This window comes from Antechinus flavipes, chromosome 4 (assembly GCF_016432865.1).
Source record: "Antechinus flavipes isolate AdamAnt ecotype Samford, QLD, Australia chromosome 4, AdamAnt_v2, whole genome shotgun sequence".
In the NCBI taxonomy this organism is placed as follows: Eukaryota; Metazoa; Chordata; class Mammalia; order Dasyuromorphia; family Dasyuridae; genus Antechinus; species Antechinus flavipes.
The window spans coordinates 257,516,291-257,588,379 of NC_067401.1; the positions used below are offsets into that span (position 1 = coordinate 257,516,291).

The window sequence follows — 72,089 nt, forward strand, 5'->3', positions numbered from 1 at the left end:
TTTTTAAAGTTTCTAATGAAGCACTGATTTTCCCATCAAATTAAAGATACATTTTTTAAATATTTAGAATTATAATTCACTTATTTTTGGATATAAAGACCATATTCTTAAATTTGTGGAATGTCATATTTTAACTTTCTCCTCCTTTATAGTGATGACTGCTAAATTATGTGTGACCCATGGTTGGCATTTGAATTCTTTCCTTCTATCTGGTTGCAGTACTTTTTCTTTAGCCAAAATCACTCAGTTATGGACCTGATTTTCCTTGAAGTTTTTATTTAGATTTTTTTTCTTTCAGACTGGTGGGCCATTTCTATTTCTATTTTGTGCTCTTGTTCTAAGAGACGTGGTGGTTTTCTTTTAAGATTTCTTGAAATATGACATCTAGTTTCTTTTTGTTTCAGTGTTAATGGACCAAAGATGCTTAAATTAGTTTCTACTTCATCTGTTTTCCAGGAATTTTTACTATGAAATACTTTATAGTTTCTTGTATTCCAACTCCCACCCTCAAGTCTTGACATTATTTTTAACATTTTTTCTTGCCTCATGGAATTTTTGGTGTCTGTTTAAACAATTCTAATTTTCAGAAAGTTTGTTGCTGTCACAAAGTTAGTGAAACTCTTGAGTCAACCTATTAATTCCCTCCCTAATTCTTTTTTAGTAGCTTTCATTTCTTTTCCATATTTTTCTCCTAGAAATCTCATTTCATTAATTAAAAAAGAACATGTTTAACTTAAAAAAAAGACTCTCTTGCTTCCCTCTTTCTCAGAATTCTAGTTAAATTTGTGTCCAGACTATGTTTTTTTTTTTTTTTTTTTTTTTTTTTTTTTTTTTTTTTTTTTAGGTTTTGTTTGTAGATATTTGGAATCCTTTTTTCTTCAGGTTTGTATCTTGAATAATTCTGTCACTACAATAGTTTCTTTCTTTTTTTTATTATAGCTTTTTATTTATAAGATATATGCATGGGTAATTTTTCAGCATTGACCCTTGCAAAACTTATTCTTTTCCAACTTTTTCCCTCCTTCCCCCACACCTCCCCCAGATGGCAGGTAAATCAATACATGTTAAATATGTTAAAGTATATGTTAAATATAATATAACTACAATAGTTTTTTTATGGTAGGATTCTTTTTTGTTTGTTTGCTTCTTCTTCAAGGCTACTTTTAAACTTCGGACTCGATGTTAAAAGCAGATTCTGTGTACTTCTTAGTACATAAGCTCAAGTAGGCTTCTCCTACTCCCTACCTCAGAATACTTTCCCTACCTGTTTCTGACTTTTTAATATATCCTACATCTATGATATAGAATTTGACAGTAAGCTAGAAAGGTGCCATTTGATACTTTTTTCCATTTTGATGTTTTACTATGAGTATTGGGATATCAGCATATAGATCTGGGTCCTCTGTGCACAACTTCTCCCTATGCACTGGAGTCTTGCATTTGTCAGAAACACCCCCTGTGTTTTGCAGACCTCTACTTTTCCCTATTCTGATTTGGGTTGAATAAAAAAAATGATGAATTTTTTATTGTATTTTCCAAGTTGCATTAGATTCCATGAATTATTTAGGCCTATTTAGAGGAATTTAGGATGTGGTGTCCATCTTGGTTCCACCTTCCTTTTCTTTTATAGTAGAAGATCTTTCCTTTCATTACTCACAGTTTTAAAAAATTTTGTTATTGGAATTGTTAAATTTAGCCACTATGTTTGGAATTTGAAACATAACATTTGTTTGCTTTTTTTTCCTCCTGGAATCAATTTATGGATTCTTTTGTCTCCTCCTGGAATCAATTTATGGATTCTTTTGGTTGGTATTTTGTATTCTACACTCAGAAGTCCTGGACAGTTTTCTTGTATCATTTCTTGCATTGTGATGTTCAAGTTTTTTAATCTGCTATATTTGTCTGGGAGTCATATTATCCTTAAATTTTTTCATATACACCCTGTTTTTGTGATAAATGGCTTTTGATTGTGTAGTGATGAATAGTGTGTTCTTTTAATATTATTGTCTTTTGAGAAACTGATCCATGATAGAATAAGACAAAAAGGTGAGTCCCCCCTCCCAAACTGTTCTAACTACTTTCTAAAAACACCAACTAAGCAGTTACTAATGAATTAAAAGAGCAGTCATCTTTCTTGTCTCAAACCACAAATTCAAGCTCTAGGTTTGCTACAATGGCAAAAAATTTGGAATAGTAATGTGCTGAAAAAACAGACACATTTAGGTTAGTAAAGCTGGTAGTCCCAGAGCTAATTTCAGACAAAGCCAATAGAGGGTATCTCTCAGAGGGGATGGGAGCAAAGACTAAGTGCCCGAAACTCCAAAAGAGATTAGCCAGAACTGAACACAAACTCAACCTTCTTTCTTCCCAGCTTGTCAGCATGAGAATTTTTTAGGGGGCTGGAGTAGTAACTCAGAGTTTTGAAGTCAGCAATGCATGGATACTAAGAGTGTCCAGAAATAATTGCAGACTCAGCTTAGATCCTGGGTCAACAACATTACGTCCTCCAGAAAGAATGCCCTGATTCCTAAACCCTAGATTGCTCAGGGCTGTTCTTATACTCAGTTCCATAACTAGGACAACAGTATAGGAGTAGGAGTCTTTTGTAAGGGCCAGAATTATAGACTCAGATTCTGAAGCTCTTAGCTAAACTAATAATATTATATTTTTTGGAGCAAATTACTAGGAGAAAAACTAAACAAACATATATAAAGAGCTATTATCATCTCAGAGATACTTGAGAAATAAACCTAGAAGAGGAAAATAACCACATATAACTGCAACAAGCAAAGCCTTAAAAACATAGCTTGTTCACAATATAATTAGAATTCCTAGGAACACCTATATCAGCTAAAAGGTGGAATTTTAAATGAGATAATGAGATGATGACAATGATAGCAGAAAGAATTGAAAGAATTAAAAAAGAAATGAAAACTATGGAAGAGAGGCTTGGAAAGAGAATTAAAAACTTAGCATAAGAAATACAATAACTTCTCCAATTAACAGACTAGAATTGATTAAACAGAAGCTAGTGACTCCATGAGAAATATTAAATATTAAAAATATTAAAAACATAAATGTTAATATGTTGAATATTAAAATTATTAAGAAAATTTAAATATGAAAATATTAAAGAAATATTAAAAAGCAAAAATATTGAAAATGGAAGAAAATTGGAAGTATTTAACATTTAAAAATTTAAAATTTAAAAAAAGTTGGCTTAGAAAAGAAATGTAGGAAAGGGAATTTAAGACACATTATCTATTTGAAAGTCATGACAAAAAAAACTTCGGTATCATATTTTATGAAATTTTTCATATTTATAAAAATGCTCAGATTTCTCAGAGTCAGAGAACAAACTATAAAACTAGAAAAAGACCATCAGTAATATTTTGAAAAAAAATACTCTCAAGAATAGCACAGTCAAAATTGAGGTAAAAGAAAAAAATATTGCAAACAGAGTTTTAATCCTGAAGAACTACAGTTATAATTACACATATTTTTAAAAATTAGTTATCACCATAAGAAGAGAGCACAGACTACAATATTCTAAAAGGCAAAAGATAATGTTTTAGAAAAAGAATAGCTCACTTAGAAATATTAAGCAATCTTGCAGAATAAACAAATTGACAGTAGTTATTTGGAGGGACTTAAGACTTTGGATGTTTTGGAAATTATCTTTTCTCCTAATTTTAATGTGTTCTTTGTAGATTTTTCTGCTTGCATTCTAAGTTTTTAATCTGAATTTTCTTTCTTCTGAGAACTTTGTTATTTATCTTTCCCTTTTTATTTTCCTCTGTTTTTAATTTTCTTCCTACTTTTGCTTTGGTGATATATTTATCTCTATGACTGGACTATATTGCTATCTCACTTTTTACCACATTGGGGAATTTACTTTTATTTGGAGCTCAGTTCAAACTCCAAATGTCTTCAAGGGAAACAGGATTGACAAAAACCAAATGCCTATTCTTTTTCCTTCAAGTTTGGTGTAGCCCCACATGTTGATTCCCTACAATTATTTTTCTTTCTTCCTATCACTTCTCTTATTCTTTAGTTCTCTAGAGTGCTGTATGATAAATGTTTCAGAACATTCTTGTGATTTTCTCCTATAAATATGTGTCCCTGAAACTGCTGAGGACTGATTCCCCTAGATTTGTTCTGGTGGGACTCAATCGCTGACCAGCAATAAATGCTCTTAAATTTACATTATTTTGGTTGTTCTGTATTTTCTCTCACCCGGGTATTTCAATATCATATCCTGTTGATTCTTTTACTGGACTGCTTCTTGAATTTATTTTTTTCTTTTCCATTTTCATTGCTGTCACCCTATTTCAAAATCTTCATATATCTTGCCTGAATTATAGTGAAAAATCTCCAAGTCTTTGGGTCTTGCTGTCTTCTGGTTCTTCTAGCACTAATTCATCCTTCATAATACTGATGATTTCTGTTGTGATCCTATATATTTCAAAAATTTAAAAACATAATTCCAACTAAGAAGGGCTCCAGCAATCCCACCAACTGCCAAAGTGTGCAAGACATAAAAGAATTTAGGGCCCTCTGATCTCATTTAATTCCCTTATTTTGCAAGTGAATAAACTGAGGCCCAAGGAAAGTAAGTGTTGGTTCCAAGATCATGCTGGTTCCAAGATACCATATCCATTATGTCTGTTATGAATGGTAAATTCTGCAAGAGGTTTTCACCTTGTTATTGCTTGAAAGCCCCCTACCATTCTCTGAAAAAAATGAAAATGAAATCAGCATCTTAGGTACAACTTGTAAGAATCACAATAGACCAGAGAACCCATTAGAGATGTCCTTGAAAAAGAACTTGACCTTGTCACTGAAAGAAGTGGGCTACTTGTTTAGATTGCATCCATTTTTCATTTTTGGAGGCTCACAGACTTTTCCTCCACCTGAATGTTTTCAGAGTATATTGTGCCAGTATTTACTGGGACAAGAGAAGACAATCTACCTTCCAATATAATGCTTGATGCGGCTATTTTATCTTCTGAATTTGGAAGTGTCAAGCTTGATGGTGCATATCAATGTTCAAATTAAACCCGTTTATAAAACTGAATGTTATCTCCATGCTGCAGAAAGGGCAACTGATTCTATACATCATCTTAGTAATATATTATAAATATAAATCATTTTTAAAAGTACATATTCACAAAAGCTTCTCCCTTCTTTTCTGTACAAAATAGCATTCATTGCTTAAACTAAAATCTAATTTTCCCTTAGTTTTTCAGGTTCAAATTAAAAGCTTACTTTATTAACATTCCCTCTAGGAGACTTACATTGCTTTTTCTCTGTAGGGGGAGGTTGAGTGGGTGAGGACAGCTTGCCTTTGGAAGTTGTGGAAGAGAAAGGCTATTTCCTCATTGCTCACTGAAATTCTTTGTTCAAACAGAGCTGTTTCAGGTCAGAGGAAGGAATATGTTCCTGACTATCTCTTGAATTTTCAAAAACCATTGAATAGCAGTAAAGCAAGGAGGCCAGCTTGAGGTACCCCTTCCTTGAGCTCATCCCCATACAGATGCAGGGACTCTGTGGTTCTGAGAAGTTTTTATGTTTATTCTCAGAACCAGAGTTGAGAGAAATACCTAAAATGTTGTAAAATACTAAAATGCTAATTTATTAAAAACAAACATGAAAATATCACCACCACCAAGACTCACAGTCTTCTTGAATAGCAAGGTTGCAACTCTTTTTTAGAGAGTGCAGCAAAATGTTGCAGAGATAAGAACATTTCTCAACTCTCCCCATTTTCTACTGAATCTATAAAAATGAATTGGTCATTTTAAGTGGTACATAAGAGGTTCAACCTCAGTGTCATATCTTAACATGAGAGTTTGCTTCTGAAGAGATGCAAGATGAAGAAGTCCTGGAAGACAGGACTAAGAAGGGGATATGTTATCCTGGTTGATTTTAGGCTAAGGTCTATCACCCTGTTGCCAACTTGAGGAGAAACACAAAAAATAAATTATTTCTCTGTCACTTTGATTCAGTCTGAAATATCATTGCTTTTACTTGGAAACCTTTCCCTCTTTTTTCTACCTAGCAAAATTTTACCTGTTTAAATTCAGTTCAAATCTTTTATCTCTTCTAAAGCCTGCCTTGACCACAAAGGATTTTAGTGAGTTCTTCTTCCTTTGATTTCCTATGATACTTAGCTATTGTCCAATGCACTGCTATAGTATCTTTTATATGTCATTAGCTATCTTTATATGGAGAGTATCTTGGAATCGGATTAAATCAGCTTAGCTGATAGTTAAAATTTCATTGTGAGCATTTATATGAGAGATAAGGAAATGCTACAAATCACAACTTGCTTTATTATTTTGTTTCTTGTCTGGATCAGAAAGTGATAGAGAAAATGTTGTTGAGGCAGATGAAACATAAAGTATATCCTGTATGCATTTTTTTTCCTCCTGGAGGGCATGGGCATAACAGTCACCATCACAACAAGAAACTGAATGTTTTATAATGGAAAGAGTTCTGATCTTGGTGTTTTGAGGATGTGGGTTTGGATTAAGCCTCTGACACTAAATAGTTATGTGAACTTGTGATAGATCATTTAAGTTTTTTGAATCTCAATTTCCACAACTATGAATTAGGAATAAAATTAGCACCCATTTCACTGGAATATTTGATCAAATGAGAATCTATGTAAAGTACTTTGAAATTTTAATTATTATTATTAGCTTCAAGTGGAGGGATCATATCCAATTCATTTTGTTCCCTAAACTACCTTTTATATTACCATGTATATAGAAAAAATTCCAAGAAAAAATAAAAACACTCTTTGCTTTCAACATTGGACTTATTGTTATTATTCAGTCATATCCAATTCTTCATGAATTGGGGTTTTCTTGGCAAAGATACTGGGGTGGTTTGCATTTCCTTTTTCCTTCTCATTTTACAGTTGAGGAAATGGAGGCAAATAGGGTTAAATGACTTGCTCAGGGTCACATAGCTAGTTTCTAAGATTGGATTTGAACCCAAGTGTTCCTGACTCTAGGCCCAGCATGTTATCCACTCCTAGCTGTTCCATCATTTATCTAGTTGTGCTTATCACTCTCTTGTATCAATATTATTCCATTGCTAACCTTGCCATACATTCTGATTCTTTTGTTTTTATACAGCTGAAAGAGCTCTATAAGCAGAAACATTACCCCATAACTAATAGCTTTCTTTCTTCTATAGCACAGCAGAGTCTAAGTTATACTGTCCTAGTTATGGCTCTACTTAAGATCACAAAGCTATTAAATGAAAGAACCTAGCCTTGAACATTGGTTTTTCATTAGATCTCTTCATTTTCCTATTTCCCCATGTTACAATGAATTAATCTCCTAGGAATACGGAATAGATGGATAAAGTGGAATTGATTGGACATGTGGAACTCAGTCTATAACTAATGTATGGTTACTTGCAACTAGGATCCTCCCCCCCTGCAAATTTTTTTCTTTAACTTTCTTCCCCAAATGCTTTCATGGACATTCTAAAGAGCATTGTAGAAAGGATAATATGTTTTGAATTTTATATTTTCTATATAATTTTATTTATATTTTATAAATTTTTAAAATGAATTTTATGCAAATTTGATTTTTGTTTTGAGGCTTTGGTTTTTGTTTTAAGTTTTGATTGTTGATTTGAATTTTATGTTTGTGGCATTCCATAGACTTTCAGTGCAAATTTGTAAAATTCCTTAATTTTCTTGTCCTGAATAATCTCTGTAACAAATAAAAATGTTGACTTTATGTAAACTTCTAACCTAACACAGATACCATTTTTATTACATCTCGTTTTCGCTTTATATATCAAACATTAAGCACCCACTATGTTCAAAACACTAATGCTAAAAGTTGAGGTTACAATATAGGACATAGAATCTGCTCTCAAGGAACTATTGATGTAATGAGGATGAACCATGTATACAACTAACTTAGACGAAAGGGGGGGAACACAATAAATACAAAAGAAAAGAAAATACAAAAAAAATTAGTTATTTGAACTCTTTGTAGGACATCCCTAGTGGTGATGATCTGAATATAATTCTCACTAGTAACTTTAGATTCATGTCACTCACATCATTAACAGATTATCTACAGTACCCTATATTCTCCACAATATGTTTATGCATGAGAAATTTCTTTGGAATATTGGTTAGTTACTTTTATCCCTTTGCACTAAATTCCTGCTTTAATGCCTCATTGTGGACGAGTTTGGTTTTTCAGAGGCTATGTTAACAGAACTCAAAATCTGGAAGCAGTACAAATATTTATATAGCATCATACTAGAAAAGCTATGAATATGTATTCATTGATGAATTGTGTGTCAGTCATCCAAGGATCAACCTAATTATATTTGAAAGGATTAAAAATTCTCTTGTCTGGAGGGATGAAGAAGAGCAGAGATGGGGACAACGAAGAGAACACAGAAATAGAGAGAAGAGGAAATAGAGTTTCTCTCTTCCTTTTGACTGGATGAGTGAAGATTTGTTATGATGGTGTTCTGCCCAGAATCTTCATGTTTGTGGTTGTAACACTAGAAAGTTACAATTTTGACCCATGAGTGTTTAAATATCAAATGTTGGGACTAATAATCATTTATGTTTCATTTTCAATGCAATTCCTCTATTTAAGAGGATTCTGTATTCTGATGGAAATGGATCTTTTCGATAAAGAGTTCTAATTCAGTTTCAATTGATCAAGGATGGACAGAAGCAGCTACACCCAAAGAAAGAACACTGGGAAATAAATATAACCTGCTTGCATTTTTGTTTTTCTTCCTGGGTTATTTATACCTTCTGAATCCAATTCTCCCTGTGCAACAAGAGAACTGTTCGATTCTGCACACATATATTGTATCCAGGATATACTGTAACCTCTTTAACATTTAAAGGACTGCTTGCCATCTGGGGGAGGGGGTGGAGGAAAGGAGGGGAAAAATCAGAACAGAAGTGAATGCAAGGGATAATGTTGTAAAAAATTACACTGGCATGGGTTCTATCAATAAAAAGTTATTAAAAAAAGGAAGTACCTTGCATATATTTCCCCAAGTTCTTTAGGTAAGGATTGTAAGCCAAGAGAATGGGGATAAAACAAACAAAAAAGAACATTTGAATCATTTATGTCAAGAAAGTTAGACACCAGTCACTAGAAATTCATCATGGACTAGATTGGATGTTCTATAAGGTAATTGGGACAGTTAACAAACCATTATAAAATCTCTTCAAGCCCTTTAGGAAATGAGCAATTTAATCCTAGGGATACAAGGAAAGGCATGTAGAAATACATTATCTGTATAGGCAGCTAGGTGGCACAGTGTCTAGAAGACCGGGTTTGGTGACAGTTCCAAATCTTACTGGGAAGGCCAGAAAGATTCATTTTCATGCAATTAAATTTATTTTGTAACTATGTGATCTTAGCCAAGTCATTTAACTCTGTCTCAATTCCTCATGTGTAAAATAAACTAGAAGAGAAAATGGCAAATCACTACATTATCTTTGCCAAGAAAACCCCAGTGGGGTCCTGAAGAGTCAAACATGACTGAACAACAAGATTATATTACTTGTTCCTTTCCATATTTCTCAAATCACTGTATACTCAAGAGGAAGGAAGAAAAGAAGAATATAAAAGAAATAACTTGGAGATCCATATATTCTCAGTAGTACAGGAGGTAGGGCAAGTCATAATTTTTGACTTAGGTACTATGGAGGAGAGGGATGGCAGGAAGTGGGCAGAGAGAGCACAAGACTCTAATTGTTGTCATAAAATCCTACCACCAGCTATCCATATGCTCCCTTAAGAAAACAATTTGCAAAAAAAAATTTAATCCATTTGGCAACAACATTAATAATTTCTTAGCATCCTAAGAAGAATTATGACAATTTAGAAGAGAATGGACACTATTTTTCTCTGGAGACACCTGTGATTCAGCCCTGCTTTCTGATATTCTTGGTGAGTAATTATGTCCCCCTCTAATGTGTGATGGCTGGAATTATTCTCTCATGTGACATGCTTTTCCCTACAGATCAAGCACCCGTGCAGAACTAAGCAGCCTAAACCATTAATTGGGCATGAGGTGTGGGCTGCAGCATATGTTTTTCCTCCTACAGAGCAAGGGAAGTACATCTCCAAGATGATATTGTACTAAAAATGCTGTAACTATTCTGTTATTGTTCTTTCTAATGAAGCTAGGAGGATTTGCCCTTTGAGATCAGACTTAATAATTTTTAAGTTTAGCTATTTTGTGGAGAGAGAATGAGAAACAGACTTGGGAAGTAATCCCCAATGCATTTTCACTGAAACTGTTTTTGTTTCATTGTTGTTGTTTCTTGAGAGGTAGGCTTCCCAAGCCAGACATTCAATTTTGCTTAGTAGGTTTAGAGATTCAGTCTTCACTGAATCAGGGAGGTGACAGACTTTAAACCGTAAGATTCTCAGCAGCATGGTAGTAAAATCATTTACACCACAGTCTTTCTGGTCTACATACCATGAGAATCTGTTTTTTGTTTTTTTGTTTTTTGGGTTTTTTTTGGGGGGGATCATATAGCTCCTATCTGGAGGTATCTGGGCTCATATGAAAAATGATAAATAGTCTTCATTACAATTACAAAGTAATGCAGCAATGACTGCTATCAGGAACAGCTTTCAAATCAAGTCTCCTAACTCCAAGTCATAGGATTATAAATCTAGAGCTGAAAGAGACCTCTGATGTCATTTCATTCAATCTTTGAATTGACTATAAAATAGAAACTTAGACAAGTTAAATGGCTTGACCAAGGTCACATGGGTAGTAAGGGGAAGAAGGGACATGTCCTCTGTCTTGAACCAGTGCTCCTTTTAGGAAATGACATTGATTTTAGTAACAAGTAGGAAAGAAAAGAATTTAACGAAATCCAAATGAAACTAGATTGTTTAGGTTTCACTTTGGAATTAAAATAACCATTTTAAATCCAAATCAAACATTTCATAGGCTGATTTTATCTATCTTTATGTCAGTCTACATACACATGCATATATGTATGTATATATATGTTCATACACATGTATTTTGCTTTTGTGTGCACATATGTATATTGTTTCCTCCCCCCACTTCCCTCCCCCAGAAATCCATAAATTTAGTATTTCTCAATCCAAAATATAAAGGCAGCTGGGTGGCACAGTGGGTAGAGTTCTGGGTCTGGAGTCTTGAAGACTCATTTTACAAGTTCAAATCTGGCCTCAGACACTTACTAGCTGTGTGGAAAGTTACTTCATCCTTCTTATCTTAGTTTCTTCATCTACAAAATGAGTTGGAGAAGGAAATGGCAAACCACTCCAGTAACTTTGTCAAGAAAACCCCAAATGAGGTCATAAAGAATTGGGCATGATAGAAAATAACATGACAACCACAAATATAAAATATAGCAGACAAGTGAAATTTCTACCTTCTTTCCCCTGAATAATTACATCTTTCTGGAAACTTAGAGTACTATGACTTTTTGTGGCTCAGGAGGGAAGCACTGAGAACAGGAGAGAATGAGAGGAGGGAAAAGTCAGTTTCTGAAATGTATCAATTTTAAGGAGAAAGAAACTTTTAAAGTGCAAAAAAAAAAAAAAAACCATTGCATTTGTTGACCTCAATGGAACCAAATTAAGTCTTGAAGGTTATCATCCAACAAGCAGTATTATTCAACAAGCATATTTTAAATCATGCATGATCTTCGAAAGACATTAACAGGTATGTTTAATGAAAATTCTTTGAGTATAAATATTGCTTGTCCGAGATGTTGTAATAGTTATGGAGGATGTCCAGTCCAGGAACAAATGGAAGAAATAATTCCTTTAGATGATGACCTTTACTTTAGAAATTATATTGTAGATTGGAAAATTCTATTACAAACATCTTTGACAAGTGATATTCATAATCAAAGATTTTTTATAGTTGTTAGACTCTCCACTTGGTGATTCCCTTTTCCTTTGGTTCTTTCTTCTTGTATCTGTTTTTTTTCTATTAATATATTAAAGATTTTAGAAAAAAACATTCATTTCCTAGCCTGCCTAATTTTTCTGAGTGATTCTACAGGAGGAAGATGTAAGATGTTACTTTCCAGTCATTTCTAATTTAGTTTGGGAGAAGAAAGAAAAAAAAAGGAAAGAGAGAACAGAAAAAAGAAATGAGGGAAGAAAAAAATGGAAATGAAGAATGGAAGGAGAAAAGAAGGTATGTATACAGCAAGGAAAGAAGGAAAGAGAGAATAAAGGAAGGGAGGAAGGAAGTAAAACAGCTTTTCAAAAATCTCTGAATCTCTTGCTCAAAGAATAAAGAAACCACCACTTAAAAAGGACTTCTTGTGTTACTTAAGTATTCCACCATTACTCCCTTGTACTTCCATTTCCTGATTGCAATAATGTCTATGATGCTGAACTCATTTCAAGTATATTGCCATAACACATCTTTATATGTGATCCCTTTCTTATTTTAAAGTGGTTTTCTATTTTGCTTCCCAGCTATTTTTATCCCCAGGCCCTGGAATATTTGCTGGGTGATAAGTAGTCTAGCTTATTAGAAATAGCTCTGCTTCTGGCTCTGTGATGTTTCTCCAGGTCTGCTTTCATCTCCAAAGTGAAATGCTAAAATTTGTTCCCATTGAATTGGAGTGTAGAGAGTCAAATTTCAAATTGAAGCTCCTATGGTTAATGCATCTGTTCTAGATTTGCATGGCATGTGTTACACACTCCTAGAATTATTCCTAATTAGGACACATCTACTATGATGCAATGATAGAACATTACCATATTCTCCACAAGTTTTCTCTCTTTGTTTTCATTGGTTATTTCCTATTTCAACTCCTGCTGACTGTTTGTGGCAATTAAATCTTGAACCTGTTTAAAATGAATTTCTCTCTGCTTTATAATCAGATAGAGGCAATGTTACAGAGTGGATAGAAAGCAGGTTAGGAAAACCTGGGTTCAAGACCTTTCTCTGACCACCGCTCTTGTGTAGTTTAAATTCCTGTATCTGTGATCCTGGTAAGTCAGTGTGTTGTAGTCAACTTTTTAAGATTCTGATTTGCAGAGAAGTTGCCAACTTGCATAGGAAATAGGGGTTTCTTCATTTGTGAGTTCCCAATACCAATGAAATCACAAATTCATCTCTCATCTTTTTCATAATCAAGTAAAAGGAGGATTCTGTTCCTCTCTTGCTATTCAGTGTCTTCATTGTAATAATAGGGTGTCAGGCAGTATGAAAATATAGGAAGAACACTGGTCTTAGAATTAGAAGATTTGAATTTGTGTCCAAACTGTTCTCCTTACTAACAATGTCTCCTTTAACAAGTTACTAAATTGAAGCTCAGCATCTGTAAAATGCAAACTATTAGTATTCTTATTCCAGCTCCCATTCCTACTGACAACATAGGTAACAAAGTTTTTTTTGACATCATATCCTTATTGAGGCAGGTAAATGGAACAGTGGATAGAGTACTAGACCTGAAGCCAGGAAATCTGAGTTCAAATTTGACTCAGACACTTAGTAGCTATGTGACCCTAGGAAAGTCACTTTGCCTCTGTTTTCTCAACTATAAAATGTTGGTAATCATATCTTTCTTTTAGAATTGTTGCTAGATGATCAAATGATATAATTTTTATAAAGTACTTAGTATGGTTTCTGGTACTTAAATGTTTGTTTCTATGAGGAGGGAGAAGTGATACACTCACATGTCATCAGCATAAGCCCCCACCAGTGTTCTGCCCCCAAATATTATAAGCTGAGAACCATTTTAGTCAGCCTCAAATAACTTTTTAAAAATGTTATTTATTAAGGTGGCAGAATAAAGGAATTCAAGATCCTCCTCACTCTTGAATTTCACATCTTCACCCACATGCACATTCAAAATATAAGGAAAAATAGATTGAGATTTGGTGAATACATGTAGTAATGGAGTGAATCATAGTTCCTAAATGTAAGAAATAATTTACTTCCATCTGTGGGGTATTTATAAAATTAACTATAAGCATGGTAAGTCTTTTTTTTTCCTTTCTTTCTTTCTTTTTTTTTTAATAACTTTTTATTGACAGAACCCATGCCAGGGTAATTTTTTTACAACATTATCCCTTACATTCACTTCTGTTCTGATTTTTGCCCTCCCTCCCTCCATCCCCTCCCCCAGATGGCAAGCAGTCCTATACATGTTAAATATGTCACAGCATATTCTAGATACAATATATGTGTGCAGAACCAAACAGTTCTCTTGTTGCACAGGGAAAATTGGATTCAGAAGATAGAAATAATCCAGGAAGAAAAACAAAAATGCAAACAGTTTACATTCATTTCATGGTAAGTCTGTTTATAGTTTTTCCTGCTTTCAATTCAAGCACTTTTATAAGCTGATATAATCATACTACAAAGATGCTGATAAAAAGATGAAAGGTCTAATGTCCCTAAATCCTTTGAAGTTTCAAAGGTCCTCCGTGGGCTAAGGTTCATAAGGGAAAAAAGAGAGCTGGCCAAGGCTGCATTCTTCTCATTCCCCTTAGGCAGTTCCTGCTCTGGGATGTGCTTAGAAATTATACTTGCTCTAATTTTTAGAAATCAATGACTTTTCAACTTGACTGAAAATTTATAGAAAATCCCTGGAGCATGATCAAAATGGTGTATCTGAATACAATTCATCATTACAGGATGATTTAGTTTAGGTCCTAGAAGTGACAAGATATGATCTTTCCTAGTTTAAATTACAGAGGCTAAAATGGAGGGGAGTGATTTGGACTTTCCTTTTTCATATTGGCACAGTTTACCTTTTAAGATTGCTCTGTAGTTCAAGTGAACTTTCTATATGTATATATGACTTTCTATATAGAAACTCAGTTTTGGTCATGAGGATTTGTTGTGATCTCTACTCATAGCTTCAACTAGCAACTGACAATTAAAGCACCAACAACAGCACCAACAACAGCCACAATCACCTTCACTATCTTTTGCTGACTCTTGTAATGGTTCCCCTAGGTGATAAGGTGAATTTTAGGGAGTAATACTATCTACATGCAAACAATTTGACAGCAGCTATAGCTGAATTGATTAGATAGCAAAGAGCAAGTGTCCTGTTAATTAGCTAATTATTTATTCCACCAACATAAAAACATGAGTCTTTGACTTCTCTATTTCATTGACTTTTGGGAACATTCCCAGTGTTCTCTTTAGTTTCAAAAAGAACACTAAACTTGGAGACAAAGAATTGAGTTAAAATTCCAGTTCTTATGTCCAAAGGGCTCTCAAACTGTTCATGCCCTTTGATGTATTAGAGTCTCTACCGGGTCTATATCTCAAAGAGATCATAGTAAAAGGAAAATGATCCACATGTGCAAAAATGTTTGTAATAGCCTTTTTATAGTAGAAAGGAACTGGAAATTTGAGTGGATGCCCATCAGTTGGGGGATTACTAAATAAGTTGTGATATATTAATGTAATGGAATATTATTGTTCTATAAGAAATGATAAGCAGACTGATTTCAGAAAAGCCTAGCAAGACTTACATGAACTGATGCTGAGTTAAGTGAGAAAAACCAAGAGAATATTATATCCAGTAACAAAAGATGATATAATGATCAATTGTGCTGGGTTTGGCTTTTTTCAACAATGAGGTGATTCAAGGCAATTCCAGTAGAAATGATGGAAAGTACCATCTGCATCGAGAGAGACAACTATGGAGACTGAAGGCAGATCAAAGCATAGTATTTTCACCTTTTTGTTGTTGCTGCTTGTGTTATTGCTTGTTTTTTTTTCTTTCGCATGCTTTTTTCCCCTTTTGATCTGATTTTTTTATGCAGCATACTAATATGAAAGTATGTTTTTAAAAATTGCACATGCTTAACCCATATTAGATTGCCTGCTGTCTTGGGGAAGACAGGGAGGAAAGGGAGAAAAATTTGGAACATGAGATTTTGTGAAGATGAATGTTAAAAACTGTCTTTTCATGTATTTGGAAAAATAAAGAACTATTAAACTTCAAAAAAGAGAAATCATCAGAATAAATGTTTCCAAGGAAGCATTTTCATAAATGTCCTTTAACATTCTATTTTATTGAATTTTCCCCAACTCAAACTCAAAATGTGACAAATAATAGAATCTTACATCTCATATACATTCAAGATGTTAAATATAAGCCAACTTTATTTTATTTTAAATTTTTTATTTAAAAACTTTTTTATTTACAAAACATATACATGGGTAATTTTTCAACATGACCCTTGCAAAACCTTGTGTTCCAGCTTTTTCCTTCCTTCCCCCCACCACCTTCCCCTAGATGGCAGGTAGTCCAATACATGTTAAATATGTTAAATCCAATATATGTATAAATATTTATACAGTTATCTTCCTGCACAAAAACTCTAGGAAAAAAACTTGAGAAGGAAAACAAAAATGCAAGCAAACAATAACAGAAAGAGTAGAAATACTATGTTGTGGTCCACATTCATTTGCCATATTTCTCTCTCTGGGTGTAGCTGATTCTCTTCATTACTGAACAATTGGAACTGGTTTGAATCTTCTTATTGTTGAAGAGAGCCACATCCATCAGAGTTGATCATTATATAATCTTCTTGTTGCAATATATAATGCTCTCCTGGTTCTGCTCATTTCACTTAGCATCAATTCATATAACTTTCTCCAAGCCTCTCTGAAATCATCCTGCTGGTCATTTCTTTTTTCTTTTTTTTTCTTTTTCTTTTCTCTCTTTTTTTTTATTATAGCATTTTATTTACAAGACATTTGCATGGGTATTTTTTTTAGCATTGACCCTTGCAAAACCTTCTGTTCCAAATTTTCCCTTTCTTTCCCCCCCCCCATCCCAAGATGGCAGGAAGACCAATACATATTAAATACGTTAAAGTATATGTTAAACACAATATATGTATACATATATAGAGAGTTATTTTGCTGCACAAGAAAAATAGAATTTAGAAATAAGGTAAAAATAACCTGAGAAGAAAATAAAAAATGCTAGCAGACAAAAACAGAAGGAGTGGAAATGCTATGTTGTGGTTCACACTCATTTCCCATAGTTTTTTCACTGAGTGTAGCTGGTTCTCTTCATTATTGAACAAATGGAACTGATTTGGTTCATGTCATTGTTGAAGAAAGCCATGTCCATCATAATTGATCATCATATAGTATTATTGCTGAAGTGTATAATGATCTCCTGGTTCTGCTCATCAGTTCTGAAATCATCCTGCTGGTCATTTCTTACCAAACTATAATATTTCATGATATTCATATACCACAACTTACTTAGCCATTCTCCAACTGATGGGTATCTATTCATTTTCCAGTTTCTAGCCACTACAAAAAGGGTTGCCACAAACATTTTGGCACATACAGGTCCTTTATCTTTCTTTAATATCTCTTTGGGATATAAACCCAGTAGTAACACTGCTGGATCAAAGAGTATGCACAGTTTGATAGCTTTTTGAACATAGTCCCAAATTGCTCTCCAAAATGGTTGGATTCATTCACAATTCCACCCACAATGTATCAGTGTCCCAGTTTTCCCACATCTCCCCCAATAATCAGCATTATCTTTTCTTGTCATCCTAGGCAATCTGAGAGGTCTTGGTATCCCAGAGTTGTCTTAATTTGAATTTTTCTGATAAATAGTGATTTGGTGGACCTTTTCATATAACTACAAATAGTTTCAATTTTTTCACCTGAAAATTGTTTGTTCATATCCTTTGACAATTTATCAATTGGAGAATGGCTTGATTTCTTATAAATTAGAGTCAATTCTCTATATATTTTGGAAATGAGGCCTTTATCAGAAATTTTGACTATAAAAATGTTTTCCAAGTTTATTGTTTCCCTTCTAATCTTGTCTGTATTAGTTTTTGTTTGTACAAAAATTTTTAAAGTTGATATAATCAAAATTTTCTACTTTGTGATAAATAATGAACTCTAGTTCTTCTTTGGTCACAAATTCCTTCCTCTTCCACAGGTCTAAGAAGTAAACTATCCTATGTTCTTCTAATTTATTTATAATCTCATTCTTTATATCTAGATCATGAACCCATTTTGACCTTATCTTGGTATACAGTGCTAAATGTGAGTCAAAGCCTAGTTTCTGCCATAATAATTTCCAATTTTCCCAGCAGTTTTTGTACAACAGTGAATTCTTATCCCAAAAGCTGTTTTTTGGGTTTGTCAAACACTAGGTTATTATAATTATTGACTATTTTGTCCTGTGAACCTTATCTCTTCTACTGATCAACTAGTCTATTTCTTAGCCAATATCAAATGGGTTTTGATGACTGTTGCTTTATAATATAGTTTTAGATCTGGTACAACTAGGCCACCTTCATTTAATTTTTTTTTCATTAATTCCCTTGAAAATCTTGACCTTTTGTTCTTCCAGATGAATTTAGGTCATTAAAATAGTTCGGGGGAGTCTGATTGGTATCTGCTGATCATTTCTTACAGAACAATAAAATTCCATATCATTAATATACCACAATTTATTCAACTATTCTCCAATTGATAGGCATACATTCAATTTCCAGTTTCTAGTCATTATAAATAGGACTGCCACAAACATTTTTGCACATGTGGGTCCCTTTCCCTTCTTTAAAATCTCATTGGGATATAAGCCTAGTAGAAACACTGCTGGGACAAAGGATATGCACTGTTTGATACCTTTTTGAGCATAGTTCCAAATTGCTTTCCAGAATGATTGGATTCATTCACAATTCCACCAACAATATATCACTGTTCCAGTTTTCCCACATTCCCTTCTTTTCCTGTCATCTTAGCCAATCTAAGAGGTATGTCTTGGTATCTCAGAGTTGTCTTAATTTGCATTTCTCTGTTCAATAATGATTTGGAGCACCTTTTCAAATGACTAGAAATAGTTTCAATTTCTTCATCTGAAAATTGTTTGTTCATATTCTTTAATCATTTATCACTTAGAGAATGGCTTGATTTCTTATAAATTTGATTCTCTATATATTTCTCTCTATATTTTGGAAATGAGGCCTTTATCAGAACCTTTGAATATAAAAATGTTTTCCCAATTTATTGTATAAGCTAAATTTAAAAGAAATTTTAATTAAAAGTAGCATTTCAGTAAAAGGATGGGATAAAGAATGGGATGAGAAGAGTTATGTTATAATATAGCAATATGAAATATGTATTATCAATGACCATTTCATTTTTAAAGATAATAAAGCATAAAATGGAATATAAGAAAATAATTATATAAATATATTTCATTAAATTTATACAAAAGTATATAGTATATATTTAATAAAATACAATAAATTTCATCTGTCATCATAACTCTTTTCCTTTTAAGAGAAAATCTTTTTGTAGTGGGTAATAAGTAACATAGTAATTCATTCCAGTGTTGAGGGAAATATTCTTTTTTTTTCAGTTGGAAATTGATCAACAAGCATTTATTAAGTAATTGAGCACAGTAGTTGTTCAATATAAAGCCAGAACCCAAAACTGAAGGAAGAAGCAAGGGTTGCAGTCTCTCACTAATCTTCCAAAACCTCTAGTCATAAAGCCCATCAAAGTTCACAGTTGGAGGTCAACTAGTCCAGACTCTACCTAACTAAAAATTCCTTTACAACAACCCTAACAAGCAATCACTCAGTTTCCTCCTGAATACTGGCAATGATGGGAAATTCATTATCTAGCTTCAGTTTTCGGACAGCTTTTTTTAAATTAAAGTTTTTTATTTTCAAAACATATGCATGAATAATTTTCAACATTCACCCTTGCAAAACCTTGTGTTCTAAATCCCCCCTTCCCTCAACTCCCTCCTCTAGCTAAACATGTTCATTTCTTCTATATATATTTCCACAATTATTGTGCTGCACAAGAAATACCAGATCAAAAAGAAAGAAAATGATAAAGAAAACAAAGGGCAAGCAAACAACAGCAAAAAAAAAAAAAATGAAAATATTATGTTTAGGTTCACACTCAGTTCCCTCAGGCCTCTCTCTGGGTGCAAACAGCTTTCTTCATCATAGGATCATTGGAACTGGCCTGAATTATCTCATTGTTGAAGAGAGCCATATCCATCAGAATTGATCATTGTACAATAATCTCCTGGTTCTGCTCACTTCATTTAGTATCAGTTCATGTAAGTCTCTCCAGGCCTGTCTGAAATCATCCTGCTGATCATTTAGAACAATAATATTCTATAACATTCATATGCTATAACTTATTCAGCAATTCTCCAACTGATGGGCATCCACTCAGTTTCTTGTAACTTCAAAAAGGGCTACCACGAACAATTTTGCACATGTGTGATCCTTTCCCTTCTTTAAGATCTCTTTGGGATATAGGCCCATTGGAAATACTGCTGGATCACAGGGTATGCACAATTTGATAGCCCTTTGGGGATAGTTCCAAATTTGAGCTTCAATTTTCTATTCTCTAAAATGAGGAGGTTGTATAACATAATGTCTGAGATCTCTTCTAGCTCTTGTCTCACTAAAAATACCAAAACCCAAAACCTCACATTGAGTTCTACAAACATTTGTATGTCAGCATCATTAATCTTTGTGCTTGTGTGTACTTACTTTTCTCTTCTTTATTCTTTTTCAAAATCCCTACTAAACATTCCTGGGGATGAATATCTTTTTAAGCTTGAATGTAATCTACTTATACAGAGATTTTCTTATATTCCACTTTATGTTGTAGATATTGTTTATCAGTTTTTGCTCTGGATATTGATTATTTAAAATATTTAAAAATAAAATTCTCATTGATAATACCTATTTTATCTTGCTTTATTAAGATAAACCTCTTTTCCTTAGCCTATTGTTAGGATGCTTACAAGGTGCTGATTTAAATCAGTTATCTAATTTAGCATGATACTTAACAGTTCTCTAGTTCACTAATGTACTTAGCACTTATAAGGGTTCTACAAGATTCATAACTTTAAGAGAGCATATATAAGCTAGGAGCCTCAACCAGAATTCAGTCTGGGACATTCAGAAGTCAGAAAGGACAAGCCCACTCTCAGAGGAGGAGACAGAGTCATTCCATCCTCCACCTTTGTGCTGGCTGAAGACATTCGGAGGAAGCTAGAGGCAGAAGCTGGTAGAGTCAAAGGACTAGCAGCAGGAGCTCTTGGAACCAAGGAGAGAGATAGGCCTCTAAGAAAGCTAACCGGGCCCAAGGAAGGACATGATAAAGGACACAATAAAGGAATTGGACTTTAATTCCTGGCTGCATTTGGGGTGATTACTTTGAACTGAAACTAAGGCTGCCTCCAAAATCCCCCCCCCCCAAGAAACCTGCTCCCAGAGAACTTTACATTTTAGAGGAGAATATTACATTTTGGCGCCCAACATGGGGCAGACACGATCCTGATTTCAGTGGAAAAGTCTCCTCAACGCAGAAATTAGGGTGAGTACAACAAGGAAACTTTGTTAAAGGGCTAAAATAGTATTTCATCTAAAATGGGACAGATGTTTTGAAAACAGCCTTATTTTCCTCTTCAAGGAAAATGTGTCGAAAGCTTGGTCAGACTGATAAAAAATCAAGGTTTAATTGTAACCTGGGAGCAGATCATTGATCTTTTAAAAACTGTACAATACACACCTCCTTGGTTCTCTAAGGAAAAAGAATTGGATCCAAATGGGTGGAAATTAGTAGGAGAGCACCTATGTCAATTCTATAATGAAAATGGACCTGACTCAATTTCCAAAGACACACTTAGTATATATAATTTAATACAACTGGCTTTAAGGAATTATATAAGTGTTAGAATAAGGAAAAAGAAGAAAGAGTAGGAGGGGGAAGTGTTAACTAAACTAGGTAAAAAGGATGAAAAATCAGATAAAAATGGAGTTAAGTACAATTTTGAATCTGATACTTCACAGTAGGAGAACTTAGGTTATTCCACATCCCCTGACTTTCCTCCCTCAATTAACCCTGGGTAGAGGGAGAAGGAGGAGGAGGAGAGGTGGTGACACAAACAGAACCACCTATGAAGCAGCCTATGACAAGATTAGAAAAAGCACTGGTTAAAGCAAAAAATGAAGGACAGGATGTATCTAATTTTAAAATAAATGCATACCCTGTGATTGAAGAGCTTGCCTTTTTAGGTCAAAAAAGGAGAAGATACACTCCCTTTGATTTGGAAAAAAAATAAGGATTTGAAAAAAGGTTGCACTCTTTATGGGAGCTACATCATCTTATGTTAAGATGTTCTAGATAATATGACTTAGGAAATCCTAACGCCTAATGATTGGAAATCCATAGCAAGGACACGTTTAGAACCTGGACAAAACTTGTTGTGGCTTTTGGAATATCATGAATTATGTAGAATTCAAGCCCAATGCAATAAACAAACAAGAATTAATATGCAAGTCACTTTTGATCAACTATCAGGTGAAGGTCAATATACAGAGAATTCAGCACAGACTAATTATCCCATAATATGTATGAGCAGATTACAAATGCTGCTATAAAAGCTTGGGATTCCCTCCCAGAGAAAGATGGAGGGGAAGTCTTCACAAAAATAGAGCAAGGTCCCAATGATCCCTTTGCAGATTTTGTGGGACATTTGTAAACAGGTGTCACAAGAACCATTGGAGAAAATGCAGCTGCAAAAATTATGATAAGACAAGTAGTTAAGGAAAATGCCAAAGAGATTTGCAGAAGAATTATATGGGAACTACACAAAGATGCTCCTTTAGAAGCAATTATAAGACACTGTGCCACAATGGGCACAAGTGCTTATTATACCCAGACTATGATGAACATGGGAAGACAGGGTCCCTCTTGGCAAGGAACTTCTAGAGAGAGTCGTTGATGTTTTCAGTGTGGAAAAATTGGACATCTGAGAGCCCAGTGCAGATACAGAGGTAGAGTGAGAAGACAGGGTGAGAGAATAAAACCCAAAACCCTAAGTCCAAAATTCCACATGGGCTTCCATTGGGCCTCAGAATGTAGATTGACCCAGGGAAATGAGAGTTGGGGCCCATCTCCAAGATATCATACAAAAGACAGGTGGGGTATGATGGCAGCTGAGGTTACACCCAGAGAAGTTTAGGACTCTGATGTGATCTACCAGCAAAAAAGAAAAGCAATCAGATGGCAGAAAGGGATTACAATTGGGGAGAATACAGGCTTTTTAAACCAACAGGGCAGTGTCCAGTGCAAACAGCTTCAATATAATTGCCAGGTGATGAGGAGAAATCCCAAAAGTGGTAAATAGAAGGGACTAGATAGGTTAACTGCTTGGGGAAGAGGGTTTGCTTGTATTTTTACAGATGGAGAAGGAATCAGATGGGTGCCAATGAGCCGTATTTGCCTTGTCCATCAGAGACAGACAGAAAAAGAGAAAAGTCTGGAAACAAAGGAGAAGACCTAAGAACAAAATCTGTAGGAATCATTGGATTCCCTAACATAAGATGAGAATGTTGCAGACTTGAAAATCAGCAGGAATCATTGGATTCCTTGAGATGAAAAATTGTTGATGACACTATTGCAGGACTTCAAAACTTGCAGGAATTATTGGATCCTGGAACATGAGTAATGGACATAGATTCCTTTTGGACTATTTCTAGGACTTATGGACATGGATAATTCTTTATATTGATTCATATTATTTGTTACATTACTACTAGCCTGTGTTATGTTACTATAACATGTATTTATGTGTAATACCTCCCATATTGATGGATTTATGTATACCTGTTTTAAAAGTGAGCCTCTTCAGAAACCCGCCAATCTGATTTGATTTCCCATTTCCTTTGGTGTTTTCATCTCCCTTCATGAGATGTCAGGGAGGGCATGATCACCTCTTATTATGGTGTTTTCATTCTTTTTTTGAGCAATCAGGGAAGACATGATCAACTTCTTTTTTGTGGTTCTCACTTCCTTGAGAAGTCAGGGAGGTCATGATCACCTATGTTCTAAAATCAAAACAAAGTGGGAGATGTTAGGATTGTCAAAAGGTGCTAAGTTAGTTATCTAATTTAGCATGCTACTTAACAGTTCTCTAGTTCACTAATGTAATTAGTACTTATTAGAGTTCTACAAGATTCACACCTTTAAGAGAGCATATATAAACTAGCAACTTCAACTAGGATCCAGTCCTGGATATTCAGAAGTCAGAAAGGACAAGCCCACTCTCAGAGGAGACAGTCATTCCATTTTCCACCTTTGTGCTGGCTGGAGGCAGAAGTACAAACCTTTGGATTTGGAGACCTTTGGAGGAAGCTAGAGACAGAAGTTGGCAGAGGCAAAGGACTAGGGGCAAGATCCGGAAGGCCTCCAGAAAACTAGCTGAGCCCCAAATGAAGAAGATAAGATTTTGACAGAGACAATAAAGGATTTGGACTTTAACACCTGGTTGCACTTGAGGTGATTATTACACTGAATTGAAACTAAGGCTGCTCCCAGAAGCCCCCCCCCAAGAAACCTGCTCTCAGAGAATATTATATTTTAGAGAAGAACATTACAGCCTATCTTTTTACTAAATTTCTACCTATAATTTAAATAAAAAACACTCATTGACTTCTAGCTCTAAATATAGCCAACTTCCACATCTAGGGAAAGAATTATGGAGACAGAATGCACCCTAAAATATACTATTTTCTCTTTTTTTCTTCCTAATGGTTTTTCCCTATTCTGATTTTTCTTTTATAACATGACTAATATGGAAATATGTTTAAAATGATTGTATGTGTGTTACCTATATTATATATTTTTTTCTTTCTTGGGGATGGAAGGAAGGAAGAAAGAAACATTTTGAATTCAAAATCTTACAAAAATGAATGTTGAAAATTACCTTTTAATGCAATTGGAAAAATAAAATACTATTAAGTAAAAAAAATAAATAGAAGATTATGTAAACTAAAAACTACTCTTTGGTTTTTTTTGGTACCCCAATCCTGGAGTTCTAAGGAAAATCAATTATTTGAAGCTTAGGTTTTTTTATTCATGTCTAAAGTCTCCTCAAAAAGCATGGAATAGAAAATAACTTAACATACAATGCAGAACAGATATAGGGCAGCTACTTTTTACCTTTATCCCCCAAATAGGCTCAAAACATATGAGATCTATAAGAGCTCAATGACAGGAAAAAACAAACAAACCCATAAACAAGAAGCAATAACTCACAACCATTATTCTTATCCACCAATAGGTTAATACTTTTAAAACATCAAGACATGATATAGATTATGGGACTCTTAAATAAGTATTTTACATTTCATTTTGCCCCTATACTCTCCAGAATATTACCTCCAGTTCTATCTTTTGAGAAATTATGTCAGAGATTAGGCTCATTCTCCTCTCAATGAGTGATAATTTCTTCTCCAAGAATAAGTATAACAAAGGAAAATAAGACCTTTCCCATACCATTTTAGGAAAGCAGGAACTTTCAAAGCACAGGGCCTAATTTCAAAAGTCTCATCACAGAATGACTGTTTATTCACCTATCAGCATGCAAAAAACAAATCAGAAGATGAGTCAAAGGGCCAGAGTATGGCTACCTTGCTGCCTTCTTCAGCTGCCACGAAGGAGTAGTTAACCATGCTGTTAGTGTTGGGGGGAGGAAGAGTATTACCTCTTCTCTTTTCTTCTTTGAAAGTAGAAAGGGAGGACTTCTTGTTAAATGAGAGAATCAAAGCAAGAGAACAAGATAAATGTTTCTATTTCTTTTTAATTTACACTGCATCCTTCTCCCTCCTTCTGCCTATCACTTTCAAAAAGCAAGGGAAATGAAAGATCACTCAAATATGCCCAAGAAATTGCCTGGGGAGCTCAAATGCATGGACTATGAGATATCCCCTGAGAGCCTATCTATCCTCTCACATGTGATATGGGTTTCATCCCTTTCTACCTATTTGTTTTGCAAACCTCAAAGCATATAAAATCAGTTCTTATTATCACTAATCTGTCATTATAACAATATTCTACTACTCATATACTTCAGTGTCTCTGTGGCTTAATGGATAAAATTTAATGTTCCAAACTCGAAGACCTTCACAAAATTATTACCATTTGTTCTGTGTCAGTAAACCTAGTGTGTTTTAATCTTACTTTCATTATGCCTCTCACATATACCCTCTTCTCTCCTCTGACACTGACATCACCCTGGTGTAAGCTTTCAACATCTCACATCTGAACTATTACAAGTCTGTAGCATCTCTCCTAAAACAAATGTCTGATTATATCACCATTCTTCTTTTCTTAGCCTACTCAATAAAATCCAGTAGCTCCCAGTCACCTTGGGATCAATTAGAAAATTTTGTTTGCCATTCAGAGTCCTTCAAAACCTCCACATGTATAATTATTTCCTTCTTTATTCCTGCTTTTTGGCTTCCCAATTCCTTCAAATTCCAGCCCCAGTCCTATCTTCTCCAAGAAGCATTTCCAGATCATCTTTAATGCTAGTGCCTTCACTCTGTGGATTATCTCATTTATCCTGTGTATATCTTGTTGGTACATATTTTTGTTGTAGTAGTTTTTTTTTTTTTTGCACTTTGTCTCTCTAAAGCCAAAGACCATTTTTGCCTTTTCATACCCTATTCTTCTACTGAATGTCTATAATGGGAATTAGTCCTATTTACTGGGACAAAGAGTTTAGCATCAGATTACAGAAAGATCAGAGAATTGCTTCAAGAATGAAACTTCATTAATCTTCCCTAGCATGATAAAATCTTTGGCTGCAGCTTTTTATGGTAGTCTTTATGACTGGCTCTATTTTTACCTTAAAAATTTCCTATAATTTTCTACCTTTTCCTTAAGGTAGAAGAATTTACAAATAACAATAAACACAACACAAATTTTTTTTCTGAGCATTTTACAAAGATATGAAAACACAGACAAAATAATAAGACAGAAAAATTTAGTGTAACAATTTTCCAAAACTTTTAAAAATGAAAAGTTCTTTTTTTCAGGCCATTTTTGGGATCCATTTATATATATTAGCATAATTTAAGAGTTCTATCTTTTAGTTACCTCTCTTGACTCCTATATGAGAAGTTCCAGGTCAATAAGAATTTCCATTAGAGGGTATAAATTTAATAACATGGTCTTCCCATGATCTCGACAAAAAATTATCTAGGAGGAATACTTTGATGTTTTACTATTACTTAAATCCATAATTCCCTGAAAAGGGGTTATCTCTTTATTATTTTGCTATTATCTGAATCCAAGGGATCTAAAGGTAGTTTTCTTCCCTGGCAGAGTAGGAGCAAACCATGTTCAGAAGTGCAGAGATAAACTTTCTTTAGTAGTGTGGTGGTGAGGATGGATCTACTTTTGGGGCAAACGCTTCCTGGAGCTAATATGCTTTCCCAAAGGACAGTTTTTTTTTTTTTTTAATCTGGCTTGCTTACCAAAAACTTTGTGTGTGTGTGTGTGTGTGTGTGTGTGTGTGTGTGTGCATGTGCATTTGTGTGAATGTGTGTGTGTGTGAGTGTGTGTGTGTGTGTGTGTGTGTGTGTGTGTGTGTGTATGTTGGGGAGCAGAGGAGAGAATCTGAAATAATAGAGGAATGAAAAGTTTAAGCTTCTGAGTATACTGATTTGTTAAGTGGAACATGTCAATCGCATAACAAATTGGGATTAGAATTCCTCCTCACCTAGGCATTGAACCTTAAATACAGATTTTTATGTATAAAAGATAAACAATTAATAGGATATAAACCAGGATATTAGATTAGATAATCTGATTTCTAAGTGGAGGAAATATTAGCAATTTATTATATTGATAGCCTATTCATGAGCAATAAGTTAAATTATTACTTATTACTTATAAGTAATTAAAATATTACTTATAATATGGTAAATATAATCTACATAAACAAAAACTTTTTGGACAGATCCTCAGTCATTTTTAATAATATAAAGATACTGATAACAAAAGTTTGAGAACCACTGAACTTGGATCCTTGGTTAATTATCTCTAAGCAATAGGTAGAAGTGGGTCAACTTCCCAATCTTGCAGAGTAAAGTTTAAACAATGAAATATAGTTTTCTTCCAATTCTCATAATAGGAAATTTTCTCACCATTCAGAAATTGGACTAGACCCATAATTAAATAAGAGAACTGAGTCAGTTCCAGAACTGAGTCACAGGATGGAGTCAGTGTACTTTGCTCAATTTCCATAATTCCCTCAAGGTGCAGCAAAATACATACCTTTCCAGATACCACAAATGCAAATATCTGTTAGGGCCGCTATGTATGTTTGTTACAAGGATTTTAAAAATTTTGTATTTTATTTTATTTTTCCAAGTAATTTCAAGATAATTTTTTAGCATTCATTTTTACAACATATTGAGTTCTAAATTTTCCTCTTGCCCTCTCTCCCCTTCCCTCTTCTGAAAATGTTGGGCAATTTGATATTGGTTATACATATACTATCATGTAAAACATACTTCCATATTTGTCACAATAATAAAAGAAGAAACAAATCAAAGGGATAAATAAACATGAAAAAGAATAAGAAAAAAGCTTTGAACTACCCTGAATCCACTAGTTCTACCCCACCCTTTTTTCCTTTTTTCCCCATTCAATAAAGATTGTTTCCCAAATTTCTGCTTTTTTTCTCCTCTTGATTGCATTGGTTTTGTTTATACAGACCTTTTAAAATTTAATGTAATTGAAATTAGCTATTTTTCTTGTTTGGTCATGAATTTTTCACCTCCTCTATGTCAGACAAGTAAACTATTCCTACTACTAATTTGCTTATGGTATTCCCCTTTATATCTAAATTATCCACGCATTTAAAGCTTATCTTGTTATACAATGTGAAATATTGGTCTATTCTTAGTTTGTATCCTATTGTTTTCCACTATTCCCAGAAGTTTTTGTCAAATAGTGACTTCTTATCCCCAAAGCTAGGGTCTTTGGTTCACCAAACACTAGGTTACTATCATTATTGACCAGTTTGTTTTGTGTACCTAATCTATTCCAATGATTTCCCACTTTATTTCTTAGCCAATACTAAATAGATTTTTTTGATGATTATTGCTTTATAATATAACTCAAGATATGGTATTTCCAAGTCACTTTTCCTTGTTTTATTTTTCATTACTTCCCTTGATATGCTTGAGCTTTTGCTTTTCCAGGTAAATTTTGTTATAATTATTTTTAACAAATACATTTTTGGTAGTTTGATTGGTTTAGCCTTGAATAAGGAAATTAATTCAGGCAGAATTGTCATTTTTATTATATTGATAGCCTATTCATGAGCAATTGTTACTTTTCCAATTGTTTAGATCTGACTTTCTGTGGAAAGTGTTTTATAACTGTGTTCATATAATCTCTGAGGTAGACTTCTGAGTGTTTTATATTGTTTACATCTATTTTTAAATAGAATTCTCTTTCTATCTCTTGCTGCTGGGCTTGTTGATCATATAAAGAAATGATGATCTATGTGAATTTACCATATATTCTGCAACTTTGTAAAATTATTAGTTAGCTGATTTTCTCTATCATTATATCATCTGTAAAGATTGATAGTTTTGTTCTTCATTGCTTATGCTAATTACTTTAATTTTTTTCTTCTCTTGTTGCTATAGTTAACATTTCTAGTACTATATTGAATAATAGTTGTGATAATGGGCATCTTGTTTTACCCCTGATCTTACTGAGAAACTTTCTAGCTTATCTCCATTAAATATCATGCTTGCTGATGGTTTTAGATAGATGGTGCTTATCATTTTAAGAAACACTCCCTTTATTTCTATGTTTTCTATGTTTTTAATAAGAATGAATGTTGTATTTCATCAAAAGCTATTTCAGCATCTATGAGATAATCATATGATTTCTGTTATTTTGTTATTGATATGGTCAATTATGTTGATTTTTAAGATTTCCAATTTGGTGCTTACCTGGGAATTTTTAATTTGTTCCTTTTTGTAGTTTTTTTTTAAACTATGTGCCCAATTCTTTGACCTGTTCTTTTTCCTTTTCATTTATGTAAGAAGTTAGAGAAATATATTATTCCCTAAATAGTGCTTTGGCAGCATCCCATACATATTGCTATATTGTTTCAGTGTTGTCATTCTCTTTAACGAAATTATTGTTCAAAGGTCTCACCTTTTTTTAAAATTAGTTAACTTAGAAGTAGTTTATTTAATTTCCAATTACCTTTTATTCTATTCTTTCGCTGCCTTTTGTTGAATGGAATTTTATTGTAGTATGATATTAAAATACATTTAATATTTCTGCCTTTTAACATTTGAATTTGAAGTTTTTAAGTTCCATTACACAGTCAATTTTTGTACTGGTGCCATATATTGCTGGGAAAAAAAAATATGTATCCTTATCTGTTTTCTCCAAAGGCTGGTCATATCTATTTTTTCTAATATTCTACTTCCCACCTTTCTTTTTTGTTTATTTTTTGGTTGGATTTATTGAGTTCTGAGAGGAGTCTGTTGAAGTCCCCTACTATTATAGTTTTGCTTTCTATTTCTTCCTGTAACTCACTTCTCCTTTAAAAACTCAAATATTATACCACTCAGTACACATGTGATTATATTGATAATATTTCATTGTCTATAGTACCTTTTAGCAAGATATTTCCTTCCTTGATTAAGTCTATTTTTGCTTTTACTTTGTGTGAGATCAGGATTGCTATCCCTGCTTTATTTATTTGTTTATTCATCTCAACCAAAGCATAATAGTTTCTGCTCTGGCCCTTAACTTTACTTTGTGTATGGCTCTTTACTTCAAATGTATTTCTTGTAAATAACATTGTCAGATTCTGGTTTTTGGTGCACTCTGCTATCCATTTCCATTTTATGGGAGAGTTAATTCAATTGACATTCACTATTATGATTACTACTTGTGTATTCCTGTTCTTCCTATTATTTTTCTTCTTTCACTTTTCACCCTTTCCCTCCCAATCTTTTGCTTTTATCTACTACCTCTTCTGATGTACCCTCCCTTCTATCAGTAACCCCTTTCCCTTTTACTTAATCTCTTACCCTCCTGTTTCCTTGTTGAGTAAGATAGATATCTATATGTTACCATTTGTATATATTATGCTCTCTTTGAGCCAATTTCGATGAGAGTAAGGTTCAAGTGATTCCAATAACTCACCTCTATCTTCCCCTCCACTTTTCTTTGCACCTCTTCTTGTGAAATAATTTAACCTCTCCCTTCCTTCTGCACTTAGTGTACTCTATTATGCCTTAACTTTTTATATTCTTACATTAAGTTCACCTTATACTTGTGCCTTCTATGTGTGCTCTTTCTAGATGTACTAGTTGTGATATACTTTTTAAGAATTCCAAGTATAATTTTCCATGTAAGGATATAAAGTTTAGCTCTATTGAATACTTTTACATTTTCTTCCCTTTTTTATTAAAAAAAAACCTGTTTATGCTTCTCTAAGGTTTTGATACTGGAGATAAAAATTTTGGTTTAATTCTGGTCTTTTTCTTATGAAACTTTGAAATCCTTCTGTGTTGCTGATCATTTTTCGCTTGATGTATTATACTTAATTTTGCTATACAAGTGATTCTTGGTTGTAGTGCTAGATCCTTTTCTTTCTAGAATATTATGTTCCATAATCTTTGATCTTTTAATATTGCAACTATCAAATACTCTTGTCAAGTACTTGACTATAGTTTTCCAATATTTGAAATGTTTGCTTTCTATTTCTTCCTGTAACTCACTTCTCCTTTAAAAACTCAAATATTATACCACTCAGTACACATGTGATTATATTGATAATATTTCATTGTCTATAGTACCTTTTAGCAAGATAAAATGAGGAACTGCATCCACTTAAACAGATCCTGTATCATAGCTGTATATCTTTTTTTATAATATTGTTAAGTAAATTTGTTTGGGTTAATTTTTTAAAAGAGAAAAAAATAGTTCTTAATTTAAGTAAAGAAATTGAAAAAAAATGTACCTTGATTTAGTACTGTGGGTCAGCAAGGGTTAGTTTGTATATTTACATACATATGTATTCATATATATGTATGTGTATAAATGTTTCTATGTATGTACACATATAGAATTGATGTGTATAGGTACCCACATATAAAATTTCCTTAGTCATCTATCCTAACATATAGTGCCTATGATATAGTTACATATTAAGAAACTGAAGTTCAAGAGGAACATAAATCCTGAATCCAGGTATTTCTTCCTAATATGGATCAGATTATTTCCCTATAATAATAATAAACATTTATAGAACACAATAAGAATCACAAATGACTTTACATGTTATTAATTCTCATCAAAATTTTATGATCTAAGACTTGTGCTACCTTTTATACTTCCTTACCAATTTTAATTTTAATTTTACTCATGTTCTGATTCCTCAGTGAATAATACTCTACATCTCCAAGGTTTCTTTGAATGACAATTGAGGGTTTCCTTGTTGCTAAGTTCCTAAGACTGAAACCATTGTGTTAGAGACTAGAATTACTATTGCTCATTATTCTCAGCTTTGACTGTGCTGTTTTTAGAGACTCAATTAAAATTAAAAAAAAGAAGATATACCAATGCTTTGTTAGGAGAAATGTAGATTGGTCCAACTATTTTGGAAAGCAATTTGGAATTATGCTGTGAACATTCTCTTTTATCAAGAGGTTCTGCTGCAGCTGCTTACTCCCATTGCACTTTTTCAAGCTTTGCTAAAATTCCTATTTGCTCAGAGGTATATGTACATATTTGTGTGTGTATGCATGTATGCATGTGTGTGTGTGTGTGTGTGTTTGTGTGTGTGTGTAATTGGACATTACTCTAATCCCAAAATGCATCATGGATTTGGTACATATTCTAGGAAACCAATAATACTTTTCCCTTAGTGATAGCCTCTTTCTTATCTTCCTAGTCTAGCCATTTCTACTTAATATGATGAACATAGCATTATTTTCTCTGCTCTCCTCTCCCATTTGCTGAAAATGAGGACAGCATTTTCCTACTCTAGTCTTATGGCACTTCTTCTGTGCTCCATCATATTTTGAGGATCAGTGATAATAGTCCAATTATTCAGCCTCATTGGACACCTGCATGTCTTGCTCTCCAAACCTTTCAAAGGTCACAGAGTTTGTAGCTCCCAACGTTATTCACCTAAAAGTGAAGAATAAATGCTGAGAGAAAGGATTTAGGATTGTTTTCACGTGATTATATATTGACGTCAGAGAGAGAAAGCCCAAGATTTCTTTCTTTTTTAACATTATCTTCCTTCAGAAGTCATCAGGAAAGAGAACAAGCTAAGAGCACAGAGTCCACAGAGAGAAAGTGGAGGCCAACTAAATCCTCTTGAAAGTGCACCCAGTTCCATGTCTGCAACTATAACTAATAACAAAACTGCTCTCCACCACATGATTGGTTAGGTAAGTGATGGATAGGACAGAGTGCTGTCTGGAGTCAGGTATGAATTCAGATATGCCTCAGACACTCAGTTGTGTGATTCTGCCTCAAGGCAATGTCAAACTACTCCAGCATCTTTTGCTAAGAAAACCAGAATTGGGGTCATGAAGAGTTGGGTACAATTGAAAAATGATTTAACAACCATGATATGGTTATCCGACTAGAAGTAGTTACAGAATATCTTAAACAAAAGATTCTCCAAGTCACTTCTATTATATATTGTCTTGACTCAGAGACAAGGTTCTTAGCTGTGGTCACATGCCAAGTTTCATCAGTGGTCACTCTGCTCATTTGCTAGTCTCTTGTTACATTTCATCATAGAGCTTCCATTTAGGAATTACCTCAGCAAAGACATGTTATTTTGTTTCTGAAGCAAACTCCCTGTCAAATAGAATAGTTGGAGGCAATAATACAACATGTCAAAAAGAGATTTTTATTTTTTCAATAATTAATGAAAACAGGGGATGGAATATGTGGAGGTGGTAAGCAGACATAGCAGATTATATTTGATTCAATTTTTTAAAAATTATGCATAAAGACAGAATTTTGATGGATTGATTGCAAATGGATGATGATGCAAGTGGAATGAAACAAGGGATTCCTAGTGATAACATCCTTCTCAAGAAAGAATTTTTATCTCATTTGAATATATGTAAAACTATATATATATATATATATATAACAGAGGGAAATGACCATTTCAGGCTCATCTCTAGATTTATCATTCTATGATTCCATGAGTTGTGAAAGCAAGGAGGGATTTATATTCAGTAAATTGGATAGAGATAGTAAAGGACCTCTAAGAGTCCAGAAAGAGAACAACTTAATATGATAATATAAGTTTCTTTAAAGTCCCATTAAGATAAATCTCATACAAAATGTTGAATTCACAGAAACAAATAAAAATAGAGTTTTTTATAGAGAGAATAGAATATTAAAAAAAATCTGACCTCTGTGAATACATGCAGTAGAATTAAGTCTTTTCTAAGGTTGTGGCCTTATACCCTGAGATATAGCAGCTACATGGCATCATGGATGAATTTTAAGACTTTGAGTCAGGTATACCTGAGTTCAAATTCTTTCTGATTCACTTATTTTTTTTAAAGCTTTTTATTTTCAAAACATATGCATAGATAATTTTCAACATTCACCCTTACAAAACCTTGGTCTCCAAATTGTTTTTCTCCCTTCCCTCTACCTTCTCCCCTAAATTGCAAGTAATCCCATATATGTTTGGTTTATGTTAAACATGGTAGAAATATATGTTAAATCTAATATATGCATACATATTTATACAATTATTTTGCTGCACAAGAAAAATCAAATCAGACTGAAAAAAATGAGAAAAAATAAATGCAAACAAACAACAACAAAAAGAGTAAAAATGCTATGTTGTGAACCATACAAAGTTCCCACAGTCCTTTCTCTGGGTGCAAATGGCTCCCTCCATCACAAGATCTTTGGAATTGCTTGAATCATCTCATTGTTGAAGAGAGCCACATCCATCAGAATTGATCATCTGATTCATATTAGCAATATGGTCAGTGGCAGATCACATTACTCTTCTTAAACTCCAATTTCCTTGTTTATAAAATGAATATGATAATATCATCTACCTCATATGAATGAATATTGTGAGGATCAAATTAGATGATATTTGTAAAATATTTTGCAAATCTTAAAATACAATATAAATACAGATGGAATTTTATTATTATTATTAATTTTATTTCCAAGGCTGTGAATACTGTGAAATAGCCAAGATGAGCTGAGGAAATATAATTTTAGATTGGAATGATTGAAATAATTCCCCAGAATAGACTTTCATTTGACTTTATCTCCTATGTTCTATTCTGGGACCAGAAAGAAATAGTGGAAATTTGACTCACATGTAAATTGAGGATGAGGATTCATGCAGACGAGTGATTAGAAATGATATATGGCAGTGATATTAGACTTATCTTCCTTGTCTGTGACAAAGAGAAAATAATGCTCTACATTGTGGTGGGAAGAAAGATAAGGGTATGATCGATTCTAAACTCACTGGGCCAGGGATTTTGTATCTTAGGAAAAAATGATCTGAAAGCAAAAGGAAGAAAGATAAAATTAGAATAAAGCTCAATTATGTTTTCAAGCAGCCTAGAGAATTTAATGGAAAAGTGAAGGGAGGGAAAAGATTTCATCCCCTAGCTAAGATGGGAATTTTGACAAGTATAAAAATTAAGATGGAATCTAAGTTGTCCTGATTCAATCTTTTATACTATGATAGATTTGTGATTTTCCACCTATCCAGATTGTAACCCCTTTCTCATTCCATGCTATTCTTATTCCTTTTGTTTTTTATAGAGTTTATGTCCATCATGATGGAGATCTTGCTCTAATTCATATATCTTATAAGTATCATCATAGCACTTGGATTGTCTATCTTATGTCTCATATATATATGTATACATATATATGTATGTATGTAGTCCATATATCAAGGTCATATATATTTTATTAAACTGTAAACATCTTTAAGGTAGAGGCTATTTTAGTTTTTGTATTTCCTGTACTTGGTGCAAAGTAAGTAGTGAACAAATTCTTTTTCACTCATTCATTAAGATTTGTACAAGACTGCCTCATTTCCTCCCCCCATAACAATATCATAACATTTTAAACACCTTAATAATAACATTTTATATATATATATATACACACACACACACACACACATAATACTTGGTGTTAGAAGTTGGTGATATAAAAATAACAAAGAAACAATCCTTGCCATGAAGAAGTTTATATTCCATGGTAGAAAAGTGTGTTTGTGCATGTGTCTTTGTGTATCATGAACAGATAATAAGATACAAAATACATACAAAGTAAATACAAAGGAATGTCTAAAAGCAGGGAAACAGAGGAGTATGGATAAGCATCATACAGGGAATGCTACTTAAGCTTGAACCTTGAAAGAACCTAAAAAATTCTAGCAAGTAGAGGTGAGAGAAGATGTACCAGGCATGGAATTTTGCCTGTTCAAAGGCATGGAAACAAGAGATACAGGGAGCAGAAAGTATACCATTTTTTCTAAAATTTAAAATGTGTAAAAATGAGTCATGTGCAACAGTCATGAAAATATAGGTGATGTACACAAAAAAACCAAAAGGTATAACAATCAAAAGAAAAAAGTCACTGCCTTATTAAATCTGAAAGAGAGAAAGCAAGAAAGAGAGAAAAAAGAGTGAGAGAACGAGAAAGGGAGAGCAAAAAAGGGAGAAAGGAAGGGAAAGGACTTATTTAAATCCTTTTTTTTTTTCTTTTAATTATATACATAAACACATTGTTTGGGTCTTGATTGAATGTAAATAGCAGTCATTTCTGTTTTGGCCAGAAACCCTGAGGATTTTCCTTTCTCAGATTCATTTATTCATTTATTTATTTAGATTTGTTTTGGACTAGGTGAAAAAGGAAATTCTTTACCTCAATTACTACCTAGCCTTAATCACTGCAGCCTCAGTCAAACTGAGATCTGTTGAAGACCTTAGCTTAAAAAGGCCCAGGTCTCTCATTGCATCTGGGGCCATCTCCAGTCATCCTAATCTACATCTGGCCACTGGACCCAGGTGGCTCTGGAGGGGAGAGTGAGGCAGGTGACCTTGCACAGCCTCCCTCACTTAAATCCAATTCATTTGCCTATCATGGCATTCCCTCCCTGATGTCATGATGTCATGGTCCTTTTTTGAGAATGAAGGGCAAAAAAACAATAACTGAAGAATGTGTGTTTCTTTGAGTAATGTATTGAGGCCCTGTATTACTATGAAATTCAACCGTTTTATAATCCAGAAAATAATTAACTATCATTGATTTAAATGTCTACTATATAAGGGGCCCTATGCTAGGTGATAAGGAAGGTAAAAAGTTTAAATAAACTTGGTCCAAGTACTCAAAGAATTTACACTGTAATTCATATACTTAAATCTTTGGCCAATTATGTTCAATAAATCTCTCTCTCTCTCGCTCTCTCTCCCTCCCTCCTTCTCTCCCTCATCCGTCTTTCTATTCATCCACAGATCTGAGCATTAATTAATTTGAAAAATTTTTTCAATGCACGTTGAATTTTAGTATTGGGAACAGTCATGTTCCATTAGATTGATTGATAGTGTATTTTTCCATTTTCTTTTTCTGTCATTCAGTGCCATCCATAATTTGACCCTCAAGCTTTATCACTCAAACTATTCCTCAGGGGAAAAAAATGGATCGCCCTATATTCTCCAGGTGTATCTTGTGGTGCCTTTGTTCATTCTGTTCCTGATATCATCCATTTCTCAGTACTCATCTTTCTGGATATCTTGATAGCTTCTGACACTTTTGATTATCTCTCTGTTCCCTTCCTTCATATTATCTCTACCATAAGCTTTCATAACAATTTGTTCTCTCCTGGTTCTTCTCGTACTATCTAAACTTTTCTTGCCCAGACATTATTCAAGCCTTACCCTGTCATGTCTCCCAAGTAGCTATGTGTTTCTTTTTCCCCTCTTTCTTTATACTCTCATTTTTGGTCATAGAATTCAGTTTTTAAAACTTTTTATTCATTTTGAACTTTAATTTAAAAAAAGAAAAAAAGAATATTTTTATGTACACAATACAATATAACTAGAGGATTCAATACAAAATCATGAATTTCCATTTCAAACTGTTTACTTATTTTTAAAAATGTAATAAATTCAAAGCTATCCTCCTTTTTTGTGTTTCTTTCTAAATTTTGGCTACAGACTTTCTATGAGGATGAATCACAGATCAATATACCTCTCATTCTTGGGTTCCATATGTGAGCTACAGATTTGCATTTAAATATCCCATAGTTAATTGAATATTAATATGTTCAAGAAAAAGTCTTTATCTTTTCCTCTAGTCCTTTGCCTCTAGTGAATGTCCTTATTTATATTGCGGCTGCCTTTCTTTTCAATCAGATTCAAATCACAGAGCTTATCTTTTTATTCTGCTTTGTCCTTATATGCAATAAGTTCCCAAGCCTCATCATTTCTACCTGCACAACATCTCTCACATCTATTTCCTTCTTTCCATCCACAAAATCACTTCTTTTCATCATTTTTTACCTGAATTATTGCACTATCTTTTAGATGATCTGCTTTCTACCACTCTTTTCCTCTCTAATCATCTAATCACTCAGAACAATAAACTTTAAAAAGCACATTTGACTGATTCAATAATCTCCATAGATTTGTATCACCTGTAGGATAAAGCAGGAAGTCCTTATTTTAGCATTGAAAGTCTTTTAAACTCTGCCTCTACCCTCTCTTTCTAGACCTATTTCAAACCATTTCTCTCATGTATTCTACATACTAGTCAGGTACTGCCTAACTTTTTTTACCTTTTTTTTTTTTTTTAGAAATAAGTCTTTAATTTCTTGATTTAAACAGATTATTTTATAAGCCCAGAAGACATTCCATTCTTAAGCCTAACTTTTACAAACCTCAAACTTTCTTAAAGATTCAAGTCAATTCTTCTTGAGGGAGAATTCTTTCCCTATTCTCTCTCCAGTATAGTGCTTTTTCCCTTCTTAAAATTTCTTCTTGTCTTCTATGCTGGAAATTCTCTCTCTAATCTTTATTGCTTGGCTTCCTAGGTTTTCTTTGTCTCAGTTAAAAATTATACATTTTGCAGAAGGTTTTTCTTATTAAGTCATTTCAGTCATATCTGACTCTTCATGGCACCATTTAAGCTTTTCTTGACAAAGATACTGGAGTGGTGTACCATTTCCTTCTGTGACTCATTTTATAGGTAAGGAAACTGAGACAAACAGGATTAAGTGACTTGCCAAGGATTAACACAGATAGTAAGTGAGACCAGATCTAAAATCAGGAAAATGAATCTTCCTGACTCCAGCATTGGCACTTTATACACAAAGTCCTCAAGACATCCCTATCTCTCTCTCTTTGCTATTTTGTTATTTTTGAGATTATCTCCAATTTATCTTACATATATAATATTGTTGATACAGAGTTGTTTATATTTTATCTCCCCTATCAGAATCTGAGTTCCTTGAGGATAGGAACTAATTTGTTTGATTAATATTTTGTCTTTTTATTACCCAAATACTTAGAGTACATAGAAAGAGTTTAATAAATGCTTATTGACTGACTGGCTATAAATGATCCTTATCCCTAGAGTATAATAAGCTCCTTGAGTACAGGGATTATTTTTCATTTTGCTTTATATCCCTAAGACCTAGATCAATGCATTTCGCATAGTAAGCATTTAATAGAAGTTTGCTGAATTGAAATAGAAATAGCTTTGAATTGCAGTTCCTGGATTCCCCCAGTGAGAAGCCTCTTTCTAAGAATATACTTGAATCATCACATTTTCTTCAGTAAACTAAATCAAGGACTATGGAACATCCTACTTCTTTCTTTTCAATAGATTCATCCTTCTGAGTTCACATTTGCAAGAGCTGAGTGGTTTTATGAATATTTCTAAAAAAATTTCAAACTTGATATATTCTAGTCTGAGTGAAAACTCTCTATAGCTTGTATAGTAACTTAGTCAACACTTAGAAACAGATATGAATACTATTCCATTTAATTCCATTTAGCTTTAATTTTTTAAGCATATACTTTGTTTAAAAGTCTGCTTAATAAGTGCTAAGAATTTTTTTTTAAATAGCCTCTATCCTCAACAAGCTTCTATTCTACCTGGAGAAGAAACAGTAGTATGGAGATATGCACATGGAAAAATAATACAAAGTATAATGAAAGTGATTTTTCTGGTGTAGAGGAACAACAAATTAAGTGTGTCAGTAAAGGCTTCTTGTAGGAGATGGGAAGCAAGAGATTTAAGAAGTGAAGTTAAGGAGGAACATTTTAGATATGATGAACAGTCTATATAATAACACAGTGGTCAGAGATATAGAATGAACTTTCCTGTGTATGGAACCAAGGGACTCTACACAAATTTCAAGATGGGGGTAGGGTGTGGTGCCTTTGATCTGACATAATGGATATCCCAGAAAATTTATGACTTTTTTTTAGTTTCATTCATTTTCTTTTCTTTTCTTTCTTTTAATAGCATTTTATTTTTCCAAATACATGCAAAAATAGCTTTCAGCATTCACTTTTACAAAGCCTTGTATTCCAAATTTTTCTCTGTTCCCCTCTGCCCCTCTCCAAGATAGCAAGCAATCCAATATAGATATAACAGTGAAGTTCTTCTAAATATATTTCCATATTTGTCATGCTGTGCACAAAAATATCAGATCAAAAATGGGAAAAAACAAGAAAGGAAAAAAAACAAGCAAACAAACAACAGCAAAGATGAAAATGCTATACTTTGATCCACATTCAATCTCCAGAGTTCTCTCCTAAATCTGAGTGGCACTTTCCATCACAAGTCTATTGGAATTGCCTTGAATCACATCTTGTTGTAAAGAACCAAAGGTCTTTTATTTCAAAATGGACATATGAACAAATAATATTGCACAGTTCTATAATGAGATGACAAATATATCTCAAACCATAAAGTACTATACATATATTAGCCTATGGGTGGTGAGGTGATTCAGTGGATGAAGGCTGAGCCTGGAATCAGGAAAACCTGGAGTTCAAATTATACTTCATATTATTGCTAGCTGTGTAACTCTAAGCAAATCTCTTTACTCCTTCTTGCCTCAATTTTCTTTTATGTAAAATGGGATTTGTGAACAAAAAATGAAATGTTTGTATAGTACTTTGCAAATCTTACTGCATTTGTTTATTACCCATTATGGTTCATGAATCAAAATTATACACAAGCTAGAGACAACCATGAAAGATAAAATAGATAAGTTTGCATGAAATTTAAAGGTTTTTTTCTCAAAATTAATACATCTAGGATAAGGAGGGAAATGGTCAACTGGAGGAGTTTTATTGGAGTAGAATGAGGCATTTACTCTCCTTGTGTGCAGGCAGCCTTATCCTTTTTCCTCTTTTTGCAAAGCCTACTGCAAATAGAAAAAAGGCATCTTCACACATTATATACACAACATAGCTTTATAATTTAATCTTATTTTATGTGGCTAGTTATTGTTTCTATATACACTTTTGTAATGGGAATGCTTTACTGAATGTGAAATGTAAGTCACACTGTATATTAAAAAGGGAAATGCATGCTTACAAGTCGATAATAGTCCTGACAAAAATTAGTAACAGAATCTAACAACTTTTTATAATTTACCCTAATGGATTCCTAAAAAGGAGATTACTCTGGTTTAATGATGGAAAATTTGGGGAGAAAGTATGAATAACTTTTTAATATTAGCTATTACAGGTTGACTAATAATAGTAATTTGTGGGAAATTATGGGAGAGAGAGTCTCTTAAATTTTTAAGGAGTTTTTAAGGACAAAGAAATATATTTATATAGATCTTTAAGGTTTTCAAAGCATTTTCAAATATATTAATTCATTTGATGTGAACCATAGTTATTTGTGGTAGGTAGAACACATATTATTGCTACCACATTACAGATGATAAAATTCAGGGTTATAGACTAATGGATGAGACGATTTACAAATAACTATGTACCTAAAATATATACACAGAGTTTAGTCAATTTTCAATTATGACTGACTCTTTATGATCTTACTTTTGAGTTTTCTTGATAAAGATACTGAAGTAGTTTGCCATTTTCTTATTCAGCTTATTTTGCAAATGAGGAAACTGAGGCAAACAGAGCTAATTGATTTTCCAAAGTCACACGGCTAGTAAGTATCTGAAGAAAGATTTGAACACAGGAAGATGAGTGTTCCTGAATCTAGACCTGGCACTCTATCCATTGCACCACCTAGTTTCCCATGCATAGAGTATATGGAGGGTAATCTCAGAGAAATAGATCTAACTAGCTAGGGGACCAATAAAGATTTCTTGTAGAAGGTGGAACAACACTGAGTCTCAAATGAAATCTAAGAAACTAAGAGGTAGAGTTGAGAAAGGGGGAGAGCATTTTAGGCATGAGGGACAGCTTATACAAAGGTATGGAGATAAGAAATGGGACATTATTTTCAGAGAACATCCTGTAGGCTGATACAGCTGAATCATGGAATAAAAATAAAGTGATTAAATGTTAGATACTCTTATAAATCAGGTCCTTTATTTAAACAAGACAATCTTAATTTCCCAGATAGTAACTCACTAGTCCCAAGCTAATAAATAAGACAGAGAGGAATAGTGTAAGAATGTTGGACATGGGTAGTAAAAAGATCAAATGTTAAATTCCAGTTCTTAAGCTTCTTCACTATGCAACCATGAGAAAGACAATCCAGACACTCTCCTTAGTCAAGTAAACTCCATGACAATCGACTTATCTGCATCTGTTTAAGAGGGCTGAATGGTGTGCTATCCAGCCACCTAAAACATTTTCATCTGTTTCCACTGACACATTGATATCTGTTACCTCAGGACAACTCTACACCTAGGCAGAACTTCTATAAACAATGATAGCCAACCTGAATTTACTCCTCAATGTAAACATATTTCTACCTCATTATTCTTTCCCCATATGAGTGATTCTGATCTCCCAGATATCATTTTTCAATTCCTGATTTTAGTTCTTCACTGACTGCATTTTTGTTTCCATTTCCCTCAATCCAACCATACCAAATTATTACACTAAGACAAATGAAAACCCTGAGAAATAGAGTTTTTGGATAATTAGTAATCAATTTATTAATTAGGCAACTGATAATAAATCAATGGTCAGTGGCTTTTCTCAGTAACCAAAGACATGGAGATCATGGAGATTACTGAATGCTTAAATTCATTTGGAAAAGGAGTTGCCCCTGATGGGTGAAAATCAGCTCTAATTGGTGAACAGTTAATGAAAGGAGAGACTTTTCCTTGAAGAAGTAGGATGAAAGGCCTGAGCTCTTTTTGTTGAGAATGTGATTTGATCCTGAAATTCATCTATTTCCAGAAATTTGAACAAGAGAATCCACCTCCACCTAGACCATGCTGATTGACTTTCTTTTTCATAAGCTGGGTTACTCTGAACTCCAATGAGGTGGTGGGTTACAAGGACATAGACTTGAAGCTTTGGGGCTAGAATTCACACTAGATTAGATTCTGTTTACGGACTAAACAGTTCTAGTTAGGTGAATCCTGCCTAAGATTCAGTAATATGTTCCAAGAGGATTTGGGCAATCTCATCTATCAGCAATGTCCTTCAGAAACTGACCTATAGGATCTGCTCCTCAATGAGGAAATACAAAGAAAAAAGCTTTAATACTAATTCAATAATATCTCACTATGCAATCTAGGATGTCTGCTTGAGAGATAATAAACTAGCTTTCATAAAGCTATTCCTTTTGATCATTTCATTATCTTGCACTCACTAAGACCAGTCCCACTCATGATGACACAGCTTCTCTGGCAATACTTTCTATTTTAACCTTTCTTATACTTTCACTCATATTTTGTTGTAGTAAGGAAGACAGAATACTTTTTGGTCTCCCTCTACTACCATCACTTAATGATTTCTATTATTTTAGGTTTGTTCAGTATATATTAGTCTAATCAAGATTCTGTTGACTGTTGTCTACTGACTTTTAGGAGATTCTCCTTTTCTCATTGAGTTCAGTGCCTGGTTCATAGTCTTTCCCTCTGTTTCAACTCTTGTCCTCATATTAGGACTTTTCTACATACATACTGCTATACCTTCCAACACCTTAACTTCCTATTTGTTCCATTTACTTATTTCCCATGATCTTATACTTTTATCTCACCTCAGCTATGTACAGAGATGGTAATATTTTGGATCTTGCCACTCCACACAAATGCAATACTTCTATGTTCATAAACTCTGAAATTCTGTTATATGATCAAAATATGTTGTTATTCTATTCCCCATCTTAAAACTTGCTCTTTACCCACAACCTTCAGTTTCTTCATCTTTAAGTTCTTTTGTAGGCTAGCTCTCCTGCATTGGTTACACACTCTCTTCCCTTCCTTGTATTGACCCTTTGATTAGTCACTTCAATTCTACATTGTCCCCTTCTCTGGAGTACCCACTTACCCTTTTATAGATATCAATTTGCCAAACATCAGCTCTGGATTTCTCCCATCTTCTGTTGATTTCACTCTTACCAATGTGCTGTGAAATGAAGATAAAAAAAAATCATGAAGCCTGATTGACTGGATTCACTATAATTTTCCATAATGTAATCTCAACTGCCAAGATTGGCAAAACAATCATTATCCTATTCTATCCTATCCTACTCACCATTCCCGCCCCCCCCAAACCTTTTCATCTACTCTCACACTTTCCATGACTTTCCTGGTTTCTAACACTCAGTTAAGAACTTTGCCTTGTATTTCATTGAAAATATTGAGGCCATTCCTTGAAAGCTCCCCATTCTTACCTCCTGCTTTTCTCACATCATTTAAATGCCTTCTGCCACTTTTTCCTACTTCATTCCTCTCTTCTTCAAAGAGAGGGACCTTTCCTCTTGCTGTCATTTCTTCTTGAAATGATCAAAAGGAATAGGTTTATGAAAGTTAGTTTATTATCTCTTAAGCAGACATCCTAGATTGCATAGTGATATATATACATACATACATATATATATATATACATATATATGTATATATATATACATACATAGAAAGAGAGAGAGAGAGATGGTTATTTTTCCATTATGTTAATAATCAATTATTGAATTAGGATTAAAGCTTTTTTCTTTTTATTTCCTCATTGAGGAGCAGATCCTATAGGTCAGTTTCTGAAGGACATTGCTGATAGATGAGATTGCCCAAATCCTCTTGGAACATATTACTGAATCTTAGGTAGGATCCACCTAACTAGAACTGTTTAGTCTGTAAACAGAATCTAATCTAGTGTGAATTCTAGCCCCAAAGCTTCAAGTCTATGTCCTTGTAACCCACCACCTCATTGGAGTGCAGGGTAACTCAGCTTATGAAAAAGAAAATCAATCAGCATCAAATCACATTCTCAACAAAAAGAGCTCAGGCCTTTCAGCCTACTTCTTCAAGGAAAAGTCTCTCTCCTTTCATTAACTGTTCACCAATTAGAGCTGATTTTCACCCATCAGGGGCAACTCCTTTTCCAAATGAATTTAAACATTTAGTGATCTCCATGATCTCCATGTCTTTGGTCACTGCTACATATAATAGTGATCCCATTTTCTTCTATTTTTTATAAAGGAATATCCTGAGAGAAATGATTATTGAAAAACTAATTGTTAAATAGGGGAGGGACATGGGAGGAGATGGAAAGCTATTCTCACAGACAAGTCAGGTCTCCAGAACTGGGTTACTCTTTTTCCTTAAGATTCTGAGTACTAATGATATTAATTAATATTAATTAATTCTCTAATGGTATTCAAGGCTTCACGACTAGATGTCCCCTCTCTCTTTCCAATATATAACTCTTTATATACATAGAGACCCTGAAAAGTGATTGTAATTGCTTTTCCTTTGGTTTTTCTTTCCCCCCTCCTTTTCTTTTCCTCCTTTCTTTCTTTCTTTCTTTCTTTCTTTCTTTCTTTCTTTCTTTCTTTCTTTCTTTCTTTCTTTCTTTCTTTCTTTCTTTCTTTCTTCTTTCTTTCTTTCTTTCTTTTTTTTTTTTTTTGCCTTGCTGCTTAGCAACTCCATGTCAATTCGCCATGGCAGCTTTAAGAAAAAGGCATTTTCAGCACATAAGTTTCTTTCAATGTATTCCTTTAGAAAGAAAACAAGTCAAGGATGATGAGGATAAAATAAAAACCATTATGGCCATTAAAAGGTTGCATCAGAGAGAGACAGAAACAGAGAGATCAACAGAGACAAAGAAACACAACTACTCAGAGACAGAGAAATAGAGGCAGAGGAAGCAACAGATAGAGACAAAGTTTGGGAGGAGAAACAGAGACATACAGACAGAGAGATACAATAAATCAGAGAGATGGTTAGAGACAGAGAAAGAGAGGGTAGAGACACAGAGGGGAAACAGGGAGAAAGAGGAAGCCATATACAACACAGAGAGGAGAGACAAGGAGGAAGAGAGAAGAGAGAGAGACAGAGACAGAGAGAGACAAAGATGGAGAGAGACAGAAACAGAAACATAGTTTGACAGACAGACAGAGATATACTGAGGGGAGAGACACAAAGAGGGAAGAGAGACAGAAAGGGAGATGGAGACAGAGACGAAAAGAAAATGGGAGGAAAGAGACAGGATAATAGAGAGAGCTAGAAGGAAGGGGAGAGGGAGGAAGAGAGAGAAAGAGAGAGAGACATAGAGAGAGTATTTAGCAATTATAAACATTCAAAGTCTGTAACAATATTGCAGCTTCATAATGTTCTCTTAGGGCAATTATCTGCAGATTGGATATCTACAGCTGTGTTTGCTCCCAGGGAAGTAGAGATATGAGACAGCTGTACAATAGTTATCAGATAAAGGAAAGTGACTAATCTTCTCTAGAAAGTGTATATAGCTGCATAGAGTAAGCTTGAATCCCAGAAATCTTTGTCCTTTCAAATCCAAATTCTGTAGTCCAAACTTTTCTCAGCATACAAGGTTTCTGTCCAGGCATTCCATATTTAGCTCCTTTCAGTGGTCAGTCATTCCAGTTGTGTGTCAATTAATACCATAGGTATTGAAAGGTTAAGAGTAAAATGCTGTGTTCCAAAATCTTAATGTACTTTTGAACTTTAATAACTTTAGAAATATAAATGCTACAAACTTATAAAATTGATATCTGAAAAGTTAATCATTTATGATTTTAATAATATCAATAGAACTCTTAAAATTCAACACAATCATTATCTTGTGGTAAACATTGCTAGTCAATTTTCAAAATTTGTAAAAAAAAATTAATCAAGGACTGTTCAGTATTCAAAAAGATTTCATGTATAATATGAGTAGTAAGATCATTAAAAGAATGAGATTTTTATTTATATATGACAATTTTAACATGATATGACAAGAAAAATTCCAATGGAGAAAGATCAGGTGATTGAGGTGACTAACCAAGAGAACCTCTTTTAGTGAGTCATTGATCTAAGAAAGTATCAACCAGAAACAGTTGCATGAGTATTGCAGAATCATTGGCTGAATCAACTTGTCAAATTTAGCATTTAATATAGAAATCACAATATTAAATAATTGTAAACATTTAAATAATTAAACTTTGCAATGATATTTTTCATAAATCTCTAGCATTTATATTTGTGAAGTTATTAAAACACAAAACCAAACTAAAATTTTTGGGACACCTGGAATATAATTTACCCATGTAAGTATAGCAATAAATAGATCCTTTGGATCACAGAATTAGTGCTGGGAGGCACTTTAGAAATCATCTAGTTCAATGCTTTATTTTACAGTTGAGGACACTGAGGCTCATGAATGACTTCTTCAAAGTCCTAGAAATAGCAAATGTTACAATTAAAATTTAAACTAAAATCCTCTGGTTCTAAATAAAACACTCTGTTGTAAGATTTTCATGAAACAGACATGTGCAAGAACATTTATTAATTATCTACTGTCTGTCTAGCTGAATAATTTGATGATCTTGACTCAGGAAATATTGAAAGTGTCTTGGATATGTAGGAAAGCAAGATATACATAGGATTGTATATAGAATGTAAGAGTTGGAATAAATAAGTTCATATCCCATCTCTATAGATAATAAGTGTTTATTAAACACCTACAGTATTCCAGGTTCTGTGCTAAGCACTGGGAATACAAAAAAAAATGCAAAAGAAAACAAAACAAACAAACCCAGAACAAGTCCCTGGTCTTGAGACACTCACAATCTAATGCCTCTAGCAATATGACCATTGCTATAGAAAAATCTTTCTTAAGACTTAGTATTGTCATCTTAAATCCAAGGATAAAAATAATTAAAATATCTTCTTCATAGGATTGTTGTGAACATCAAATTAAATAATGGCTATATAGGGTGTTCCGCAAATCTCAGTGCGATTTTTAGCTTTAATTATTTAAAACTACACCAAGACTTTTGGGATATCCTGTATAAGGTTTAGTTTTACTTTCCTCCTAGATAGAGAGACTGTGGTTTTAATCTTCAATAACAAAGTTGGGACGTTTAGTATTTTGCTCCTTTTCCTAACCTGGAGAAAGATGAAAGAAATATCACCCAAATTGGACTGGCCTATCATCTACTCTTTTGGAACAAATAACAGACACTGACTCTGCCTGAAGACAGGGAGCTACTTTCTTTTGCCTAGTGTTGTCTTTAGAGAGCACTCTTCTGTTAATTTTGCTTGCAGAAAGTTTCTTACTTCTCTTGTCCTTACTGTAGTCCTGAGAAAACATAACTGACTATATAGAATTTCTTTTTTTTTTTTAAATATTGGCATTTTTTGGCAGTGTAGAGAGCCATAGACAGTGGGGGAATTCTCCATAAGGTATAAGACGCTTCAGACCAGAGAGAACCTGCTCACAGTGTTTGGTTCTGCTCTCATCTACTCTTGGGACATCTCAACCTTCCCAAGAAGTCAGGGGGAGGCATGACAATCTGTGTTCTACTTGAAACAAGAGATATTTATAGTAAAAGAGATATTTACATATTAATAACAGGGAGCTTATAGTTAGCACGTGCTCAGTGTGCTGTAAAGATGTAATTGTACTAAAGTATTTAGGGGCTGAGAGAAGTTGAAAGGAACAGACTCCATCCTTGACCATCCACATGGATCTCTCCTCATCATTCCTCCACTAAAACCAAGGATTTGGGCTAGTTCCGAGATCCTCCAGAGAACTAGTCCAAATGGCATATTTTGGCACCCCAACTTGGGGATTCTAGAAAGCAGACTACATGGAAGCTAGTTAATATAAAGCAAAGAACATTGGACTTGGTGTCCAGAAGACCTGGATTCATATTCTGCCTTAGACACTTATTAGCTGTATGAGTCAAGACAAGTAATTTAACATTTCTGTCTCTTAGTTTCCTCATTTGTAAAATGAGACTACTAGTAGCACCCATTGTACGGGGTTGTTATGAAGCGCAAATGAGCTAAATTATGTAAAGCACTTTACAAATCTTAAAGCTAGCAATTATTTTAATAGATTTCAAGTTCAATATAAGTTAACAGTGTGTGTATGTGTGTGTGAGCTAAGGAAGCTAAGAAGAACTTAGTCTGCATGGAAAGAAAACATTAGCACATTTAAGTTCTCTTGTCAGAATGCAAGAAAGAGGAAATATGGGCATTCATTTTTGATGCAACTTGGATGAAGTGAATAATGGGAAAATGAGTGCATGAGAATCATAAGATTAAAATAAAGGGTTTTTTCCTTTCTTTCTTCCTTCCTTTCTTCCTCCACCCCCGCCCCCCCCCTCCTACCTTTCAGACTGTCTATAAAGAAAATTGCTGATGAATGAGATTGTCCAAATCTTCTGGATATATGCTTCTTGATCTTCAGGTGGGACCTTAATCAACTAGAAGATCTTACAAACAGAATCTAATCTAAACAAGTGCTTGCCCTTAGGAAATAAGCCACATACTTGGAATATTCCATTAGAATTTAGGGTGACCCAGCTTATGAAGGGGAACACCAATCAAACTAGTTTGGCTAGAGATGAATTTTTTTTTTGGTCCAAATTCCTAAAATTAATTAAGTTTCATGATAAGACCACATTCTCAGCAGGAGGAGCTGAAGACTTAGGGCCCATTTCCTCATTGATGTTTCTACCCACTTTTTGATTATTAACCAATCAAAGTTGATTTCCATCCTCAGGAACACTCCCTTTTCCAAAGGTTTTTTTTAATTAAAGGTTTTTATTTCAAAACATATGCATAGATAATTTTCAATATCAATCCTTGCAAAAACTTGTGTTACAAATTTTCCCCCTCTCTTTCCCCTACCCTTTCCCCTAGATGATAAATAATACAATATATGGTAAACATGTGCAGTTCTTCTATACATATTTCCACAATTATCATGCTGCATAAGAAAAATCATATCAAAAAGGGAAAAAATGAGGGAAAAAACTCCAAAATGCAAGCAAACAACAACAAAAGAGTGAAAATGCTATGTTGTAATCCATACTTAGTCCCCACAGTTCTCTCTCTGGATGCAGATGGCTCTCTTCATCATAAGATCATTGGAACTGGCCTTAATCACCACACTGCTGAAAAGGCCACGTCCTTCAGAATGGATTATTGTATAATCTCACTGTTGCCATATACATTTATCTCTTGCTTCTGCTCATTTCACTCAGAATCAGTTCCTGTAAGTCTCTCTAGACCTCTCTGAAATCATCCTGCTGATCGTTTCTTGTAGAGCAATAATATTGCTTAACATTCATATATCATAACTTATTCAGCCATTCTCCAATTGAAGGGCATCCACTCCATTTCCATTTTCTTGCTATTACAGAAAGGGCTGCTAGAAACATTTTTGCACATGTGGGTTCCTTTCCCTCTTTTATGTTCTCTTTGGGATATAGACATTGTAGAGACACTGCTAGATCAAAGGGTATGCAAGTTTGATAGCCCTTTGCAAAGGCTTTTAAGTCCTTTTACGTCCAGTGTTCTACAAAGGGCATTTTTGGTCCTGGAAAGAAACTATTGGTCTCAATTTATTATTTGCTAGCCATAACTAAATGAATTGATTATTAATTACCCAGAAACTATCTCTTGAATTTTTCATTCATCTCAATGTACTTTCCTGGCCCCCCAAAAGAAAAAAAAATCATCAATATCTAATGATTTATGGAAGGAATATCCATGCCAATTTTTGTGCTCTTTGAGACTGAAGGATAACAGCCAACCAACTAACCAACCAGTTTGTCTATTTATCTATCTCTCTATCTCTATACATACATACATATATATATATATATATATACACACACATTCATGCACATATATACACAGATACATGCATATATATGTACATATATATATATGTATGTATATATATATTATAAAATCAAGCAATTGTTTTGAATTTTTCATTTCTTTAGAGAGGTAACTAACAAAACAGAATGTGTTGTTACGTCAGTTTGCTTGTTAATGTTGTTGCTATCTGGACAGAATCAACTTCCCAGAGATATTCAAGCAGAGTGGGTAGGGACATAGTAAATAGCTAGAGTTCTAAGCTTGGAATCAGGAAAAGCTGGGCTCAAGTTCTGATTCAGATGCTTGTTAGCTGTATGATTTTGGACAAATCATTTAACCTCTCTGAGTCTCAGTTTCCAAATTTGTTAAATAAAGAACCTGGGCTAAATGACATCTGAGATCCTTCTAACTCTAGATCTCTGACCCTGTGATTCTATGACTCTACTAAGTAAGAAAATACAAATTATTACTTTTTTTCAATTGTATGAGAGTCATGGGCTCACAAACTAGAAAAAGATATAGACAATAGTCTATAGCTTAAAAAGATAAAATAGTATGGAGTTCAACATTTTTTCTTTATAGCAAAAATAAAAGTCATTTCCTGAAATAACTTCATTATCATATTATAGCATTTCATTCACTAGACTTTCCAGTCAACTTACCTGCTTATTATTCTCATAATTCCTGTAAATCATGCCTTAGAATTCATTCCCTTTTCACCTGTATCGCTTTAAATGCCTAACTTCTATCTTCTAGAGCAAAGTTTCTTAAACTCTGATCATGACTCCTTGTAGGGTCATATAACTGAATGAGGGAGGTCTCAAAATTATGATTTATTATTAGTAAATGTTTGATTTGTATGCCTATTTTATGTCTATATAACCATAGTCACATAAAAATTTCTTGCTGCAGGTGGAAAAAGTTTAAGAAGTATTGTTCTAGAGGAAGCTTTTCCTGATCTTCCTGTTTATTCATATCTTCTTATTCTTTCAGTTACCATGTACCATGTCTTCCAACTTTGGTTGAGACTGCTATTTTTTATTTTATCTAAAAGTCCAGTGACTAGCATATCACAAAATATTCTGAGTACTGGAAAAACCAATGGAGATCCTGGAAAGATTTCAAAACATAACTTCTCTCTCAAAGAAGTGAAGTAGAGGCCTTCAGAAGTAGAAGACCATATACATGATTAAATAAAGCACCTATATAAGACACTGATTATTTTTCTTTATCATAAAGGATGGTTAGATCTTTGAGAGTTGTAATAATTGTAAAATTGAAAAAAGAAATCAGCAAAATTTTTTAGAAGAGTAGAATGTCTACTTTTTTTGAGTTGGGGATATGAATGAGGAATGAGAAATAATTTAAAAATGGCACAGGGACTTTAGAAGTATTTAATATTTTTGATAATTTCTGGGTATATTGAAGATTATACTTCTAGACCTTTCCTGGACCTTAGAGAGGCAGTACTGCCAATTTGCCAGAGATAGCAGAAGAAGTAGAATTGTTGATAGACATAATAACAATTGGCGGCTAAATAGCTAATTACATAGTCTCAGCTGGTTTAATTAATGAACAACTGAGAGACAGTCCATAACTTTTACCAAAAAGTGGAAGCATAGGAAAATGTTAGGTATCCTTGTTACCACCACCTAGAGCAGTTACCACAAGAGAAATGGAAAGTAATAAAACTTGTATTTATTTGCTTTATTAATAAGATGAGAATAGATACACTACTTATTACATTTAAAAACAAGCCTTACTTTAAGGAGAAGGAATTGAATGGTCAATATAATTTATGATTTAATAATCATTTTAATGACTATATTAGCACTATATAAATAGAGTTTTCCAGTGCATAATTTCCAATTTTCTATTTCTTTAGTTCAGTTGTGTTGCTAGGAGTTAGAGTTAGGAATACATTTGATAAGTTTTTTCAGTTGTATGATTCCTGGCCTGTGGCTACAAAGTGGGTAGGTTCTTGATCTCCTTTTAATAGTCCCTATAAGAGTATAAACCAATAAATTTATAAGTATAGACCTAATAAACTTGATGTTCTTAGAGAGTGGGTGTGTCTCTGTTTGGAACTTGGTTGTCTTGTGCTAGATTTGGACATGTTTCATGGAGTTTCAAGGAGGGTGGGTGATTAGGGATGAATTGGATAAGTTGTACTATTGCTGAGAAGCTACTCTTTTGCATAGACTATAGAAGAGAATCTTTAATAAAGACTTGTCTTTTTGTCTTGTTCATTATTTTGAGCACCAGTCAGAATACAAAGAATTTAGAGTGGGCTTAAAGCAGAGACTAGATGACCACTGAAAAATTGATTACCAGAGTTAGAGGAACAATTTAAAGTACAAAATGAAGAACAAAACGATACATATTTTGACTTTTTTTGTCAAAGCAATTGGGATTAAGTGACTTGCTCAAGGTCACACAGCTAGTACATGTTAAATGTCTGAAGCTACATTTGAACTCAAGTCATCCTGACTCCAAGTTTAGTGCTCTGTCCATTGTGCCATCTAGTTGGCCCTTGTCCTCTTTTGTTATTGAATATTATTCTGATGGTGCAGTTGTCCAGTGCATTTCATTTTTGGAGGAGTCAAAATCCTTAGCATAGAATCATAAAATTTCCTATCTGGATTGGTTTTTGAGATGAAAACGGAACTTAGATGAGGACTATTTGCCCTAGCAAAACCAGTTTTGTTTTCATTCTAATCACAAGGTGGTGCTATAAGCCAGGAGGATAGTAGAGGCTCTTGGAGGAAGGTGGGACCCACTGGAGAGAAAATGAGAATTTTATCAAGTATTCATAAGTTACTATGAGTTCTCTAGGTTGTGTGTTCACTTTTTATGAGGTAGAGTAAAAATTGTTCTCTACCCAAAGTATACATTAGTACCTTGATTGCTTGTATGCAATTTGGGGAATCTTTCCCTGAATCTGTAGATATCTACACCTACTAAATTTCCCAGAGGCAATCACTGATGGAGAATATTGACTATCTCTAAAGTGAACTTAATAATTTTCCCCAAACCTGTTCCTCCTCTTGACTCCTGTTCTTTCCATCATTCACCTGGACACAAATGCTTGAAAAATCAGGACCATCTCTAACTTCTCTCTTCCTTCCTCTCCCACAACTCCCTTTTGAATTACTGCCATGTCTGCAAAATTATAGAATTTCAAGAGTTGGAGAGGCTTTCAGATGTTATCTATTTCAACTTATTCATAGCTGGAATATCCCTCAATAATTTCTATGGCAAATGGTGATCCCCTTTTTACTCAAAGAGCTCCAATGAAGGGGAAGCACTGACTCTATAAGTTGTCCATTCCATTTTTGGATAGGTCTAATTATTAGGAGGTTTTACTTTTACTGAGTCAAATCTATTTCTTATTTTACCTATTTAGGAGATTTGTAATATGGGGCCAAGAAGAAGGATATTCCTTTTTCTGCACGATAATTTTAAAATGCTTAAAGCACAGAATTTATTTAATACTTTCTAATTATTAATGGCTAATGGTGAGTGTCCAGGATGTCCTATAGCTTAGGCATGCCAAATGGCCAAGACTACAATTGTCAACCACTATGACTGTTTTGGGCATTCATCAGCTACCTGGACAATTATGTGGTATAGTGGATTATGAGATTCTTCTTCCTGAAATCAAATTAGGGTTCAGATACTTACTACTTGTGTGATCCTACAAATGTCATTTAAGCTTTTTTGCCTCAGTTTCCTCATCTGTAAAATGACTTGGAGAAGAAAACCACAAATAGGATCACAAAAAATTAGACAAGACTGAAAAACCACTGAGCAATGACAAATTGGCAGGTTTTTGTGGAGGATGTTAATATATTGATAACTAATAAGACTCAGTTTATTCTTTAGTAATTAAAAAATCCAGTTTACCATGGCTGGAAGGCATTGCTCTATAATTACACACACACACACACACACACACACACACACACACACACACACACGGCATTGCATATATATATATGATTTTTGACAGGATCTAGCTGAATTGCCATATTTCTAGGTACTTTAGAAATACAAAAATAACTTACCAAATAGAAGAAAGGAGGAAAAGTCAACAATTCAACAAACATTTGTTAAGCACTTATGGGCAAAATATTCTGGGATATAAAGACAAGAAAGTAAATAGTCTGTGCCCTAAAAGAATTTACATTCTTCTGGGGGAACAGCACATCACAAAAAATATATACATAAACATAAAAGTCTATACAAAATGTCATGGAGCCTTGGAACTTGTCCATGTTGCCTAATATGGAGGCACTCTGCTTCTGCATTTTCTTCTACAATGTTGGTAGGAATTGCCTCCACAGATTAAGTATATCTGGAATAGACTGAATCTTTAAAAGTGCCAAATTGGGAAAGGTTCACTCTTTTTCTTTTTTTTCTTCTGAGTTGAGGGTAAAAATTGAAGTTGCCTTGTATCACAGCCTCATTAACTGAACTGATAAGGGGGGAAGGGATAACTCCTTTCCTTCTCCCCTCTCTTTTTAGGTTCTTTATCTAGTGGTGATTTTGTTTCTTTTCTGATTTTTTTTTTGTTCTTGGTTTTAGATGCAGGCAATAATTCCCCTTGGATTTAATAGTTGAAGACATGGTTTCCTTGAAGCCAGGATTATACACAGGTATGATGTTACAGCCAGTAAGCCTGGAAGAGAAGCGCTAAGAAATGTTCTTGAGACTCAAGCCTAAGAAAATTTTGGTGTGGATTTGGGACTGTGCTATATAGGAATTGAGCTAAGCTTTAACCATCATAATCTCTTTCCCAGAGATTGAGGTGATATGGAAGTGGAACAGTTTATTTCTTACAAGTTTTGGGGAATTTCTACATTTCTTATATATCTTCCAGGTAAATAGTCTTTTATAAGAGCTAATATGACTTTTAAGTGACTAGATTATTAGTTCCTTGAAGAGTCTGTTTTTTTCCCTCTTTATATCCCTAGAGCTTGTCATAGCATATGGTACATAGTAAATACTTAATCTTTGACAGAAATGGAACTGGCATGTAAGGAACTCTCCTACACTTGACAATGGCAAAGATATCCCTAAATGCTCTTAAATCTTTCCAGAAAATTCTATCAGAGGAATGAAATGTATAGGGTCAGGTTAACTGACCCTATACACTTAACATATGTAAAGTACATATGTAAAATACATATAACACTTAACATTTGTAAAGTACTTTGCAAACTTTAAAACACTATATAGATGTTAGCTATTATATGCTTCCAAAGATATATGCCAGTAGAATCATACTCTATTATTTTTTGATACTGTTTAAGTCTAATAGACCGCTCTAGGTCATCTTATTTATTATTCATACTCTTCAGTCTAAAGATATTCTGAAGCCAGAAGTTTTTATTGTTACTAGGAGAACATCTGTGCATTATTAGTCCTTTGCATTGCTATTTTTTCTGTATAATCCCTTCCTTCTTCCTTTTTTGCATCTGTCCTGTTAAAGATATATGAGCAGTTGTCTCTCTCTTTCTCCATTTTCATTTTAAATCCCCTTTGATCAGATCATCAAGTCTCTAGGAGTTTGTTAAGTTTGATTGAAACCACTAATTCCTATATTTTGTACCACAGTACAGGAGCAGGTAGGAGGCACAGTGGATAAAAAGCTGGGACTGGAGTCAGGAAGATCTCAGTTCAAATATGACCTCAGACACTTACTATGTGTAACCTGAGGTAAGTTACTTAACTCTGTTTGTCTCATTTTCCTCATCTGTAAAATGAGCTGGAGAAAGAGATGACAAATCACTGCGGTTCCTTTGCCAAGACAACACCAAATGGGATCACAAAGAATCAGAAACAACTGAAAGACTGAACAGAAATTCAAATTTTCCTCTAAGACATGATGTTCTAAATCAGGTGCTAGCTTCTCAAACCTGCTTTTTCTTGCTAACAGTTTTATATTCAATTGGTAGCAATAGCAAAGACTCTGCCTGTGCTTCTAACTTCTTCAGACTCCTGTTCAGAGCTTCATAATCTGTATCAGTACTTCAATTGGCATAATTTGTCCTAGGGAAAGTCAAAAACAGTGGGGTCGCAGTCATTAGATTTGACAAGGGTCAAGGGATTGCATATATGCATCAGGAAGAGTGCTGATCCTCTACTTACAACATCAGTGTGACATAGGACTTCTGAAATAACCCTTCGCAAGGAGTCACTATCCATAATGACTCATTTCTTTTACTTCTTCCTAGTTCTGGAAGACATCTTTCCTATTGGTACCTGTGGGCACTCATCATTTATCTTTTTTTTCCTCTTTTTTTTAATTTAAAAATTTTTTTATTTTAATATCTTTTTATTGATAGAACACATGCCAGGGTAATTTTTTACAGCATTATCCCTTGCATTCATTTCTGTTCCAATTTTTCCCCTCCCTCCCTCCACCCCTTCTCCCAGATGGCAAGCAATCTTTTACATGTTGAATAGGTTACAGTATATCCTGGATACAATATATATGTGCAAAACTGAACAGTTTTCTTGTTGCACAGGGAGAATTGAATTCAGAAGGTATAAATAACCCGGGAAGAAAAACAAAAATGCAAGCAGTTTATATTCATTTCCCAGTGTTCTTTCTCTGGGTGTAGCTGCTTCTGTCCATCTTTGATCAATTAAGGCTCTCTTTATCGAAGAGATCCACTTCCATCAGAATACATCCTCAAACAGTATCGTTGTTGAGGTATATAATGATCTCCTGGTCCTGCTCATTTCACTCAGCATCAGTTCATGTAAGTCTCACCAGTCCTCTCTGTATTCATCCTGCTGGTCATTCCTTCCAGAACAATAATATTCCATAACATTCATATACCACAATTTACTCAACCATTCTCCAATTGATGGACATCCTTTCATTTTCCAGCTTCTAGCCACTACAAACAGAGCTGCCACAAACATTTTGGCACATACAGGTCCCTTTCCTTTCTTTAGTATCTCTTTGGGGTATAAGCCCAGTAGAAACACTGCTGGATCAAAGGGTATGCACAGTTTGATAACTTTTTGAGCATAGTTCCAAATTGCTCTCCAGAATGGCTGGATGTAGTCACAATTCCACCAACAATGTATCAGTGTCCCTGTTTTTCCACATCCCCTCCAACATTCCGCATTATCTTTCCCTGTCATTCTAGCCAATCTGACAGGTGTGTGCACTCATCATTTATCAATGAAGAAGATGCTCCCTTCTGAGAAAATATTTTTCTATCTTACAGAAACAGCTTGGAAGCTATTATGTAGATTTTTAAATTCTTTTTAGTCCTTTTCCAATATTCACTAATTTCTTAACACATGTTAGCATTCTCTTCTACCTCTAGATTATTTTTCTTCTCTGATTTTATTTAATTATTTCCAGTTTTAAATCTATGAACTCTCTAAACCTATAATGTGCTTCCCCTATTCTTTCAAGTATTACTTCTTCTCCTTGATAATGTGGAGATCAGGAAGATATTCTACCTGCTATTTTGCCTTCTATTAAGTAGAAAAACCAACCTGCACTTTGCGTACCATTAGCTGCTATCATTTGGTACTGGTCAAAATACCAAAATAGCATAGCCACTAAGGATCGCTGGAAAATTTCCCTTGCTGGCTTCATGTTTCATTTTCCACCATGGCCACTATGCCAACACTTTTTATTTATATCATTGATAAGCACTGATGAACCATTTTAGGCAAAGCATGGCATTAAAACATCCTCCAATAAGATTTTCATCCCCCAGGCTCACAATATCTCTCCTCTGTTTCTCAACAAATTCAATAAAAGAAAGTCCCCTTCTCATTACAATGCTGTTTGTGACCCAATTCTTAGATCACAGTACTATCATTTCCTATAGCAAATTTATTAATTTCTTTTACTTTTTACTATCATAGAAGTTGCATTTGTCATACTTGGTTGTGACTATATTTAATTTATAGAATGATGACTTCTACTTGAAGCATCAGGACCTTTCTGTATTTTGAATAAATATTTTTCTTGAAATTAAAACTTCCTGCTATCTTACTTGTTATAATTACTTCTATTTCTTAAGAATGATATTTCTATCTTTCATGGAAGAAAGAGAGAAAGTGAAGGAGTAGAAAGAGAGAGAAGAGAGGAAGGGAGAAAGGAGAGGAAAAGAAAAAAGAAGGGGACAGAGAGAGAGAGACAGAGAGACAAAAACAGAAACAGAGGAACAATGACAAAGAAAGAAGGACAGAGACAGAAAAACAGTAACAGAGACAGAGGGACAGAGAGGGACAGCCACACAGAGAGATAAACCCAGAGAAAAGATAGAGACGGAGAGAGACTTTCCCAAGAATTAGTTTCAAAATCAGTTCTTTCAAGGGAAAAGACTTTCTAGAAATCAGTGATAGGTTAGCAATTTTGGGATCATCAATCCATTGCTTCTTGTCACTAGTGACATAAAATTGTTTGGGGTTCAAATATGTTTATACCAACAAAGATCTGTGAAGTGGCTGCTGTATGTAAGACATTGTGGGATGATGTGGATAATAAAGGTAAAATAACAGGTAGATCTTTTCCCACAGTCTAATAGGGGATAAGATTTATGGTAGTGAGGTTAAAAATACAGAGAAAAGGGATGAAAATAATTCAGAAGTAGTATCCCTTTTAAGCTAAAAAATTTGAAGGGGAGATACTTTAGTTAAGACATATAGGAAACTATCAACAAAAACATGAAAGGAGTGCACTTCAGGCCTGGGGAAATGTAAAAATGCAAAAAGTTAGAAAGGGCAGATTGAGAATAGGGAATTCTGTTTTAGGGCTAGGTGCCACAATGGTTAGAGAATTGGATTTGCGGTAAAGAATACTCACTTCCTGAATTCAAATTTGACCTCAGATTTGAACTAGTTTCTTAATCCTGTTTGCCTCAGTTTCTTTGTCTATAAAATAAACTGAAAAGAAAATGACCTGTATCTTTGCCAAGAAAACTCCAAATGACATCATGAAGAGTCCACAAACAATTGAACAACATATCCTATTTTGATGAATATAGAGTTATAAAGGAGAGGAGCATAATCATAAATGGGGTCAAATTATTGCGTGCCTTGAATTGCCATTCAGTTAGTATTTTTGTTTGAGCTAATAAATGGTTTGGCACAGAGGTATGATATGATATGATGAAAATTAACAAATAGGAGTCAGGAAACCAAAGACAAGTCCTAGTTCCTCCACTGACTACCTTTGGGACCATCCATCACTTTTATTTTCTGAGCATCAGTTTCCCTTTTATAAAATGTTTGAAATCACATTCAGTACGTGATATTGAAAGTTTCTTTCAGCTCTAATATACATTTATTAACAATGATCCAATGAAGGATCTGTCAATTGATGCATTAGTAAAACTATTTTAATAGTGAATGAAAGATGAATGAGAGTGAGGGGATAGATTGGAGAAAGGGAGATCAGTTAAAATGCTTTTGAAATAGGGTCAATAAGAGCTTTATTTGTCTTTTACTCTGTTCTATTATAAACTTTCCATTACACCCTGGCTACTATTATTGTCTCCATCTAGTTTTGCTTCCTTATAAATGATTTTCACCTCAGAGATAAGCCTTGATTAGATAGACACTTAGGAAGATCTCAGATCAAATTTTGCCTTCCACATTTTATGTGAACCTGGGCAAGTTACAACCTCTCTGGATCTGTTTGCTTTTCTGTAAAATGAGACATCTAAAGTTTATCACCTTGTAGCTCCCAATCTGTGATTCTGTTACTTAAACTCTTGGAGACTCAGTTGCCTTATCAGCCAAATAGAGTTTGTAAAAATGTCTACTTTACAGGGTTATTAACAAAGATTTAATGATATAATATATATAATGCTCTTTGTAAAGCTTAAAATGCATAAAATGTGACATTATTATTACAGCATTGTTTCCCAATTGAAATACTCATATCTTTTCCTACAATTTATTTATTTCCTATAATTTCCTACAATTTATTTAAATTTACCCATCACAAATGATCAGGCTCAAGTACCTTGACTTCTTTGAGATTTTCTTCTATTACTCCAGCCCATACTTCTTTCTATAATAACAGTAGATAGCATTTATCCAGTACTTGGATCCCAATGACCCTATAAGGAAGATGCTATTATTGTCTCCATTTTACTACTTAAGAAACTAGTGTTGAAAAACATTTAGTGATTTACCCAGGACCCTATAACTAATAAGTATCTAAGGAATTAATTTTAACTCAGGCCTTCCTAACATCAAGTCCTATAACGTTACCCACTATGCTACTTAGCTGCCTAATAATGGCTGATAACATCATCTGTCATATCTCATCCTAAGTGGAATTCTTAATTATTTCACATGTGTTTATTTTGTTTCCTTAGTGAGACTGTAGGTGTTGCAAGTATCTTGTCATATATCTGTGAGTATATACATATATATTATGAAAATAATATATAATGTAATACATTATATAACATATATAATATTTATATATAAATTCAGAGAGAAAACCATCTAGTCATCCAATTAAGCCTTCATTAATGCATTTCTATTGAAACTTTATTAAAATGCATTTGCTATATAGGATACTACAATTCTGAGCTGCATATGCACAATTAAAACACAGTTAAAATATACAAAAATCTATGCATATATGTATGTATATTTACATATTATCTGTAACATGTTATAAATATTGCTTTCGTATATATGCATATATCTACACACCTACACACACATTTATATGGTCTAAAACATTCATTTTACAGAAAAAGAAAGAACCAAAGAAAGTGTGACTTGTTCAGGATCACATAGTTATTAAATGCCTGAGGAAGAATTTGATTTTAATCTTCCTGACTTCAAATTCAGTGTCTGTTATGAATATATATATATATATGTATATATATATATATACACATATATACATATGTGAACATACGTATCATTGTAAATATATTGTATTTATACACTGTAATATGTTATATAATATATAACAACATATATTATGTTCTATTTATATATGCTATATGTAATATTTTTATATATGTACTATGTGTATATAATATATATATATATAATTGATAATTCTATATTATACTGTTCTTAACATCTCTTCCATCACTAAATCAATGATCTGATAGGAATATATATTCTGAAAGGGATAAACATATATGTATATAAATATAAATAAATAGATCTTATAATTGGTATGCAAGGGTCTCAGCCTAGGGTAATTAAAAGACCTGCCCAAGGTCTCATTAATTGTAAATATCTGGGCAGGATTTGAATTGAGATATTTTGACCCCAGAAGCTCTATTCTTTCCATTATATGAGAATCTTCACCTATTTTTAGCATGAATGTTCTATGTGAATATACAGAGAGGTATTTCATAGCTTTGTTTTGAAATGTTAAATAAAAAGCTATCATATATTTTCTATTTATGTAGAAATAGTAAATCCATCAGCAACACCAAGGTGTATACATTCCCCTCAAGATCACTGATATACTACAAACTTCAGTGCACAATGCCTGTTATCTTCTCCATCTGTATTACCACAGTCATATTATTCTGTCCCTCTCACTATTCATCCCTTGAGATGCCTTTTAATGCACAGAGATCTAAAAAAAAGTACTGGTACTTTCCTTTAAATGTCATCTCATAAAGTCAGGCAACACAGATAACCTTTTCCAAGAGATATTTTACTTGAACACTCTCTTTACAGATATCCCAAACCTCTTTCCAATCAAATTGCTGACAGTCATATCTATTCAGCTCCTATTTCTTCTTGAGGACATCACTTATAGCCTAAGTAAATAAGTAACATGCTTGCAAAATATTACAGAGAAAAGAACTAATTTGGCCTTTAACCAAACCTCACAATTAAATATCATTTCTAGAGATTTTTTCATTGGAGCAGTTAGGTGGCACAGTAGACAGAGTACCAACCCTGGAGTCAGGAGATCTTGAGTTCAAATTCAGCATCAGACACTAGCTGTGTGACTCTGGGCACACCATTTGAGAGGGGGGCGAGAGGGAGGGAATGAAAAACAAAGAAAGAGAGAGAGAGAGAGAGAGAGAGAGAGAGAGAGAGAGAGAGAGAGAGAGAGAGAGAGAAAGTTTCCTCAGTGTCTTTAAATTTTCTATTTGCAATGTGAGATAAAAACACATCCCTCTCAAAAAGGAATAGAAGGTAAGTGCTTTTTTTGAAAATCTAATGATTAGATTCTTTCTTCAAACTTTGGTGAGTCACTAAATTCTCTTAACTACATTTCAACACATCTTTTTTTATTTTTAAAACAATGGGTTGAGGAACAACAGAGCAAAATAACAAAGACAGAAATTGGGAAAATTAATCTCCAATCCTTCTTACCCTTATTTGTTTATTTTTTGAAAAGCAAGAGGGTTCCTTTTTACTTATTTTTCATTATGAATCTGTTTGAGAGATGTTATTTATGTCATGCAGAACCTTTAATTAACTGGGGACTTGAAGAAATATACATTTTTTTCTCTTTCTTAAATCCAATAGTTATCAAGACATGAGTCAGAGGGGGTGAATGAATTGATATAAATTTGAAAAACATCTTTAGATTTCCATGATATTAGTGAGTTTTCAGACAATGGTATTATTGAGTAAATGAGCTAATTGTGTGATTTTATTCATCAAAAATCTTACTTTGGAGAAAGACAAAATAAGCAAAAACTTCAAATGATTTGCTGTTTACCAACACCTCATGTGATCAAAGCCCCTAGTGCAAGATTTTGCATTGATTGGAATTTCATGGAATGCAGGTTGACAATAGCTCTGGTATCAAGGGGCCCTGGATATAGAAGCCAAAGTTAAATTCTCTGCCCAGTTGGCCATCATGCTCTAGCATCTTGGGATGCCAGGGTAGTGCCTGCTAAGGCATGGTGGTAAATGTCAATGCTTTCACCAAATGCTCAAGAAGTCATGGATTGAATTCAAAGAGGGGGAAAAGAAGAGAAGGGGGTCTTTATCCAAACCCCAAAATACAAGACATACATTGGTTAATACCAGTGGAACAGAGGTATGATCCAGTCAACTATAGTCCCAATACATCATACTTCCAATCTTACAGTAAGATTTCATAATGTAGAACATTCAATCAACCCCACACCACTACCCCTTGTTTATAGTACTATTGTCAATGCACAAAACAAACTTCTATGTCATAAACTAAGCCAAAGCAAGTGTTTATTAGTTTCCAGAGAGTAGAATTTCCCTCAAAGTTCTGAGGATGCTGAGAGGTCTGGAACTTTTGGTTCTCTCAATCTAAAAACTCCTATGTAAATTCCAATAGCAATCAACCAGGTCATATGAATTAATTTCTAGAAAAGAACATTATTGAAAAGGCATAGCATGTACAGTAGTTACAAAACAATCCTCATTAAAACAGGGGTGCATTCTCCGCTTTTATATACACACAAGGTACAAAGAATAAGGCACGTGTAGAGAAAGTATACCTCATATCTTCTGACTCTGGAATCCTTTTTTCCCTTTGAGGAGACTTGATGGTTTATTTTGGAGCCTCATTCATGTTAGCAATGAATAAGGCAGTCTTGTGCTCAGCTGGGCTGACTCATTGATAGGCTTAGTGTCTTAGCAGATAAGTCAATCAGTCCACAGCTGGGTCACAGCTCTGTCCTGGCTCCTCACTAGATTGGATTGCTGCTGCTAAATATTCTGGTAACCACCAGGACTTCTGGGATAGAACTCATACTTTCACCAGATGCTTGGGTATTCCCTTCTTAAGATACTTATCCACCTAATATCAGGAAATAATAAATCAGAGAGAAACAGGTATGATGTGTTGTTCACAGACACACATGATGACTGGTTGGAGATAGGTCATCTAATGCCCTTCATCAAATTCAACACTTAAAGCAATTCTTGCTTCCTTCCCTTGTAGGACAGAACACACACACACACACACACACACACACACACACACACACACGCTGAAGGAGGGGCAGCTCAATCCTTTTTTGTATTTGAGTTTAGTTATGGCTCTGTGCTTTCTGAGTCATCAGTCCTTCTGGGTTTGAAGTCAATTAGAGGGTTCCCCCCATCTCACAGTAGGGAACCCTGACTCACAGGGGCCAACATTAGCTTCTGAAGCATATTGACAGCATGCAATTTACAGCACTAAATAAATGTAGTCACATATATACTAATATATATAGTATAATAAATATAGTTAGGTGAACAATTTATGAATCAACAAGAGATAGAGACCACAGAGAAGTATAAAATGGATAATTTTGATTACATTAAATTAAAAACATTTTATATAAATAAAACAAATGTAGCCAAGATCAGAAGGAAGGCATAAAATTGGGGAAAGGGAATTTTATAGATATTTTTTCAGATAAAACTCTTATCTCCTATCTCATATCTATAAAACTATGAATCATTCTTCAATTAATAAATGGTCAAAGGCTATAAATAGACAGTTTTCCAATGAAGAAACCAAAACAATTTATAGTCATATAAAATGCTATAAATCATTCTTGATCAGAGAAATGCAAATTAAGACAATTTTCAGATATCATTTTACACCTATCAGATTGACTAAAATTTATTGAAGGGGTAAATCAACAAATTTTGGAGGGAATATGTAAACATTGGAACAGTAATTCATTGCTGGTGGAATTGTGAACTTATCCAACTATTTTGGAGAACAATCTGAAATTATGCCAAAAGAGTTACTAAATTTCTTTTGACTCAGCAATACTAACACTTGGCCTATTTACAAAGATGACGAGAAGAAAAAGGAAAAGAACCTACATATTCTAAAATATTTATAATAGCTCTTTTTTGTGATGGTAAAGAACTGGAAATTGTGGGGATGACAATTGGGGAATGACTGAACAAGTTGTGGTATTTGATTCTGATGTGCTACTACTGTGCTATAAGAAATGAGGAGCTAGGTGATTTTAGAAAAAAAAAACATGGATAAACTTTCATGAAATAATGAAGAGTTAAATAATCAGGACAAGGCAAATGGATACATTAATAGCAATGTTTTTAAAGAACATTTTTGAGTGACTGTCATTTTTACTATTATTAATATCTAAATTGACTACAAAAAATATGAAGGAAGATTCTATTTGCATCTAGAGAAAGAATTGATAAAAAGAAGTATGAGTAGAATGATCTCACACAAACACACACACACATACACACACACACACACACACACACTTGTGTCTAATGGCAGCCATCTCTAATGTGGAATAGGGAAGGGAGGAAGAAAGAAAAGAAAAAACAAATTTGACATGTTAACTTTATTATATATTTTAAGGGAATAGCAAGTGTTTGGTATCTTATCCTGCCAGGTGATCTTCAGAATCTTCCTAAGGCAATTTAAATGAAAGTGATTCAGTTTCCTGACATGGCGTTGGTGATACTGTTCAGGTTTCACAGGCACACAAACAACAAGGTCAGCACAATGGCTCTGTAGACCTTCAGTTTGGTTGTCAATCTAATATCTCTGCTCTCCCACACTTTGCTTCAGGGCCTCCCAAACACTGAGCTAGCTCTGGCAATGTATGTGTCAATCTCATTATCAATGTAGACATCCCTGGAATGCATACTGCCAAGTTCAGTGAACTTATCTACATCATTCAAAACTTCTCCATGTATGGTAAGTGATGGTTCCATATATACCAGACGCTGAGATCCTTTCTTGAACTAAATCAACAAGCATTCCAACTCTCCTGTAGAGAACACAACTTTGTTGTGCTTGCCAAAAAAAAGTAGTTTTATGGAGAACTCACAGAAGGCAAGTGCTCTCAATATGGTCAGAAAAATCGATATAAGGATACCCTCAAGGCCTCTCTTAAAAACTTTAGAATCAGTTGCATGTCATGGGAGACACTGGCATAAGACCCCCTAGCATGGCATGATCTCATCAGAGAAGATGTTCTCTATGAGCAAAACACAATTGAATTAGCCCCAAGGAAATGCAAAATCTGCAAAATCAGAGAAGCTATCCCAAATGTTCTTATGGACTATTTATGTCCGATCTGTGGTGGAGCATTCTGAGTTTGTATTGGTCTGATCAGCCACAATCAGACACATTGCAACTTGATTCTAACATAGTGATGACATTTTGGTTCTCTTCAAGAATGAAGGACAACAACATACCAACATTAAAAAATGGCAAGTAGTACATAATAGATCTTAAGATTCATGTGCAATTATTCTTTTTTATACTATGTTATGGCAGTACTTGTTTTATTCCAAAAAATTAAAAACAAAATAAAAATTTTAAAAGATTGCCAACATAAAAAGAATGTTCAGGGAACAATAGGACCTCATTGTTCAGTTTCCCCAATACATATGTGAACATGTGTTCTCCAACATAATTTTAACTCTTTGAAGAAAGAGATTATTTGCTTTTTGTCTTTGTATCCTCAGTCCCTACCATAGTGATTGGCACTCAGCATGCATTTAATAAATTCTTGATTGATTGACCCAGAGAAGTTCTAAGATTAAAAATTATTTTTAGCAGTCTATCTGAATTGGTGGAGGAAATTTATAAACCAGATATCCACTGCAAATTTTCCCCTATCTTTCAATCCCTCAAATCCAAGCTGCATCACAAAATATTGTATTACAGTAGGCAATGTTGATTCATCTCCACTGAAGGCAGGTGTATAGAAATTAGGATAAGCTTGCCTTTTATTTTTACTTAAAGTTGCTTTTTATCAAAGCTCCTTAACAATATCATTTGGGAAAACAAACAAAAAATTATTTTTCCTTAGATATAGCCTTAAATTCTGTGGAATCTTAGATAATTTATTTATAATCTGAACAAGGTTCCATTTTCTATTTAGCAATGCTGGAAAGCCCAAGAGGTTAAAAAGATTCCACAAAACATTAAACAATGAATTTTATTTTATTTTATAATAACTTTATATTGACAGAATCCATGACAGGGTAATTTTTTTTTACAACATTATCCCTTGCACTCGCTTCTGTTCCGATTTTTCCCCTCCCTCCCTTCACCCCCTCCCCTAGATGGCGAGCAGTCCTATATATGTTGAATATGTTGCAGTATATCCTAGATACAATATATGTGTGTAGAACTGAGCAGTTCTCTTGTTGCACAGGGAGAATTGGATTCAGAAGGTAAAAACAACTCGGAAAGAAAAACAAAAATGCAAATAGTTCACCTTCGTTTCCCAGTGTTCTTTCTTTGGGTATAGCTGCTTCTGTCCATCATTTATCAATTGAAACTGAGTCTTTAAACAATGAATTTTAAGTAAAAACTATCATTGTTAGTTGGACATATGTTTCTTTGCCCAAGAGATGATTGAAAGAAACAACTTGATTCTTCACCCTTGTCCATTTAAGCTGCTAAATACAATATCTCCCTGAAATGTGACTTCTGAAACTTCAGACATGAGATGTCTTAAAGACTAAGCATTTATTTTGATATATCGGTTGCCTGGATACAATACATGTTCATCCTCTCATTTTCTATCCCCAATCAGTCACAAAAGCTCCAACAGTTTCTGAATTTTTTCCAATGATCTCACTCAACCTATCTAATTACAATTTGTATTATATTTTGAGCCTCAACATGATTATAGTTTTCCTCATTATTTCTAATAAAACACTGATGTTTCTGAAGCTTTGAGGCAAATCATTACTTGTATTGCTTTTTCCAACTACTAAAGATCAAGATGGTACCAGAATGCTCTAATGACACAGCATTCAAAGACTAGTACTGCCAGCAAGCTAGATAGGTTCTTTAAGATTGTTTTATGTTCTATTATATGTGCATGTGAGTTCTCTCTCTCCTCCCCGATCTATCTCTCCCTCCCCCCCTCTCTTTTTTTTCTGTTTCTCTCTCTCTCTCTCTCTCTCTCTCTCTCTCTCTCTCTCTCTCTCTCTGCCTCTGATTGTTTTTCTCTGTCTTTGTCTCTGTCTCTCTGTCTCTGTCCCTTTCTTTCTCCCTCTCCCTCTTCTCTCCTGTTCTCTTCCCTTCTTTCCTCTCTCCTCCTATTCTCTAACTTGTGTTCTCTCCTTTCTTCATCCCATTTTCTTATTATATCTTTTACTCTACATGACTGTGTCATCATCCTTACTGTTTGGGTATCTCTATTTCTATGGCACCAATCACCATGGTATCTAAGTAGTCAGACAAACACATTAGGTTAAATATAGATTTGTGTAGGAAGGGGGGAAATCTTTTTTGCTTCCTCCCCTCCTAGTTTATATACTTGGGAGAATTCTGGGGTGGGGAGAATGGCAATTACAAAACAACCACAGTGGATCATAGGTTTGTACTTGGAGGGAAACTTAGAAGTAGCATTTAGAATTGGAAGGGACCATAGATAATCAACCCATTTTACAAATACAGAAACCAAGAGGTTACTTAATTAGGATCACACAGGTAGTAAGTAGATGAGCCAAGATTCAAATCCAGATCTTAGGACATCAAATCCAATACTCATTCTACTGAACAATACTTCTCTAACAATTTGAATATTATGATTTTGTTTCTTGTTTGTTTTCTAGCATCTGGGGCACTGATAAGTCAAAGATAGAGAATAAATGATAAAGACATTTTTAATCTATAGAGCAGGTATATTATTACCTTTAATGCAGAATATTTTTTAAGACAATGAACAATAAAATATTGGCAGACATAGCTCTGCTAAAAAATCTACATTTTACTCTAAAGAAAAGAGAGATATTAAACTGAATTTTATATATAGAACTTTGAGAGCAATTTTGAATTCATGTTTTATTTTAAATCAACAAAAATTAATTTCTGTAAATGAAGACTGGACAATTAAGTGACATAATGCAGGGCTTCTGAAACTTTTTTCCACTCATGACCCCTTTTCACCCAAGAAATTTTTATGTGACTGGGTATATAAAATAGACATACAAAATCAAACAAATCAAAAATAATAAATTATAATTTTTTGACCCTCACATTCAGTTGTAAGACCTCACATAGTGTTGGCACTTTAAGAAACTGGGGATAGTGGATAGAGAACTGCACTTGGAATCAGACCTTTGTGAGTTTCAATACAGCCTCAGATACTTGTGTAACCCTAGGCAAGTCATTTTATTCTGTTTGCCTCAGTTCTTCACCTGTAAAATGAGCTGGAGAAGGAAATGACAAGCCATTCCAGTATCTTTGCCAAGAAAATCCCAAAATGGGTTTATGAAGACTGAACAACAAAAAATTAAAACTATGATACTAAATGTTAACTCAAAATATGCACTACAGGCAATCATTATTAAAATATATGTAGAGTAAAATTAGATTTCTTTTCCCCCCCAAAATTCCCCACCTAAAGGTTACAATTCTTTACCTCTGCAATGTTGGGAGGTGGCTTTCTTTAATGCCATCACCTAAATAGTATATTCAATCTATTGGTTTATACCCCAGTTCCATCTAACCAATAAAAACAAGTTACCTTTTACAAAAGGATATTTACTTAAAGTAAAACAACAACATCAATATATATTTTTCTACTCCAAACACTTGGGTGAGGGACTTAAAATCTCCCAAATACCACCTCAGTCTTTGGGAAGAATGAGCTCAAACTTAACATAGTTCAATGAGCATTTACATCTTTGTCAATCTGATGAGTATGAAGTAGAAATTCAGATTAATTTTATTTGCATTTACCTCAAATAGTCATTTGGGATAGTAGCCATTTTTATATTTCTGCTGATAGCTTGTACTTTATACTTTGAGAACTGCCTGTTTATATCCACTGAACATATTTCAATTGGGGAATGGCTCTTTTTTTTTAAAAAAAAATATATATATATATATTTGAATCAATTTCTTATATATCTTGAGTATCATACCTTTTCAGAGAATCTTGATGCAAACTTTCCCCTGGTTAATTGAAATAACTTCAGCAAAATATCAAGATATAAAATAAATCCACATAAATTGTTTAGTTTCTTATATATTCAAAAGTAGGAAGTGATAAAAAGAGAAATATCATTCAAAATAGCTACTAAGTGTATAGAATATTTACAAGCTTACCAAGCAAGACATACAAAAGAACTATATAGATAAAACTACAAAGATAATTACCCAAGTAACTAGAGAGATTAATTACTCATAATTGAATTATATCAGTGTAATAAAATAATAGTATTACCTAAATAAATTTATTTATTCACCATTCTATCAATCAAGCTACCAAAAATATTACTTTATGGAGCTAGAAAAATGAATAACAAAATTTATTTGAAGGAACAAAAGATCAAAAATCTCAAGGGAAATAATGAAAAAATTTGAATAAAAGAAATTTAGTATATCAAATATCAATTATATTTAAAAAAACTAATCGTCAAAACTATTTGATTTAAAATATAAATGTTGATCTTTAGAAAAATTTAGGTACATATTGTATAAAAGAAATGAACCTAAGAACTTTGAGTTCAGCAAACTCAAGGAGTCCAACTACTGGGTCAAGGACTCATTATTACACAAAAAGGACAGAAAAAACTGAAAAGCGATCTGGCAGAACTTAAGCTTTCTTATATATTTTGTGGTATACCTCAAAATATATTTCTAAATATATATATGTGACCTACATGTAACAGTTTGTGTCATTAAAAAAATTAGAGGAGAACAAAAATAATACTTTTTAGAGCTATAGTGAAGAATACTTGAAGAAAAATAAGATACACAGAATCATCTAATCTAAAATGAACAATTGTGACTGCAAAAAGTTGAAGAGCTTTTACAATAAAAATCAAAGCAGTTAAAATTAGAATGTAATATATTTGTACCATATGAATTTATGAATGTAAAAGATACAGAAAAACAAAGACAATTTATGTGAACTAATAAAAAGTAAAGGAAGAAGAATCAGAAAAACAATATATGCAATAATTGCAACAA

The 72,089-nt window shown here is 33.8% G+C and overlaps 1 long non-coding RNA gene across 2 annotated transcripts; it reads left to right on the forward strand.

Annotated features, from left to right (window-relative positions):
- The first annotated feature begins 11,946 nt into the window (after positions 1-11,946).
- LOC127561972 (uncharacterized) lies at positions 11,947-55,846 on the forward strand. 2 transcript variants are annotated; one of them, XR_007953582.1, is made up of 3 exons: positions 11,947-12,210; positions 14,251-14,325; positions 55,775-55,846. It is a non-coding gene; the product is annotated as an uncharacterized LOC127561972 (long non-coding RNA). The 2 variants fall into 2 exon arrangements; XR_007953581.1 differs by lacking the exon at positions 55,775-55,846 and adding an exon at positions 14,895-14,990.
- The last annotated feature ends 16,243 nt before the right edge of the window (positions 55,847-72,089 follow it).